This window comes from Triticum urartu, chromosome 3, assembly GCF_003073215.2.
Source record: "Triticum urartu cultivar G1812 chromosome 3, Tu2.1, whole genome shotgun sequence".
Lineage (NCBI taxonomy): Eukaryota > Viridiplantae > Streptophyta > Magnoliopsida > Poales > Poaceae > Triticum > Triticum urartu.
In genome coordinates this window covers 738,477,184-738,549,094 of record NC_053024.1, presented here as the reverse complement: position 1 = coordinate 738,549,094, position 71,911 = coordinate 738,477,184, and the positions used below count along the sequence as shown (strand labels likewise).

At 45.6% G+C, this 71,911-nt stretch overlaps 2 protein-coding genes and 2 long non-coding RNA genes across 11 annotated transcripts; 3 read left to right on the top strand and 1 right to left on the bottom strand.

Annotated features, from left to right (window-relative positions):
- Positions 1-11,991: 11,991 nt before the first annotated feature.
- LOC125546354 lies at positions 11,992-13,295 on the top strand. The gene is made up of 3 exons (XR_007300614.1): positions 11,992-12,336; positions 12,753-12,823; positions 13,028-13,295. It is a non-coding gene; the product is annotated as an uncharacterized LOC125546354 (long non-coding RNA).
- A 15,784-nt stretch (positions 13,296-29,079) lies between these two features.
- Positions 29,080-41,510, top strand: LOC125546352. Of its 6 annotated transcripts, none has more exons than XR_007300610.1 (7): positions 29,080-29,711; positions 29,945-30,493; positions 31,055-31,178; positions 37,987-38,067; positions 39,672-40,843; positions 40,937-41,027; positions 41,111-41,510. It is a non-coding gene; the product is annotated as an uncharacterized LOC125546352 (long non-coding RNA). The 6 variants fall into 6 exon arrangements; XR_007300608.1 differs by having other exon boundaries at positions 29,081-29,711; positions 38,005-38,067; XR_007300609.1 differs by lacking the exon at positions 37,987-38,067 and having other exon boundaries at positions 29,083-29,711; positions 39,672-40,425; positions 40,784-40,843.
- Positions 41,511-42,155: 645 nt separating this feature from the next.
- On the bottom strand, positions 42,156-45,231 carry LOC125546350 (zinc finger MYM-type protein 1-like). The gene is made up of 2 exons (XM_048710596.1): positions 44,692-45,231; positions 42,156-44,452 (listed from the first exon to the last, which is right to left on the bottom strand). Exon 2 carries the CDS (start codon positions 44,450-44,452, stop codon positions 42,710-42,712), a length of 1,743 nt encoding a protein of 580 aa, XP_048566553.1. The 5' UTR covers positions 44,692-45,231; the 3' UTR covers positions 42,156-42,709.
- Positions 45,232-45,386: 155 nt separating this feature from the next.
- LOC125546348 (ankyrin repeat-containing protein ITN1-like) lies at positions 45,387-53,862 on the top strand. Of its 3 annotated transcripts, XM_048710595.1 has the most exons (9): positions 45,387-45,770; positions 46,095-46,160; positions 46,345-46,491; positions 46,780-46,886; positions 46,964-47,053; positions 47,137-47,259; positions 47,950-48,173; positions 48,293-49,406; positions 49,750-49,877. In XM_048710595.1, the coding sequence occupies exons 1-5, from the start codon at positions 45,587-45,589 to the stop codon at positions 47,027-47,029; spliced, it is 570 nt and encodes a 189-aa protein (XP_048566552.1). In that variant the 5' UTR covers positions 45,387-45,586; the 3' UTR covers positions 47,030-47,053; positions 47,137-47,259; positions 47,950-48,173; positions 48,293-49,406; positions 49,750-49,877. The 3 variants fall into 3 exon arrangements, with proteins under 3 accessions (XP_048566552.1, XP_048566550.1, XP_048566551.1); XM_048710593.1 differs by lacking the exons at positions 45,387-45,770; positions 46,095-46,160; positions 46,345-46,491; positions 46,780-46,886 and adding exons at positions 50,965-51,577; positions 51,664-52,193; positions 53,130-53,862 and having other exon boundaries at positions 47,028-47,053; XM_048710594.1 differs by lacking the exons at positions 45,387-45,770; positions 46,095-46,160; positions 46,345-46,491; positions 46,780-46,886 and adding exons at positions 50,965-51,577; positions 51,664-52,193; positions 53,130-53,862 and having other exon boundaries at positions 47,028-47,053; positions 47,947-48,173.
- Positions 53,863-71,911: the final 18,049 nt, after the last annotated feature.

Sequence of the window (71,911 nt, the reverse complement as noted above, 5' to 3'; positions counted from 1 at the left end):
TGCATTCTGGTCAGCTTCATCTTGGAGGCTGCGGCGACGTAGGCGACGCTTGTCTGGTGGAGCTACTACCGATGGTTGAGGCATCGTTGGCAGTCTGCGCCATCAGGTTCGGGGTGCTCAGGGGGAAACCCCAGATCTGGGTCTTCCGGATCGGATGATGATGACGTTCTATCGCTTTCCCTTCTGGGGGCATCGTCTTGGAGCAAGTGCTGGCTGGAGGGATGGTGGAGCGGTGTTTCATCCCACACTTTGATGGTGGCGAAGATCGATGGCATGGCGCTGTGGAGACTCGGCGCCCGACGTGCGGAGATGGGCTCGCGCAAGAGGAGGTTGTTGTCTGGCGTCATGGTGACGTCGATGGCAGAGTGGCCAGACAAGGTAGAAGCCTCAATATGATCTGAAAACCTGCGGAAGATGGCGGCGACGACACACGAGTGCGTCTGACCGGATTGTGCCCCAGACCCGGTATGTGGCTTGGCTGGGGCTTCCGAATGAGTTTCGGCTTCCGGCTTTTGATGTTAGGCTTAGGTGAGTGGTTTGGGTAGTGGCCCAGCTAGCACCCCTTCATCATTTTGCATAGGAGTAGCGGCATATGTTATTAAGATGGTGGATTCAGGCACATTGTTGTAATACTTTGTCAGGTCCTCAAGAATAATCAATAAAGTGGTCGTATGCATCTCCCAGATGCAGAGGCCGGGGGTCATCCTCCTTTTCTAAAAAAAAGAGCAAAAGGTAAATTAGTCCAGCCAATTGGTCCCCAAGACATCTCGGTCAGGTTGCCGCTCGGGGTTTCCTATCTACTCATCATCATAGTAGTCCACGTTGTAGCACCATAGTAGTAACCCTTTGAAACTGTGATTATAGCAAGGGTGAGTATATGACTACTCCGCAAGACTCATGCGGATCTACGCTACTTATGCACCTTGTCTCAAGGGAGGGGTACATCGGTTAAGTGGTGCAAGCACCTAAGCACTCTACAAAGACACCCTACAAATTGCGTCTATAGGGAAGAAGAAAGAGCGCATAAAAGTAAAGAGACACAGACACTACTCTATTCACCTACCTACGCAAGTATAGTACTTTTGACTACAACTCCTTGTGAGAGATCTAGGTTCCAAACGGAGGTTCTTGTGGGCATGCATTACCGACAATTCCAGCCAAATCTATGCTTTCACAGTTGTCTACCAAACAACATGTAGCTTTTTCACTGTTCTCCGCTCACAACAGCTTTCTCACAGTTCACAACTTACATCAGCTTTTTTCAGAATTTACAACTCAACCAAACACACCCTTAGTCATATTTGTTAAATTCATATCTTGCAATGGGTCGATGGTAGCTGCCTATGTTTCTTGTTGATGACTTTGACCTCGTTGCCTTGCATCATCTTCACTAAAAATAATAAAAAATAATTATGTGCACCACAATGATGCAGAGGCCGGGGTTTCACCTCCTTTATTTTGAAAGAAAAAAAAGATACCCTTTCATACACATACCCTTTCATCTTCACTAAAACTAGACTGGAGATCCCATTTCGAGCGGCGAGAGGTTGGAGGCAGAGATCCATGGCGGCTGGAGATCCCACTCGCTGATCTCTCGACCCCGTCCCGTGCCCTGTGTACCCCTCCTCATCCTCCATCCATCCTGTGGTTGATTTATCTTTGATCGGAAAGGTGGGTCAGGGTCGACTGGGCGGGCGACCATGCACCCGACCGCAACGGCGCCGTCCGCCGTCGGTGATCGCCGGCGCGTCGGCGGGCGGTTCTGGGCTCTCGCCGAGTCCGACGAAGAAGACGCGGACGACGATGGGGATGCATCTCCGGCGGAGGCGCCGCCCTCACCGACACCTTCAGATCTCGTTTGCGATTTATTCCATGCAGGCTATTGCGAAGATGAAGTGGCCATGACGATCGATCAGGTTCTACCACCGGACGATCCGGCGCGTATCGGTCTTCACGTGGGCAAGAAGATCAAGATGATCCGGCGCGTTGTTCATCGAAAGACGGCGGCGTCGGCGATCCGTCCCTGGAAAGGACCCATTCCTAAGGTGAGTCTTCCAAATCTTACATTATTTGATATGATTAGACCGGAATCTTGGATTACGGTGAAGAAGCGGAAGAATGCGAGGCGGCACGCCGGTCGGCAGGCGTCGGCGCCGCCCGTCATGGCTGCGGCGGCGACCGAGATCTCGACCGCGAGGTCGATTCGTTTGAATCAGCTGCTGGGTGCGGCTGGGCCGGTTCGGACAGATTTGGGCCTGCGTGAAGTTGGGCCGGAGTCAGATGGGTATGAGGCCCATGCTGCTCCAGGCTCTTCTGCCCGTATCATTATCGATGCCCCATGCACGTACGAGGGCGAGCGTGATTTCTGTCGTGCGCCATCGCCCCTTCCTTCAAGGGTTCGCAAGCTTGGGTCGCGAGGTTTCCCGGCTTGCAGGGCTAGTCAGGCAAGGAGGATCCCTCCACTCCGTACGATGGCCGGCCGTGGGGCAGCTCCGCCGCCTGCTGGGAAGACCACCGGTGCGGTGGGAAGGGGCGGGGCAGCTCCGCCGGCGGCGGCAGGGCCTGGGCGAGGTGTCCTGGCGCCGCCCGGACAGAGACCGCCGGCGGGCGGTGGAGGGGCGCTAGGTCTTCCGGGCCGGGGCGCTACTCTCTAGGGCGCCCGGCCACCGGGGCAGCAGCTCCCTGCTGCAGGGCGGGGTGGGCCAAGGCCGCCTGCGCCGGGTGCGGCGCCCGGAGCTATACCGACAGCGGGTCGTGCTGGCATGCGGCCGACGGCGCCGGGCGTGGCCGGAGTGGCTCCGGCTGGTTGTGGTGCTACTGCCCTTGGGGTGGTGCAGACTCCCTCTAGTGGTCCGCCTCGCGCCGCACCTCCGCCCCACTATGTCACAAGGCCGACTCAAAACTGCGCGGGTCCAACACAGACGAGGCCGAACTCTAGCAACAGAGACCCCAAGGATCCGCCCCGAGGCCAGTGGGGGGATGATGGGTATGATGCGTATGGTGACGGACAGCACCGAGGATCCTCTTCCACGGGAGGAGGTCGTGGATTTGCCTGGCAAAGCGACGGGTCTGCTGAGAGACCGTTTCTTGGCCCGGCAGGTGGTTTTGTCGAGGGGGCCTCCGGCCCAGATCACCGTCAGAGAGGAGGCTTTCGTGGCCATCGTGGTGGTCGGGGTGGGGGCCGTGGGAGATTTCGCCGACCGCCCCCGCCCAGGGCAGTTGATCCTGCGGCGTCTATAGTGGAGTCCGACCATACTTGCACTGAGCTTCCTCCCCAGGCGATGGAGGTGGTGAATGCCTTGGCCAGTGTTGAGGTTCCTGAGGCTGGGACGGTGGATGAGGCTACCGACAGGTCTGATGCCGAGAGGGCGTCCAAATATGCACGTAAGAAGGAGAGGATGATTTGTTACCGTTGTGGTGAGAAGGGCCACTTCATTGCTGAGTGTGAGGCCCAACTGTGTGAGTCGTGTGGCAAGCCTGCACATGACTCGGGGGAGTGCCCGTTGTTGCGTGACCTGCCTCCGACGCTTAATATTTATGGAGTCTATTGTGCTGAGCTCATGTTTTTTTAGTCCCCGGCGGCGAGAGAGGTCCCGGAGGATACCCTGAGCTTGACTACCGGGATTGTGAAAGCGACCCAGGGAGAGGTGACTGAGGCACAGATTGTGAGGAGGCTTCAGGAGCTGGCCCCCGGGGATTTTAGATGGGAATTGGTGCTCATCGAGGACAGGGTTTTTAAGGTTGATTTCCCAACTATGGATGATTTGCAGAGATTGTTGAGCTTTGGCTTGTGCAGAGTCCCCGGTACTAAGTGTATCCTGGAGTTCCACGAGTGGAAGCAGGTTGAGCCTAAGGGGAAGCCGCTTATGCAGGTCTGGTTGTGGTTTAGAGGGGCTCCATCTAAGCCTTTGCAGGATGCTCGAGTGGTGGCTAGTATGGGCATCTTGGTTGAGAAGACAGAAAAAGTCGATATGGCTTTCACACGTGCCCATGGGGTGGCCCGGCTTTTAGTGAGTGTTCTGGATATTGAGTTCGTGCCTGATAAGGTCAACTGGACCTATAGGGGAGAGGTGTTCCCGCTAGAGATCGAGTTTGAGGACACTGATTTATTTGCTGATGCGGTTAATGGTAACGATGTTGACATGCACGACAGTGATGGAAATGCGGGGGCCAAGGGGGCACCGTCAGATGAGCCCACGCGAGAGGGGTCTCACGGTTCTCACCCAGCTACTCAGTTGCCTGGGGATGGGACCGGGGTTGAGCCCGCAGCATCACCAGCGGTGCCCATGACAACTCTGCATTTTGGGTCCTTTGAGCCAGCCTCGGCACCTCCCAGACTATGGAGTGACCGGGTAGATTCTGATGATTATCTTGAGCACACGCTCCCTCCGTTGGAGTTCGAGGGGGATGCTGGATTGTGTGCTGGACGGTCGGCAAGGACTTTGGTTGGAGCTACGGAGAGGAGGCCGGAGGGTGCTTCTCTTGTCCTGGCGCCTCACGTGGACGCGACTCCGGTGTCGGTGACTGCGGGCGAGATGGGTCATGGGGGAGGGGGTTCGGGGCAGGTGGCCTCGCCTTCTCCCATCCCCATCCCAATCTCGGTGGCGTCGGTGACGCCGACCCCGAGGGGGTCGGCCGGTGCTGGGAGAGGGAGCCCGAGGCAGGCGGCCTCGGCTCCTGCTACTCCGGTGGTGGCGGTAACCACCGCGGCAGCAGCTGCGTTGGGGGGTGCTGGGGCAGGAGGCCCTAGCTCCTCCTTCTTCCCCGACGGTCAGGAGGACCGCTTCTCCTTCACCGATGGCTCATCCGTCTGAGCCGACGGGTGGGGTGGGAGGAGGGCGCGGGCAGGCAGTCCCCGCCATCCCCTCTTCGCTCATACCCATGGCCGGGGTCCCTGGTGTGGGGCACCCAGCTGAGGGGCTCGGGAGCCCGCAGACGCCTTCTCTGGTAACCTCGGTAGACCCTTTGAGGGACTCTGTGCCAGGTTTTACTAGGGAGGAGGTTGTCGCGTTTGGCGGGATCCCGGACCCTATCTCCGAGGGGAGACGGATGAGTGCTCGCATCCTCGACATCTCGAAGGTGGATGATATGCAGCAGCGGTGCGCTATGAGGGAGGCCAAGCTTCAGGAGGCTGCATTATCTTCTGGTATGTCCGTCAACTTATCTAATTCCTTATTGCATTTTTCTAATGAGGAGATTATAAATAATGCAAATCAATTAGGAGTTTCACTAGGTGCTACGAATAGTGAGATTACCAATTCGGTAAATGATCTATTAGATTTGGAGGCGGAACGTGCCTTAGAGACTATTCGTAATCTTGCAGCAGTTAAACCAATGAATGATGATGAGATTGATGCGTTAGGGGTTAGAGTGCTCGATAATTTGTGTGCGGATCTAGCACCCCCCAATCATGACTCTGAGGAAGATGATGTACCCCTAGAGAATGATGCTAGTAATATATGTGAAACTGGTTATGAGGATCGGGCGACAGAGCCTAGTAAACCTAAGCGTAAGTGGAAAAGGAAGATCTATCCCGATTCCGCAGTTCGTAGGAGTGCTAGGATTCGAACCACTAAAAAATTCCATGATGAAATATGAGAGGAATCTTTTGGAATAGCAGAGGTCTGAAGGACTTGGCTAAAAGAAGATTCCTAGCTGAGGCAGCTTTAGAGCAGAGGTTAGATTTTGTTGCTCTATCGGAGACGGGTAGAGATAACTTTGCGCCCCAGTTTCTTTCTTCTCTTGTGGGTGGTATTGATTTCGATTGGCATTGCCTCCCTCCGCGAGGAAGATCGGGTGGTATCTTACTAGGTGTGAGATGCGACTCGCTTGAAGTCCAAAGTGTAGTGATGGGCGACTTCACGGTGAAGTTTCGAGTCAGGTCTAGGATAGATGGTTTTAACTGGGCTTTGGTGGCGGTTTATGGTGCCGCACAGCTCGAGCTTAAAGGGGAGTTTCTGGCGGACCTTGTTCGAATCTGTGGGTCAGAACAGCTTCCAATTTTAGTTGGAGGTGATTTCAATATCATCAGGAGGAGAGAGGAGAAGAACAATGATAACTTTAACGGCAGATGGTCGTTTATGTTCAATACCATTATTGAAAGCTGGGATCTAAGAGAGATAGAGCTTTCTGGTAGAAAGTTTACCTGGGCTAATGCTCTGCCAAACCCTACCTATGAAAAACTTGATCGAGTTCTTGCGAGCGTGGAGTGGGAACAAAAGTTCCCTCTGGTTACGGTGCAAGCTCTTTCGAGGGGAATATCTGATCACACCCCATTGTTCGTGGACTCAGGGGAGCCGAACCACGTGGGTAACAAGAACACCTTCTCTTTCGAGATGTCATGGTTTGAACGTGAGGGGTTCGTGGACTTGATCGCCAGGGAATGGAATAGAGGTGTAGGAGGCAAGACTGCGATAGAGCGTTGGCAGAATAAGATTAGGCATTTGAGAAGTTTCTTACGGGGTTGGGCTAAGCACCTCAGTGGTGTGTATAAGATTGAAAAGGATAGACTCCTTACTCTTATATAGGCCCTGGACATACAGGCCGAATCCACTATTTTATCGCCAGCTGAGCTTCAGGTTAAAAATAAGGTGGAGAAGAGGTTGAAAGAACTGCTCCGCGAAGAAGAATTGAAGTGGGCTTTGCGTGCTAAAGTCCGCAAAGTGGTCCAAGGGGACACGAATACTCAATTCTTCCATTTGATAGCTAATGGCAAGCACAGAAAGAAGCGTATCTTTCAGCTTGAGCAAGACGAGGGCACTATTTTAGGTCAGGATAACCTAAAAACATATATTACCGACTATTATAAGCAGTTATTTGGACCTCCGGAAGATAATTGTGTGTCCCTCGATGAGTCCAGGACTGAGGATGTGCCCCAGCTATCGGCTGACGATAATGATATTCTGGTTGCCCCGTTCTCGGAGAAGGAGGTGTTTGATGCTATTGCACAGATGAAAAACAATAAGGCTCCCGGACCGGATGGATTCCCGGCAGAGTTCTATAAAAAGTGCTGGCACATTATTAAGGGGGATTTACTACCTATGTTCCATGACCTGTTCTCTGGACAGCTTCAATTGTTTCACTTGAATTTTGGGACTATCACACTGCTTCCCAAGAAAACGGATACTGTGAGAATTGAGCAATTCAGGCCGATCTGTCTCCTCAATGTTAGTTTCAAAATTTTCACCAAGGTCAGGACTAACAGGCTCACACAGATTGCGCATTCTGTGGTGCAATAGTCCCAAACTGCTTTCATGCCGGACAGAAATATCCTTGAAGGGGTGGTCGTCCTGCATGAAACACTCCATGAAATCCATTCCAAAAAATTAGATGGAGTAATTTTTAAGGTGGATTTCGAAAAAGCGTACGATAAGGTCAAATGGCCATTCCTCCAACAGTCATTGCGTATGAAAGGTTTTGATGAAGCCTGACGCCGACAGGTTGAATCATTTACGCAAAAAGGTAGTGTGGGAATTAAAGTTAATGATGACATAGGTCATTACTTCCAGACACATAAAGGCCTAAGACAAGGAAATCCGATGTCCCCTATACTGTTTAACATTGTGGTGGATATGTTAGCAATTTTGATAGGACGGGCTAAGGAAAATGGTCAAGTAGGTGGATTGGTACCTCATCTTATTGATGGAGGTGTATCCATCCTTCAGTACGCTGATGATACAATCATCTTTATGGAGCATGGCTTGGCCAAGGCAAGAAATATGAAGCTTGTGTTATGATGCGATTTTCCTTTATGGTACAATCCTTCAGTATGCTGATGATACAATCCTTCAGTACCTGATGATACAATTATCTTTATGGTATCTTACTAGGTGTGAAATGCGATTCGCTTGAAGTCTGAAGTGTAGTGATGGGCGACTTCGCGGTGAAGTTTTGAGTCAAGTCTAAGATAGATGGTTTTAACTGGGCTTTGGTGGCGGTTTATGGTGCCGCACAGCTCGAGCTTAAAGCGGAGTTTCTAGTTGGCGATTTGATGTGTATTCGGTAGTGAAACACCTAGAGCTAAGATCCAGCACTTCGATGTTCCATGGAGACAACCCATGCTTACGGTTGTACTTTTATCTTATCTTCTCTACTTAGTAGGGCAAAAATGGAATCATCCATTAAGTATTTCATTGATATTAAAAATACAAGCGAAGAAAACAACAATTATGCCACGCTTGGGAGCACTGTAGAAACTAGGGGATGCCCAACGGGCTGCGGCAGGAATTTGTACCAAAAAATATTGAAAATGGTAGAAAACAAGAACGAAAGAGCCGCGCTTTGATTCAACCCTCCTCACTAAACATATAAAGGGCAATATAGAGGAATTACAAATTATACCCATTTTCATATGTACGGCGGGTCACCGACGGAAATGTATAATCCTAGTGTACAGCATCGCTCCAAAAAAACTCCCGTGCGCGAAGCATCAAACCCAAGATCTCTTGATATAGAGGACGTGCTACAACCAATTCGGCTAGCGAGAGTTCTTGTTTTTGTAGCAGCGCAAACCCATAAGGATAATACCAAACACAGATTCGAATATTTTTTAAAACTTCGAACGCAATTTTTTTTGGAAAAAAGAACATGTATGTTTTATGAATCGCGAACACTTTTCGGATTCCTGAACCGATTTTAAGAAAGAAAAAAGAAACAATTTTATAAAGCGGACCATTTCTTAAAAGTCATGAAATGTTTTTGAAACGCGATCACTTTTTCAAAACATGATTTTTTTTTATAATTTCAAAAAAATTGGGAATGCGAACAATTTTTGAAATACCCAAACAAACTTTGGAAAGACGGATATTTTTTAAAGTTCATGATTTTTTTTAAACATGAACATAACACGAACATTTTTGGAAAAAATTGAACAATTTCTGAAAAAAAGATGTTTGAAAGTGCCGAATATAAGTTGGAGACATGAACATTTTTTGAAATCCCAAACATTTTTTTAAAGTTGTGAAAATTTTGAACATACCTAAACAATTTTTGAAAAACACTAAAATATTCAGAAATTCCCAAACAAAATTTTAAATGTGAACTTTTTAAAATTTTATTAACAAATTAGAAAAGATGAACATTTTATGAAAATTCTAAACATTTTAAATGAAAATATTTTTTAAAGAACTTGAAAAGTAGAAGAAACCATTGTTCAGGAAATCGGTAACTGGTAGCTGCTCGGTCGGCTTGGGAGTAAAGATTAATCGCTGAATCCGCCTATTAACTAGATTAATCGGTACACCATTAATCGGTGGATTAAATAGGAACTTGCCAACATATATCTAGTTTTTTATGTATTATACCATACTATCATGTTCTCAACTATGTAATATACCAAAATATGCTACTGTTTGGTCAAACCCTAGCTACTGAGGAGCGAGAGGGGGATGGGAGGGGTTATAGGGCAAAATTTTGGGCTCTGTTTGCCCACAAGTTAATGGGTCAACAACGATTAATCGGCCTAACAACGGATTAATCGGTCTGACATGCCAATTAATCAACCTCACAAGTTAACATGATGAATAAGTGCTAAGACTATCTAAGTGGAGTATTTAGGGCATGTTATCTAAGGATAGGGTCTATCTACACACCCCCAGAAAATAGTTGCATCAAAGAATGGCCAGCACCTAAGACTATCACTCAGTTGAGGAGTTTTCTTGGTATGGCTGCCGAAACAGAAGATTTGTCAAGAATTATTGGATCAATTCTAGGACACGTCATGACTGTCTAAAAAAGATTCATTCCAGTGGTCAGATGCTCAAATTGAGGCCTTCACAACATTGAAGAATTGTCTGGTCACTGCTTCTGTTGTGGCTTTGCCTGATTTGACCCTACCATTTACTTTTTAAACAGATGCATCAGGTCAACATATTGGTTCTGTCCTCATGCAACAAGGCAGACCAATTGCCAGAAAAGGAAATGTTGTCATGCAAAACAGGGGTGTCAAAGTAATAATCAAGTGGTCTAAACAGGATTCTTACCAATTTAAACTAAATGTAGATGCATCATATTAAGAAGGAGATGGGTCGACGAGTGCTGCTTTAAGAGATCAGTATGACAATTCTGTGTCAATTCAGTACATTGCCATTATATTCCAAATGCATCATCTGCCTGCTAGTGGATCCAGGGTCACCTGTTGCACCCGAGTCCAGAGGTCAGCAAACTGTCGGAGTTGCGTAATCTAGGAAATCTGATGGAGGCACAGCATCCATTTGTTGTTGGAGACTGCATCATGGACAGAGACGTTTTTGTGGGAGCAGAGCTTGAAGACATCCGGAGCAAGGAGCCATGGCACATTTCCATCGAGCCAACGATCGTTTCAAAAACTGGCAGAAATTCTGTTCCCGACGGAAACCACAGTGGATGCAGAGAAGAGAGCAAGTTCATCCTTATCACAAGGGATCTCAGTGTTGGTCTAGGGCCGATCCTTGTCAGTCCATTCGTACCATTTCCACCTGAGGCGAAGTGCACGGGACCTCCCGTTGCATGGTCCAGCCAGCGTTTGTTCCGTGCACGGGACAAACTACTCCAATGCTTTTTCTTGGCACTGCTCCGTACAACACCAATCAACCCATCTTAGAAATCGTGCGTCAACATTAGCAGTGGAACAGTGATACGTCAGTCGTGCTGGCTGAGCAACGCAAAAGTCATCCTCTTCTGCCCATCCAGAACGACTCTACACATAGGAAAACTAGCATTTTATTTGCTTGTGCGATATTAATTCATTGATATCTATCGAATAAAAACTCTATTTTTTAATATTTGAATTTCTAACGAGAGATAATGCCGGAGACAGTTTATGTCGTAACTGTAGTGTGAGCAGGAAAAGAGAGAAAGACAAGCCTGCATGCGTCCTTTATACAGCGGCGTGACGTAAAGTGGGGTGATGGCCTACCATAATACACAACCGAGCGGCTAGGTGACAGTCGACTGAAATTTGAAAAGGGTAAGTCGATTCTCCTTTTTCTATTCCAACCGTTTGATCAAAATTCAGCGGACGTCGTTCATCTTCAACCTCCTGCCTCTTCTTCCTCTCGCGCACCCGCCGATCCACCTCAACCCTAACTGCGGGCCACCGCCTCCCGCGACCGCCTCGCCGCCCCGCCCTTCCCTAAACCACCCCCTCACCGCCGGTCTTCCTCCGCCCCGGCCATCCCTCTAGGGCCCCCCAACACCGAGTTTTTTCTCCGGCCACATCCCCACCACCGCCGGCTACCACTGCCCCCATCCTGAACCCTAAGATAGATAATGGGGTGATGACGGCGAGCCCATTCCTTCTCTCCGGCGAGGCCCTTCCTTCTCCTTCCATGATTCAAAAATCGACTGACCCAAACTCGAAAAGTCAGTAGACTGAAATCTAGCTAAACTAATAGCCAATACTACACGTGTACATTGAAGGCTAGTTTGGATGCACTATGATCACCAACTATACCAACAGCAGATGCATGCATGGGAGAATCTATTTTCTCTCGGTAACCCGCATTAGTAGAAAAATGGTCAAACGAGAAGCACATTAGTGCCGGTTTGAATTTGAGCTAGCCAGGCCGCTCTCATTAGTACCGGTTCGTGGCGAACCTTTAGCACCGGTTCATGCTACGAACCGGTACTAATGAGAGTGGTGGCAGGATGTCAGTCTGGGCCCCTCCAGCACCTTTAGTCACTACCAGAAACTGAAATATTTCTGTGAGTCTCTTATTTTCCTGTCGGGCCCGCGTTAGCGCACAGGAAAATGGGCTTCTAGTGTCGGGCCGCAACTGCACGCCAGGAATAGATTTCTTTTCCTGTGCGCTCATCCATCGACCCACAGGACTAATAATATACCTGTCGGTCGGTTCTCGGCCCACTGGAATAGCCCATTTGGCGCCACTGATTCATCTAATTCGCGCCAAAGGTAGCCCATGTCCCGCCGCTTTGCCAATTCGAGCCCGCCGTTTTTCTCAAAAAAAAAGAACATATGGGCTCTATCCCCAGATCGCTTCCAGACCTAGCTCACTCACGAACATTCTCCCCAAAATCTCAGCCCTCCAACCTAGCTCTCTCTGCATCGGCCGGCGGCCGGCTGCGCCCCAAATCCCTCGCCGTCGGCTGCGCCCCCAAATCCCTCGCCTATTCCATTCTCTCGTTCGCCCCCTCCGCCCCCAAATCCCTTGCCTCTTCCATCCTCTCGTCCACCCCCTCCGCCTGATTCGCTGGTCAGTAGCCCAACGACCTGCTGCCTCCGAAGTGTTGCCGGCAAAGCTTCCCGCGGCGTCCGGAAGAGGGTCGTCGTCAACGACCCCGTGGCCGCCGTCACTCGACCACTGCATCCTTCCCTGAGCGGCGCCCTTTCCAATCTAGGTAACACCCTTTCCTATACAGGTGACGCTCATATGGTATATGAGATTTGTTTGTGGTAAGTGGCGGAGGAGCCCATATGGCCGAATCTTTCATTGTGCTGGTAGTACATGCCTAATCCATCTAGGAATAAGATGGATTTGATAGAGTTCGGGGTTGTGGTTGTTATCCCCGTTGCTGGTAGTACATGCCTAATCCATGTAGGAATAAGATGGATTTGATAGACTTGGGGATTGTGGTAGTTACCCATCCACGGCATAGTATTAGGCCCTATCAGATTTGTGCTGAAAAAAATACAAATCTGTATGCCTATCCTGATTTGGCACTTGTTTTTTTAGTAGACTATCAAATACTTTGTCTTGCTGATTAGACTACCAAATACCAAAATCAAAGTCAAATCTTTTGCTTACATCTCCCAGGTTACAGGACTTCTGAAGTTATTTCACTTGTTGACGAGAAAGAAAACATAGTTAAACTGCTGATTGTCAAGGTAGTGGTCAGTACTACATGCTTGTTGTCGTTTAATATTGGTTGATTTCTCAAATATATTCTATGCATGTCTTGTTTTCTGATCTGATAATGCTTACCAAAGGTTTTTATTATTTGTTGATGTGATTGTTTTTTGAGCTCTTTCTTTTTCATTTCCTACTATCCTTATGCTAATTATCTTAAATTGTTATGCTGTGTGTAATAGGATTAGATCTTGGATTTGCTAGTGGATTTTGGGAGTTTCTTAGCCAGCTTGGTGACTCCATATTTTTCACTATTTCAGCAAGTCTTTGGTAAGCATTAAACTTTCAGCATTACATTTTTATCTTATGTGTACATCTGTTTGCTTCCAATTGCTATATATGTATTGTTGTTGCTAAATAACTCATATTAAGTATGATATGTTGAGGTTAAATAAGCAAATAGCTGATCTATTCCATTTTCAACACATAATTTGTTAAATGGCAGATCGTGCATGGAGAGAAGAAACTGAGGCCGTTATCTTTAGCATCATTTCGGCGAACTATTCAAGAAAACGAAGAACTGAAGCGACGAGCTATTCAAGAAAATGAAGAACTGAAGCGACGTAATGAGAACCTTCAAAAGATAGTGGATATGCATGGAAGACTTTTCTTGGTACTTGCAAATTTGTGCACATGTTTCAGATTGATTGTTCAAACCAGCTATTCTAATGTTGCATACTTGTTCATAGGCCCTTTTTAAGGAGATGGGAAAAGAACTACCAGAGGAGCTACGCCAAGGAGAAAGTTTCCAACCACATGTAAGTACATTACTTCCTGAAACTTTTTTCTCAAACTGATGGTCAGCCAACCATTGTAAATAAAGAGTATTATGTTATTTGAGTAGCCATTAGCCATGTCATGAATATCTTAGATCTTATTGATTGGTAAGGTACTTTATACAGATTTAGCTTGATAGACGGCACTACTTCCTCTCAATCCCCCCCCCCCCAAATATGTTGAGATATGCTTGTGGGAGTGCATCTTGATTCCGGCATGCACATGTAGTCCCAACTTAAGTGAATTTACACCATGATTCATTCTATTTTTCTAGGATCTCAATTTTTGATCACTCTCATTTAGTTAAATTTATCATACTTAAGTTCTTGGCCAAATCTGTTCGAAACACCATTTGTGGTAGATGTTCATTGTTTATTCTGACCATCCTCTCTTAGTTAAAATTACTACTAACGTTGTTGGCCAAATCTGTCCAAAATGGATGTGTTGATGGTTTACTCACAAAAGGCCATTTGGTTTTATTATCATTTATATTTTCTACCTGATGGTTTACTGCAACTTTTAATTGAGAAGCCTTTTCTGGTTTGCTTCATAACCTCTCTTGGTCTGTCTAAATAAATAATCTTATGTAGGTGGGCACTAATTCATCTCAAATTGGAACCCAAGCGCTTGATGACAACACTGGTGATGGTGATTTGGGTGGAACTGTTGGCGGTGACAACTCCAATGGGAATATTGGCGACATGGCTATTGGTGCAACTAACCTTCACTCCAACAACCACGAAAGCGAGACTTAGAGTGGTAGTAACCTGGGCAGTGCCTTTGTTGACTTAGAGCAGGGTAACACAACTTTGGAACTAATGGTGGTGTTGGTAACAGAGTAGCATTTTGGAAGTTGCAATAGACACTAGAGGCAGGTTATCTACTTCTGTGAATTATGTTGTATTTTGTTTGTAATGCACTGAAGCTTATCCTTGCAACTTGCAAGTTGAACAATTTATCTTTTGTTGTCGAGAACTATTATGTACTTAGATGTGCAAAACTAAATCTTATCAGTCCAATTTATGGTAGTGATTGGCACAAGGATCATCATGGTATAATTTGTGTTGATAGATGCAGTATACATATTTTAAATGGATCATTAAGCCGCACCATCCATTGCTGGCGGTTTTGGGCCGACAGGACTAATAATTCTGGTTGTGACATGTACAAATTCCTGTCGGGCACGAACTCACAGCGAAATGTAATGAGTATTCCTGTCGGTGATGAACTGACAGCGAAATGTTGCGAATTTTCCTGTCAGTTCGGACTGACAGGGAAATAACGGATACTCCTGGATACCCTATACCTGACGAAATCATATTTTCCTGTCGGTCACCGTCAGGGAAATGTTTCCTGTCGGTCGGCCGACAGGCAAAAGCAAGTTTCCCTGTCAAGCTATCTCTGTCGGCTTTCCCTGACGGGTGACCGACGGGAAATACTTTCCCTGTCGGGTTCGGCTCTTTTCCTGTCGGTTTCCAACCCACAGAAATATTGCGGTTTCTGGTAGTGAGTACCGGTTCGTGTCACGAACCGGTACTAAAGGTCGTCCTACATAAACCCTTCGTCCACCCGCCGAGCTCGCTCTGTTCTTCCCCTTTCCCCTCCCTCTCTGTTCTTCCCCTCTTCCTCTCGAGCTCATCACACATTTTGCCCAAAATTTGTCAAGATTTGAAGGTCCCCATCGATTCAAATGATCACAAAGGTTAGCAACTTTGTCCTTTCATCTCTCATTGCTAGATTAGCTCTTGCAATGCTTTATATGGTATTTAATTTGTGGGTTTAGTAATTTGGGAGGAATTATATGTGCTAGTATTTGATTTATATGCAATTTGAGGTCAAAAATAACACTTAGTTTGCATATGTAGGTGTGGTTTACTTAGTGCCTTCAAAATCTCCGCCGTAACCACCGTCGATCGCCCGCACCGTCCCGTCGCCGGCACCACCTTGTAGTGAGCCTCTTGTTCATGAAATTTTATATAAAAATTAATGTTTGTGTGATTTGGATATATAGTTACTCGTATAATTATCTTACCCGTACGTTGTTTGTTATACATAGTGCCATGGTTTTGATATCCGTCCCCGCCGGCCCTCGTCCTTGTTATGATTCGGATGTGGTATATATATTCTCTTTTAAAACTAGTTGCATTTCGTGTTTATGACAAATTATGCCCACATAGATATTTTTTCTAGGAGGTATGTGAACCGGAAATTCCAACCGACCCTATTGTCGAGAGGTTAAATTTAGTTGAAAGAGAAAATGAGTAATTGAAAGAAAAATTGAAAAGAATTGAGGGGGAGAAGATGGAATTGGAGTTGCATGTTGCCGATGTCGTCGATGATCACAAGATCAAGATGGAGAAAATGCGCTTGAAGATTAGAAAGATTAGAAAATATGCCATCGATAGTGAGGCTTGGTATCATTATGCTGTTGGATCAATTGTTACCTTAGTTGCGATCTTGATCGCATTTGTTGTTGCATTTAAATGCTTTAGCTAGAGAGTTATTTGTTTGTTGCATTTAAGTGTTGTATGAACTTTATGTATGAACTTGTATTAAGTTGGTGTTTTTGGTGCTGTGTATTGAAGATGAGCCGACAATGGATGTACGATGAACGATGCTCTCCCGAGTTCATTAATGGCGTGCAAACTTTTCTGCTTGCGGCTGAGGCAAACAAGCGGGCGGATGGTTTTATGCCTTGTCCATGTGTTGTCTGTAAGAATGGTCAAAATTACTCTAAGTCAAGAATCATTCATGTCCACCTGTTTAAGTCTGGTTTCGTGCCCCACTATAATGTTTGGACTAAGCACGGAGAAAGAGGGGTTATGATGGAAGACAATGAAGAAGAAGAGGACGACGACAGCTATCCTGGCCATGGGTTCCCTGAATACGATGATACAACAATGGGGGAAGAAGCTGAGCCGGTAATGCGGGAAGAAGCTGAGCCGGCAATGCGGGAAGAAGCTGAAGAAGAGGCATCAGATGAGCCCATTGATGATCTAGGTCGGGCCATTGCCGATGCAAAGAGAAACTGCGCAAGTGATTTGGAGAAGAAGAAGTTGCAGCGCATGTTAGAGGATCACAAAAAATTGTTGTACCCGAATTGCGTAGGTGACAAGAAAAAGCTGGGCACCACACTGGAATTGCTGCAATGGAAGGTAGAGAATGGTGTATCTGACAAGGGATTTGGAAAGTTGCTGGTAATGATAAAGGATATGCTTCCAAAGGACAACGAATTGCCCGAGAGTACGTACGAAGCAAAGAAGGCTGTCTGCCCTCTAGGGTTAGAGGTGCAGAAGATACATGCATGCCCTAATGATTGCATCCTCTACCGCGGTGAGCACGAGGATTTGAACGCTTGCCCGGTATACGGTGCATTGCGCTATAAGATCAGCCGCGATGACCCTGGTGATGTCGAGGGCGAGCGCCCCAGGAAGAAGATTCCTGCCAAGGTGATGTGGTATGCTCCTATAATACCATGGTTGAAACATTTGTTCCAAAATAAAGAGCATGCCAAGGCGATGCGATGGCACAGAGAAGACCGTAAGAAAGACGGAAAGTTGAGAGTACCCGCTGACGGGTCGCAGTGGAGAAAAATCGAAAGAAAGTACGGGAAGGAGTTTGCAGATGACGCAAGGAGCGTATGGTTTGGTCTAAGCGCAGATGGCATTAATCCTTTTGGGGAGCAGAGCAGCAACCATAGCACCTGGCCTGTGACTCTATGTTTGTATAACCTTCCTCCTTGGTTGTGCATGAAGCGGAAGTTCATTATGATGCCAGTGCTCATCCAAGGCCCTAAGCAACCCGGCAACGACATTGATGTGTACCTAAGGCCATTAGTTAAAGAAATCTTACAACTGTGGAATGGAACAGGTGTACGTGCGTGGGATGAGCACATGGGGGAAGAATTTGACCTAAAGGCGTTGCTGTTCGTGACCATCAGTGATTGACCTGCTCTCAGTAACCTTTCAGGACAGACAAACAAGGGATGCCGCACATGCACGCACTGTTTGGACGATACCGACAGTATATATTTGGCTAATTGTAAGAAGAATATGTACCTGGGACATCGTCAATTTCTTCCGAGCAGGCATCCTGTAAGAAATAAAGGCAAGCATTTCAAAGGTGAGGCGGATCACCGGACGAAGCCTCGCCACCGTACTGGTGCTGATGTACATGATATGGTCAAGGATTTGAAGGTGGTCTTTGGAAAGGGTCCTGGTGGACAACCTGTTCCGAATGACGCTGACGGACGCGCACCCATGTGGAAGAAGAAATCTATATTTTGGGACCTGCCCTATTGGAAAGACCTAGAGGTCCGCTCCGCAATCGACGTGATGCACGTGACGAAGAATCTTTGTGTGACCCTGCTTGGCTTCTTGAGCATGTATGGGAAGACAAAAGATACACCTGAGGCACGGGAGGACCAGCAACGTATGCACGGAAAAGACGGCATACATCAGGGTCATGCAAGCTATGCTCTTACCAAAGAAGAGAAGGAAATCTTCTTTGAATGCCTGCTCAGTATTAAGGTACCGTCTGGCTTCTCGTTGAATATAAAGGGAATAATAAACATGGCAGAGAAAAAGTTCCCGAACCTAAAGTCTCATGACTGCCACGTGATTATGATGCAACTGCTTCCGGTTGCATTGAGGGGGCTTCTACCGGAAAACGTTCGATTAGCCATTGTGAAGCTATGTGCATTTCTCAATGCAATCTCTCAGAAGGTAATCGATCCAGAAATCATACCAAGGTTAGAGAATGATTTGGTGCAATGTCTTGTCAGTTTCGAGTTGGTGTTCCCACCATCCTTCTTCAACATCATGATGCACGTCCTAGTTCACCTATGCGAAGAGATTAACGTTTTGGGTCCTGTATTTCTACACAATATGTTCCGCTTTGAGCGGTTCATGGGAGTCTTAAAGAAATATGTTCATAACCGTGCTAGGCCAGAAGGAAGCATCTCCAAGGGCCATGAAAATGAGGAGGTCATTGAGTTTTGTATTGATTTTATTCCTGACCTTAAGCCGATTGGTGTTCCTGAATCGCGGCATAAGGGAAGACTGGATGGAAAAGGCATGCTAGGAGGGGAAAAATAATATGTATGGACGGACATTCTCTCACTGAAGCACACTACACAGTTCTACAGAATTCCGCCTTGGTGGCTCCGTATATGGATGAACACAAGAATTTGCTACGCTCCAAACACCCGGAGCGGTCTGATGACTGGATTACACGTGAACAAACCAGGAGTTTCGCCAGCTGGTTGCAGACACGTACCATGCATGACACCTCTATTGAAGATGACCTGTACTTGCTGTCCCAGTTACCATCTTCGAATATAATGACTTTCAAAGGGTACGAGATAAATGGTAATACATTTTACACGATCGCCCAAGATAAGAAGAGCACCAACCAAAACAGTGGTGTCCGCTTTGATGTAGAAACCAAGACGGGAAAGGAAACATATTATGGTTATATACAGGACATATGGGAACTTTACTATCGACGTGGTTTGAAGGTCCCTTTGTTTCGGTGCAAATGGGTCAATATGACACGAGACGGGGTAACGGAAGACCCGCAGTACGGAATGACAACAGTGGATCTCAACAATCTTGCGTATGCAGACGAACCATTCGTCCTAGCCAATGATGTGGCACAGGTTTTCTATGTGAAGGACATGTCTACCAAGCCAAGAAAAAGAAAAGATAAAGAAGCGAATGCATCGTACGATGAGCCAAAGCGGCACATAGTTCTTTCTGGGAAGAGAAACATCGTGGGAGTGGATGACAAGACAGACATGTCAGAAGATTATGAAAAGTTTGATGAAATTGCTCCATTCACAGTGAATATTGATCCGAGCATCCCGTTAAATGATGAAGATTTTCCATGGTTACGGCGCAAAGGGACACACGTGAAGAAAAAGTTTCACACCCAAAGATCTGGGATGTGATCAGCTTCACTATCATCACTTTCTTCTGTGTTTCACACCCAAGAGGGAATCTCTGTAATAGTTAGGGTAGTTATGTGTTTTGGCATTTGAAACGCGAAGAAATTTTATGTGCAAACAAATTCTTTCATGCCTTTACTGATTTTTAAAGTTAAGTTATTCACAAACTAGTGATTCACACTAATTTCAAATAATTCAAAATTTAAACTATTCAAATTTGTAAACTACGGGCACTAACAGAAAGTTTGTAATTTTTTGTACCTAAAGCAAAAATATTCACAAAGAAACTCTAAATACACAAAAAAACAACTCAAAAATAAATAAAGCAAAAAAAATAAAAAAGCCCGCCTATTGAGCCAGAGCGGCCTGCATACGACTAGAAACCCAACCTGTTGTTGGGCCAGGATGCAAGCCCGCAAAGGCCCAGTAGGCCCATAGGGCAGCACAGAACATGTAGGCCCAGTAGGCCTGCTTTGGAGAGGAGCTCGAGAGAGCTACCGCACGGGGGGTTATAAACCAGTGCGGACGCCCCTCGGCTAGCGAGGTGGGACTAAACTTGCCGCACCGCACCTGCGCCAGCGCACCCCCTTTAGTACCGGGTCGTGGCACCAACCGGTACTAAAGGGGGGCCTTTAGTAGCGGTTGGAGCCACCAACCGGTAATAAAGGGGGTGCGCTTCCCGCCGCTTGGCCTGGTCAAAACAGGCCTTTAGTACCGGTTGGTGGCTCCAACCGGTACTAAAGGACCATCCTATATAAGAAAACACTTCAAAAATTTCAGTTTCTCATCTACTTCTTCTCCTCTGCCCCGTCGCCCGCCGCCCCCGTCTCCATATCCCTCGTCGCCGCCCCGTCCCTGTCGTCGCCGCCCCCCTTTCGTCCCCGTCCCACGTCGTCACCGCCGCCCCGTCCCAGACCGTCCCGCGATCGTACCCTGTCCACAAGTCAGTTCTATCGCGCGACCCGTCGCTCGGCTTTCCTTGGTCACTGCTCCGTCCTCCCAGTCTCGTTGCGCAACGGGTGCACCCGGCACTCGGCGAGTTCGTGTCCCTGTTCACCCCCGATAAGACACTCTCCGCGACCTGCCGCCGGCCCACCTAGATACCCGACTGCAACACCCTCTCGGTCTGCCCGCCCCAATCTTCGCTCCTCTATCGTCGTGAATGCTTCCCATACGTCGCCCTATCCTGGCGGGTCGCGTCTGTCGCTCCCCTCGCCCTCGTCGTCCTGTGCCTGAAGATTTTGGCTCCCGGATCGGATGGATAGACCCAGACCAGAACCAGACGCTCGCGAGTCTCTCACCGTGTACGCCTCTCCCCCCTCGTCTGTCGCCTCCCACTCGTCGCCCTCTCGCTCCTCTTCAAGCCAGGTCGTAGTCACTACCGACCATCACAAATCACCATTTGTGTTTCACCTGTTTCTTCATATAGTAAATATAGAAATAGCTTATAAATAAATGATCTCCATGCGACAGATCTGTGATCTGTTTCGTGAGTAGTTCATATCAGTATATAATGCTCTTCAGTCGTATCAATATGATGCACTTGTCTAGTAAATGTTATAATCTGTGATCAGAAATTACAGTTCTCTCTTAATTTAGTTTATAGTAACATAGTTAGCTAAAAGTTAGAATGTTTTAGAAACCGGTCTGAAGTTATGGAGAGAATAGTTATACAATTAGTCACGAAATCTCTCTCTTTTCTTAGTGTATATATTATATATTTAATGACGAATGTAGTATCTCATCATAATGTCATCTTTCATTTCTGCCTTATCATCATTCATTAAGAAAGTGTGATTAATATATGTTGTATTCTGTGGTTTTAGTTCATAGTAATATAATTTCATAAAAATGTTATAGAAACAGATGTGTATCAGATACATGTTTAACTATACTCCGCTCTCTGTTAGAAACCTCTCATAGAAAGTGGTAGTTAATTATAGAACCATGTTAGCCAACTATTACTGTTATCAAATTATCCAATACATCTAATCACCCAAAATGTACGTTAATATATGCGTGAGTCAAAATAATAGCTAACCGATATTTGTCTCGTACGTTTAATGGCCCGGCTCGCATTCCCTCTGCCGGTCAAAACCCAGTCCGACTAATAGCGTCTCGGCATGACCATGTCCGAGTACCTGGGCTCCTGCCGCCGGGCTGCATGGAGTGGCAATGCCTGTGCATGGCGTGCGACGAGCGATTACCGAGCTTGATGAGACAGAATACCACAGCTCGCCCACGTGAGCGAGTGTTCCCGTCGAATCACGATACCTCATACTGATTCCTGCGTTGTAGGTGCATACGTCCTCTGGCGACGATGAAGTCGTACCAGTTTTGTAGTGCTCGCAGATTTGACAGCAGCCGGCCCCGCCGGAAGTTGGTTACCAGTCCTCCCTGAGCGTAGATTAGTGGAGAGAAGAGAGACTGAGCGACGATAATCCTACGCATCAGCGATGGTAGTGCAGTATCCTATAAGAGACGCACTGCCAGCTCCCCAAGTACCGTCAGTCTGCCAGGGAGTCTTCCACTTCAGCTAATGGAGTGCTGTTGAGTGTGCGTCCACTTCTCTCTATGGAGATGAGCTCCATGGCCAACCCTCGACACCAGGCGCGTCCCATATACGCATCTTGAGGAACTGGACACATGAGGCAAGGACATCCCCTGAAGGAAACTCAAGGTCAATGAGGATTTCGTCTAATCGAGAAATGCCGGCTGTATCGTTAACCTGCTACGATCATTTATTAGTAGCTACCTAGCCAGTGATGTATTCAATATATAATATTCGAGACGATGTATTCGAGATTATATATTATTCGAGACGATGTATTCGAGATTATGTCTATTATTTGAGACGATGTATTCGAGATTATATCTATTATTCGAGACGATGTAATTTGAATACTAAATTGTTTTATATTTCTTTTGGATTAGTTAAATAAAAGCTATGGCGGACAATACCGGCAGAGAGGGAGAACAGGCCCTGTTCGATATGATACGCCATCCTCACAGGCCAGATGATGATCAGAATGAAGAAGATTATGACGACTCCGAATTTCTAAACAACACCGGGGAGGGTGATATGATATTCGATCGCGACGACCGAATTGATGAAGTCATGAACTATGATTATGATGATGACGAAGAAAATGTTGATCTCGAAACATCAAAGACCGGCGAGGTATATATATTTATATAAGCAGGCATCTGGTGATCAGCACAAGTTTTAAATGACTTAAAGATATATTAACGAATCGATCTTTCTTCTTTCAGCCATCCGGATCGAGCAAATCTTCAGGCAACAGGACGAAACGAGGCCCGAACAAAAAGTTGAAGGAGGGCGTAAAGTACAATATCGAAGCCATCAGACCTAATGGCGAACCATTAGCGCCTAAGAAGATTGCGGACAAGTTCGTTCGTCAGTGCGGAGTTCTTGTGAAGGACCAACTCCCGATCTCCCTTCAAGAATGGAGAGAGCCAGCAAAGCCACGTCCAAATCTTACTTTTGTCGACGACAGACAAAAAAGTCTGCTTTGGGATTCTCTCATGGAACATTTCACCCTACCAGATCATTTCACAGAAGCAGATGTGGAGAAAGTCAAGGACGCTGCTCTTAGGAAGATGGCGGTTGCATTCAACAACCACAAGAATCGTGTATGGGACAAGTACGTCAAGGGAGGAAGGAAGACTCCAGTATTCGAGGGAGCACTAGAGAAGCAAAGTGCTCATTGGGACGATTTCGTGAAATTCAAGGATTCGGAATTAGCTAAGAGAACGGTCGAGAATAAACAAGAAGAATGCCGAAAAAAGGATAAGTTCCATAAGCTGGGGCCAGGTGGCTACGCGGTGGCAATGCCTAAGTGGGATAAGTCTGAGAAAGAGATGGAGGATGCAGGTGTCACTCCGGTTACTAGGAGCTGGCCCCCCAGGTGCAGGACTTGGTTCTATGCGCATGGGGGGGAGTTGGACCCGAAGACAGGCAAAGTTTCGACGAAGGCATGTCTGAACGGAGCCGACGATAATGGAGTTGGATCATCTTTCGAAGGCCACCGACACCGCGTCAGCCGACTCCTCGTCGAAGTCCGCCACCGAGTCAGCAGACTCCCGCTCCTACAAGTCCACCAACGCGTCAGGCCACTCCTCGTCGAAGTCCGCCACCGAGTCAGCAGACTCCCGCTCCTGCAAGTCCACCAACGCGTCAGGCCACTCCTCCTCCTCCAAGTCCGGCAAAGTGTCAAGCCACTCATCCTCCAAGTCCGACACAGCGTCAGACGTCCACTCCTCCTCCAAGTCCGGCACAACTTCAGGACACTCCTCCTCCAAGTCCGGCACAGCTTCAGGCCACTCCTCCTCATCCAACTCAGCCCCGTTAGCCGTCTCCGCCGCCTCAGCAATCGTAGAAGAGACACCCCGCAGCTATGGTGCGTAGCGGTACGAGTCGAGGTAGTACAGGAAGTACAGGCGGAGGCAAGCGAAATAAATATGGTCCAAGCCTCACTACTCCTCTTCCTCAGAGGGCTTACGACAGGACCGAGGAGTAAACCAATGCCATAGTGCGGGCAGAAGTGGACGCCCATTTTGAACCGAAACCGCCACCGCCGCCAAGGGAGAAAGTGCCTGCGAAAAAGATTGACCACTTCATTCGTATGGCTCAACCACCAGCTCCCAAGCCTGTTGACACAGACTATGAGCGCCACATCAGGAAGTTAAATCGAGCACGTCTACAGAAGGAGGCGAGCTCGAGCTCGAGCAAACAACAAGCAGCTGTCAAAAAATGCGGGAAAACCGTTCCCCAGCTGGGAGAACAGGCGGCGCAATCGATCCCCTCGCTTGTTGTGCCAACAACACGTGACAGTACGCGCGCCCAATATTATTGTGGGCAAACAGTTTACGTTCCCGAGGTGGGCAATGTGGTAATAACCGAGGAGCATATAACGCAGGCTGAAATTCTCAACATCACTGTTGGACAACTCCTCGAGATCGAGCCCATGCATGTGCTTACAGAGGAGGAAATAAAACGGAAATATGTCCGGGGCGAACCTTTGGTCAAGCCAGACGAGGTCAAGAAGCTCCCAACGAGAATGTATGAATTGCATCAATGGTACATGGACATTACCAAGAGTTCCAATCGAGAGTCCCTCATGGTGGAAGTCAAGAAGGATCATTACTACCATCAGAAAGCTGTGGCCGTTGAGTATAATGAACTGTTTCAATTATACAATCAAGACGCACTCGACAAATCTATCGTCAGTTGCTATTGTCTGTAAGTGATTTTTTTCTGTAATTTAAGTCTCAAGCTAGCTGTAGTGATCCTTTTGATCAATCATTACCTGTAATTATCCTCACTATATTCTTTTCTGTGGTATTATGCAGGATGAAGATGTATGAAATGAAAAAAGGTGGACGCTATGGCATTGGGTTCATTGACCCAAACACCGTTAATGAATACACATGGAAAATAGATCCATATCATGAAAAGCATGTAGAGGACAGCATGCTAGAGTTCTTGAAGCGCCTCAAATACAATGAAGATATACTACTTCCTTACAACTTCCAGTGAGTCACACTTTCTTGTACTACAAATTCTCTGTTTTTGCCTACTAGCTAGCTACATGTTTTTGCTTACATATGCCCGCTTAATTAAGACATGCAAACGTGTGTGCATGCAGATTTCACTGGATCTTGTGTATCATTAAAGTTGACGCCGGAACAGTTGAAATACTGGACTCACTACTCAAAGCAAATACTGACTATAACATCTTGTTTGGGATAGTCAACAGGTAATTTTAATCATTATTAACAATATATCTCAGCCTATTTAGTTCGTCATTTCATGATATGAACTATTTAATAACCCCTTTATTCATTTTCTTTGTCGGCGGGCAGGGCTTGGGCAAGGTTCATCAGCGTCACTAAAGGCGAATGGAAACAAAAGCTGAAATGGTTTCGACCCAAGGTAAGTAATTAAGTAGTACTAGCTAGCTAGCTAGCTGCCATCTCTTTAATTATCATGCTTGATTAATTATTATCTGATCAAATTCCATTCTCGTAAAGGCCCTAAAGCAGGCGCAGGGGACTGATCTGTGTGCATACTGTGTTTGCGAGAACATTCGCATGATGGCGTCCGAAAAGAGCAGATCTCAAAGACAGGAATGGGTACGTTTGTCAGAACACTATTCACAATTTTTACACCATTATCGATATCTAGTCACACAACTAGTAAACATGCATATTGATCTCCTTCTTAACAATTCACAGAGGTGCGGGACAAGCTCCTAGAAACAGAGCGCGTACAAGCACTTCAAGAGGAAATAGCGGGATTTTTGCTCGACCAGGTCATAGATCCGAAGGGAGAATACCATTACCCGCTACCGCCCCCATGAACCACTTCCAATTGTCATCGTGCTCCGAAGGCACCAATTAGGCTAATGCCACTGGCTCCGAAGGCAACATGTAGGAGAAATTGTATATAGCTATACATGTGTGTATGTGTGAATTAATATGGTGGTTTGTGAGACATTTGATGATATATATATGATTGGTTTTACTAGAAATTATATATATATATATATATATATATATATATATGCATAACGTGTACAGTGTGTAGTATCGTAAAATACCAGCAAACGAAAAAGAATTAAATGAAAAACACAAAATTAAATGAAAAAGAAATCATAAAACCAAAAAACCCCAAACCTTGTAGTACCGGTTGGTGTTACCAACCGGTACTAAAGGGCTCCCGGCCCCCGGAGCTGGCTCGTGCCACGTGGTTGCCCTTTAGCACCGGTTCGTGCTGAACCGGTACTAAGGAGGGGGGGGGGCGCCTTTAGTACCCACACTTCAGTGCCGGTTATGGAACCGGCACTAAAGGGCCTTACAAACCGGTACTATTGCTCAGTTCTGCACTAGTGCCGGACTACTTTGCTTGCGTTGTGTGAGGTCACTCTCAAAGAGTTAGAACTTGTCAGTGTCATAACACAAATTTTCCAAACCTCCTGTCTATTTTCCATGGGATACAGGGACTTTGCTGCAGTCCTGACAAGGACGCTGCTGGAAAAATTCTACTAAGCTGCCTCCACCACCATATCTGAAAGTACATGAAATTTCCAATAGTACGAGTCAGCTATTGTTTAACGTCAATTATCGTGAGGATAAATTTTCCTGAGTATATCACTCGTGATATAACACCCAGCACAAATACGGTCAGTGAATTTTGCTTTACCGTATTTAGAAAACCGTCACTTAGTCCCGTGTGTTCCGGCCAACTCTCTCCTTGTCTTTTTAGCGTTTGACACATGGGGCTGTGTAAAGCGTGCCAAGTGTTTCACACGTATCTTTCACACATTCACACGTCTCTGTGAAGTGTTTCATTCCTAAAAAACACTCACGAAACTTATCGAACTGAGCCCTCAATCCTAGTCATACAAGGCAGATTGGTCTTTGCAAAATATGTATGGCTATGGATGAATATCTGGAGCACGCACTGCTAAAGTGTTCACATCCAAAACGTTTGTGGGACCAGCCACAGCAGCAGGTGCGGCTTCCATATGCCTAGGCTACATCCATCAATATGGGCCAGGGGCACTGTGTGATCGTTCATCATGTGGCCAATTTGGCACCTAAGAAATAGATTGACGCAGGAGGGGGAAGGCTTCGACCCGGCAACCTCTATCCGTCTTATTAGGGAGGCCATCACACTCGTGGATATTACTGGACCTCATGCTCTAGTGATGCCCGGCCATGGTTGGTGGCATCCTCGAGACCCAGATTATGCCAAGATTAACACCCACACTGCTATCAAGCGAGAAGATGGGAGAGGAGGGGCTGGGCGTGTTGCTCGATCATCCAGTTCATTTCTGGGGGAGTGGAGTAAGCTATACCCAGGAGTAACTGATCCTCTCATCGCGGAGCCGATGGGTCATCTTCGCCAAGCTTAGGGGATTTACAAATGTCATTCCATAGACGGATTACCTAGAGTTGGTGAACCTCTGGACAACTCGCCATGACTCTCGTTCAGTCGTGGCACCAATTTTTACAGAAATTGGAGAGCTTGCTAGCAGTTTCGATTATTTTGTTATTCAACATCTATTAAGATATTTTGCAAAAAAACATCTATTAAGATCAATTAACAGCCTGGCTCATATATGTGCCAAGCTTTCTAGCACGATTGACGTGACTGAAAGCTGGTTGGACAAAACTCCTAGCTTCCTGACCAGCAGCATGTTGGCTAACTGTTGGGCAAATGTCGGTAACCTACTAGAAGCTAGACAGTAAAAAGATGACGAAAAAAAACAAATCAGTGGTAGCGCTACTTTATTTTCACTGATACACCTGATCGCTAGCTTTTCCTTCAAAAGAAATTCTGATCGTTAGCTTCGAGTGACACAATTTGGATCGCTAGCTTTACTAGTAGAATGCCCGTGCGTTGCCACGGGCTTCTGAAATATTTTTCTAAAGTTATGTAAAGATATTTCACAGGTAGAGACCATATGTAGAGACAATGTAACATGGTCACAAGTGCATAATAATTGAAGTTCACTTCACTTGTAATGTAAAGTGATCACAAAATGGAAAATTAGCAATAAGTACAAACATAGTCTGTCGGCATGATAAAAAAACGAGTGAATTAGGCAATATGACGAAGGAAAGATCTATAACAACATTGGAAAAAAATACCTTGCGCGGTAACATTTAAATTGGCATCCTTTTTTGATTTTTTATGAGATAACACCGCTTCCACATCATTATGTTGTAAAAAATTCAATGAAGCCCCATTTTAGTGACGTCACTTCGGAACCCTTGTCGATGGATTCTTTTTGTGCATCTCCAAATTCCATATCTATGTCTCCTATATTCTGAAAAAAACACATAAAGAATACACCTTTTGTATTATCGTGTATAACATACATACAAAGATTAGTATATGCACCTCTTCTCGTAGTGTTTCAGTTAGGTCAGTCATCGTTACATCAGTGTGTATGTCAGAACCCATCACTTTTTATCTCCGATGAAAGAAACATATATAATATATATAATAAAAATAAAAGTGAAACTAACACAACTATTTTATTTTGTAAAATAGAAAACCCGTTTTTCATATTATAAAAAAAGATGTTGCATTTATCTCGGAGAAAACAACCAACTATAATGTTCATATATAAATAAGCAGTCATCTGAAATTTCTTGAATCATTTTAGTTTATTTATATAGGCTAAGGAAAATTGTCCGACGAAAGATAAAAGCATGCAAGCAATCCAACACAAACCAAGTATATTCGGTTTCTTCTCTCAAAATTGTGTTTTTTGTGTGATACTTTGAATATATCTAATAAGTATAAAAATATATTTTTTGTATGCTCCATGTTTAATTAATATATGTATACACTTTAATACATATGTCTTTGTATGCCCAAATCAGCTACCAACACGGCCCAACCAGCACCCAATCTACCCCCTAAAAAATCAAAAAAAAAACAGCACCCAACCTCTCCTTCCCCGCACGACCCAAGCCCAACCAGCACCTATCTACTACCTCCCCTGATCCCCTCACTCTCTCCACTCCCAGACTCCCAGTCCACTCACGATGGCAGATCTCGGCGAGTCACCCACCCCACCGCCTCCGCTCTCGCCCCCACAGCCGGCGACCTCGTCTCGCACCGCCACCCCATCTCATCCCCTCCCCAACTCCCCTCCACTCATCCGACGGCGGCTAGAGACGCACACAACCGGCGACCAACATCACACAAAGGTCGCCACCGCCGGCGGTGGAAGGACAGTCTTCTCCCGCCGCTAGCCGCAGCCTCCGCCTCGCCCTGATCCTTGGCCTCCTCGACCGTCGCTCGCTCTCCTGGGAAGCACCTCGCCGCCTCCCTGCCCATGCCGTCTTCGCCGACTGCCCTGCTCGCGCCGACCTCGCGAATCTCGCGGCCGCGCTTGGCAGTGCTCGACTTGTCCTCGCCGCCGCCAGCGGCGACGGGTCCTTCCCGTGCCTCTACCGCCTCGTGGCCGAGTCCTCCTCTCCCCAAATCGACACCCGCCCCTTTGTCGAGCCTGCCGTGCCAGCGACATGAGCAGGATGGTGGCCGTCGAGGCTTCGGATGCGGTCGACGCAGATGAGAACAGTTCATAGAGCCGTACCAGGTATAGCTACTCTTCCTCTTCAATCAATAGCAGGCAATTCTGTGTGTGGAGGTTGCAGCTCACACGGGTTTGTGGAGGTGTTGGCTCCAGTATTTACCAGGGATGTTTGTAGATGTGTTGGCATATGAACCAATACATAAATTGATTGATTGATTGCTTAGCACAATGCTGATTAGACTAAATAATTAGTTGATCGAATTATTTGCATCTGACATGTTGCACACATATATCAGGCAGAACAAGCTGTTCCACGCATGGGGTCTGATTTAAATATTTTCGGAGATGCATAATATGCCAAACACTTCTAAAGGTGCCTCGTCCATGGGCGCATGATAGTGGAAAAACATCTGTAAATTGTGCAGGATCCTATAGAGCAAATGGGCATCATCGACGTGCAGTACACGCTCTCTTAGGCAGATAAGTAACCTCAGACAACTTATTTTGTGAAGACCGGTGGTTCATGGTCTGAAAGTTTTGTTTTTCTCTCTAAATTTTGTACTTAGATAATCCCTTAAATGCTTTTTACTGCTTGATCACATAATACATGTCCGTGCAAGAAAGGAGTTGTTAACTGAAACAATAATGTTAATTTTTGTTGTTAGCTGAAACAATAATGTTAATTTTTGTTAACTACAAACTGTCTTGGACATTGGTTTTTTCAAATTAACTCCGTGTTGAACTGGTTCTTCTTGTTGTGTGCTGCAGCCCAGCAATCTGTTCATGCCAAATGATTGAGTCCTGGTGAGGTTCATTGCTGGACATGCATGGTCTCCGCAGGCAAGGTATTCGAAGCTGCCCTTTGGTCGCTTTTGTTTTATTTCCAAAGAGCTGCAAAACCTCAAAAGGAAATTTTTGTATTGATGTGATTAGCAAGTGTATTTAACAATGCATATATGTACGCGAGTTATGTGTAGTGCTGAATCTGATGTGGCTGAACTATCTTCAATTTATGAAGACCTATTTTCCTTTTTAGCATTTTGTACGAACAATATACTTATAATCAGTGTGGAGTTTATTGTAATTTTAGTTGTTCTCTCATAAGTAGAGGCATGCTTTACTGCATTTATGACCACAATCTTCAATTGCCTGACCCCAACAACAAAACTCATGATAGCTACAATGTATTTGTTTTGTGTATTTTGGATTTGTTCCTCTATGGCTACATTATCACAGCTTTCTCCTTACATTTAAAGATGAATCTAAAAGATGTGACTCCCTTAGAGTAGCTTAATGATAAATTATTTCCTCCCCCTCCCTCTTTGTCGGAAAATGCTGGTACCGTCTTCTACTTTATGTAGTCAAGAAGAAAACCCATTTTCACTTAATTTGGTTACTCTATTCAGGAACACATAAAAGTAATTCAGCGTGTTATCAGAAACTCATGAGCATGAAAGAGAAATTTGGATCATGTTCGAACATGGGTAGAGAGCAGATCGAGGAGAACTTGAAGATTAAAGGCAATGAAAGGTATGTGCCTATAACCATCATATTTTTATGTTGAATATTCGCTAGCTGGTATGTGCTGATTTCGGACGAAGTAAAGCCTGACATCATTGGTCAGTGAGGTATAACGAAAATAATCATTCTGGTGAAAGTACATGCAAGATAATAAAGAACTTCTCCTTCTTAGGAGCATGCATAGTTTGAATTAATCTTTCAAACTGATTAGGAAGTAGAGATAGTATATACTTTATATCTCAGGGAATGCAAGAGAAGTACTTGCGCGGCAACGAAGGAAGACTTGCTAATTACAGGGCAAAGTACTCTATAGTGGTATTTCCAGATTAAAAGTTTAGCGGTGCTAATTTCGGTATCTACATAGAACAAAGCCTATAATAGAAAAGCGTCAATGGATTTAAGATGCGGGAGGATTCTGGATAGTTGGCCTCACCGGAAATAGAGGCGCTCGGTTGTGCTCGACGCGGATACGATAGTAAGATATCAAATAAATCACAATTTTATATTCATTTACTTATTATCATGGGATTCGATGCCACATTATAATTAACGTATCTGCATGTATATTTTTAACATCGAATTACAGATTGGTCGTCAAGTGGCTCAGGCTGTAGGGTGTAGGCATCGACGTACAAAGATCACGACAATAAGTAAACATACAGTCTGCATTGGGGCCGCATCATAAATATATTTCTCTAATGTAGAACACTTAGTGGAGTCTAGTTTTACAAGAACGAAGTGACCAAGGCAGTGTGCAATATTTGTGCAGAAAAACATAGCGAAGAGGTTTAGATGTAGTAGATCATTGATTACAAAACAACAAAAGAATAATATACATAAGCAAACCATCAAAACGAAAAATAATGTCACATACAACAAAATTTGGCAACTTGCAAAGTCACAAATCCGAGGCAATATTATTAATACTTGCCTTGTACTATAAACATAATAAAGTTCAATTGCAAACATCGAAAGATAGAGATATGTACAAAGACACCAAAAAGCACCAAATTACATGTAGCATAAGAGTAAATCCTCTCATATATTTAAGAGCGGACTTCAGCCTGTAAGGACTTCCTTATAGATGATGTTCTTCATCGAGGTCTGTAAGGACAAGGCGGGTCTTTTTCGCTTCTTAGATTTACCGCTTTGCTTCTTGGCATTCTCCTTCTCCTTCTCCTTCTCAATGAGGATCTTTATATTTCTCTTTGCGGTGGCTCGAGACAATGCGACATAGAGTTGACCATGAGAGAACACCGGATTAGGTAGGTACACGCCAACAATCGGAATCGTCTGGCCTTGAGCCTTGTTAATCGTCATAGCAAAGCTAAGCCTTACAAGAAATTGCTTCCTCTTGAACTTGAATGGAAACATGTCGTTGTCAGATGGGCATAGGGGTATTCGAGGAAGGAATACCCTCCTACCTACGTGTTGTCCGATCACGATTTCTGCATCGATGGCGTTCCTCTCGAAACCTCGCACCACAAGCCTCGTCCCGTTACACAGACCATTAGCCGGATCAATGTTCCTCAGAAGTATGACAGGGCAGTTGAGCTTCAGTTTGAGTGCATGCGGAGGCAGACCGTTAGGAGTCAATCCATTTAGGAACTCAGGAGCGTAGTAGCCATACGGGTCGTCTTCTGCACTGTCAAAGCTATGGTAGATTACTTCTTCTCCCCGAAAACGCTCTACCATGCGTATGTTTATCTTGTCGACATTGTCGTTCGTGGTGGAGAGGATTGCGCGTGAAGTCATGTAATTCGGATCGGACTGGTTGTCATCTAGTCTCGGAAACACATGGTCAATCAGCTTCTCCAGGTCGTCACCCTCGCCTGTAGATGGCACACAAATATCTTCAGGGAGTCGTATGTTTCCTTGATCGTCAACTTCCTCGGTACCATTGCCTACCCTTAGCAAGTAATCGGCAAACCAGGTGTCATTATGAGCCCTCATGTTGGTGACGAGCCTTAGCTGGCGCATACCCTTCCAGAGGTGTCAACTTCGGAGGGTTGCATCGATTATCTGACCTCGGGACCCCCTCCTGACGACGGGAAGCACCTGCCTGAAGTCCCCGCCAAACACAACAGTTTTTCCTCCAAAGGGTCGGTCTCGTCTTCCCATGATGTCGCGCATGCTGTTGTCCAGTGCCTCGACCGCCTGTCGCTTAGTCATGGTGGCCTCGCCCCATAGTATCAATGAGGCCATCCTCAGTAGCTTGGCGGTACCACTCTGCTTTGTGAAGGTGCATGAGGCGCCATCGTCGCAGCTCAATGGGATCTTGAACCTCGAGTGGGCAGTCCTGCCTCCAGGCATGATAGAAGCGGCGACGCCTGACGTCGCGGTAGCGATAGCGATGTTTCCCTCGCTTCGAACCTTGGCGAGCAGTGCCCTGTACAGGAAGGTCTTCCCTGTACCTCCCGGGCCATCAACAAAGAACACACCCCCATCACCGCGTTCAACAGAAGCTAGTATCTCGTCGTATGCAGCCCTCTGCTCTGAGTTTAGCAACGAAGCCAATTTAGTGTTGTTGATGTCAAAATCGATGTTGGATTCCTCGATCACTTCTCTGGCCTCGCCCTCGGTTGGGTCGAAAGCATCGTCAATGCATGGAAGAGCGAAATCAGCTATGTCTTTGCCCATGGATTGCAACATACCCCTAATGTCAAGCAACACCATCTGTTCCACCCTAATCGGGCACGTGTGTGATCGCCGATAGTCATCAGACATAGGCTCGAAGTGCCTATCCCATAAACCACGCACGTCGCCTGGCTCACAGTGCACCAAAATTGTTGCGAAGAGCCTCCTGAGCGAACATGGCATCGCCCACTGCTCTGACTCGGTAAGACAGTCGTCGAGCGTGTTATCTGCCTCGATGAGTCCCAACCTTTCGGCAGCCTCTCTAAAGCTCCCGCATAGCCTACCGGCGACGGTGAGCAGGTCCTCATAGGATGTCTTGCCAGCAACATGGTTTAGCAGCACACGCAGATAGTATCGCTCCCCCTCGGCAGGATTGGCAGACACAATTCGACCTATCTGATAACGCTCCACCCGCTCTTTCCAATACTTCTTACCCTTCTGCCATGTGAACCTTCCAGGAAAATCCTTGTACAATATATTCCTAGCCCACGAGTGGTTTTGGTTAGCTTTGAAATACTCTGTCAACATGGATTTGGAAGCATTCTCAGAGGCGACTACGTCGGTCAAGTGAGCTTGCTCATTGAATGCCACCCTGTGCATATTCGGGAGATGAAGAGGCAACTGTAGGACAGGCGGGTCATTAGCACACAAGGGGAAGCCAAATATCCTCCACATCGCCTCTGGAGGAGTAACCCACCTCGCATCTATGTATCTTTTGATCTCATCAATGTTACCATCGGCGTCGGGCTGGTCGATACTGAAAGAAGCCCTATCATGGCCCTTGTATATGTACTTGTAAAGGTATTTGACGGCCTTTATGCTGGAGCAAACCTCAACGTTGATGTGGCAATTGAACATCCGCAGAAGGTAAGGGTTATACGGCACAACCCATCTGTTGTCCAACATTTTACCCCGGGCCTTAGCCTGCCGACCATTATCTCGACGACGATAAACTGGGTATGAGTCCTTGCCCTGTGCCGTGTTTTCATTGAACGGCCGCGGGTATCTGCACTTGCACTCATTCTGTTGCATGCACACATTTTTGGGGTTGAGAGCACCGCATGGTCCGTGCATCATATGTTTCACCACCAAGGCGTGGAGTTCAGGATACTTCTGCTTGTCTGGGAGCTCGGCAGAAATGAGTCGGTCGTACTGCTCCGGAACGACAAGCTTATAGGCAGAATCCATGATCAACAAAAAGTGTGCGTGGGGGAGGCCCCTCTTCTGGAACTCGACTACGTATACATGTGCGACAACAACACCCAAGATATTCTTCTTGAACAACATCTCTTTCATAGCCTCTAGCTTGCCATGGAACACACGAGCCACAAGATCAGGTCGGTCTTGCGCTGTCCGACCAGGAAACAACTCATTCGTTATCTCTTCCCAGTTAGGGTTGCAGGTCATGGTCAAGAAGATGTCAGGCTTCCCGTAGGTATGGACAATTGCCATGGCATCCATATGCCTCCGCTTCATGTCGCGGTCGCCACCTGGGTACGTTCTAGGGAGCACTATCCTTACTCCAACAGCGCTTGCCCGGGTCTCCCCGGATGTAATTACATCAACAACTCCTTTATACAGGTCGGCACGGATCTTTTTCTGGTTCTTCCTGTACCATTTCAACCTACAACTCTCAATCTTGATGTACATGTCCACCCCCCATTGCTGGAGCAATCGTGCTCCACAGAGTATGGGATTGAATATCCCAGGCCGTGTCTAGAGCATGTAACAGTAGTAGTCTCTCACTGAGACGCATAACCTGCTATTCCCCTCTGCACATGGATGAGTAACGCGGACATTAGGATTCATATGAGAAGTATACAATTCATCTAAACGACAGAATACGCATAAGGCTTACCTGCATCCTCATCATCATCATCACGTCTACCTCTTGGTTGTTGCACAACCGGCCAAGGGACATCACGTTTAGGAAGTTTCGGGTGCCAACCGAGCTCCCCCCTTGGGTAGAAGAGTGGGTAAGAGAGCGGGTCATACGAGCCAGCCGTCACATGTATACTGTGCCTCTGGTTGTCATTCCCGCAAAGTGTAATCCTACGATCGAACCTCTTCGCTAGGTCAGTGCCCTCCACCCAAATTGCAGCGACCTCAGATGGCAGAGGTCTATTATACTTCCGTTGGTCTAGTCTCTGGTTAGTGTTGAGGTCTATCCTGTAATCGTCGAGGTTGTCTCTGTGCGCACCCAAACTCCTAAACTGCTGGGAGTACGGGTTTTCCCTGAGTATGTCCACTAACTTCTTGACGACATCCGGGTCTAATTGCTCGGTGGCAGCCTTGCGATGGGTTAGGCCTGGGTCGTCGTCGTAGAAGTACAACTGTAGATGATCTGGACGTGACGTTGGCCCGAAGGAATGAACGTTGTGGTAGATGGTGCCGTGAGCCCGGAACGTGTACACCCCAGACTTCATGTTTGTGTAGCTTTCATCAAGGCTGACGCCGAGGGTTGTGAAGGAGAAGTGGCCGTTGAAGAACCGTATGTTCTCCCGAAAATGCCTTGAGTCCGCATGCATGCTAGACCAAAGCCTCATTAGCTCTGGGATGGGCTCCGGTTGCTTCAGTTGGATCTGCCCACTGCGACAGCAGAATCCCGGGGCCTCGGACACAAACTTCTTGGCCTTGCAGTGATCGCAATTTGCGGCGTGCTTCAGGATGTGTGTGTGGTCTGGGAGGTTTGAGTAGACATAGTCCAATGGATCATGGTCGACATAGGTATTGTGACTTGAGTCTTCCAATTCGTCGTGCTCCATGTCATCAGCATCTGAGCCTACAAACAATGTTTAAAATTAGTGTGATATTCCCTACGGGTGGATGTTGCTCAAGTGGGTGTACATACCTTCACCAGCAAACAGGTAATACTCATCGTTAAAGAGGCTGTCAGGGTTGACATTATCATTCATGAGACGACTAAGGTAAGCGTCCATGTCGTCTGCTCAGGTGCGAAACCAATAAATGAGGGTTCAGTCTCAAGGGACGCAAGGAGAGTAAGGATGGGAGTGTTACCTTCACTTCTGATCGTGTACTCCGGTGTGCTAGATGAGGTCGAGGCACCGTGTGCTTCCAATACGGTAGGTTGTCCACTTGAGCTCATTTCCGGTATGGAGATGGACCTGACGGTTGGGGTCTTCACCCTACCTGCAAACCTTTCATTACGCCGATCTAGTAGAGCATTCCTCTCACCACGTGGTACCTTCGGTGATGTTTTTTGCTTGCCAATTTTCTCCTGACGCTTCTTCGCCGCCATACTTCCCTTGCAAGCTCGCTCTCTTGTCCTACGCCGAGCTCTAGACTCATGACCCTGCTCGTCCGCTCCATTATCCGCTATTGTTACCGGATCACTGGTTAGCTGGTCGACACTTTTCAGGTGATCATCGATTTTGACTGGGTCGTCATCTACAGCCCCGTCACCGAAGGTTCTACTTAGGTAGGCACCTGCAACATTTTTGAGTTGTCATAAACAACTGTTGAATGTTTACAAAATAAAAGCTGGTTCATGATGCGATAAGTACCATCGGTTTCGGTGTTTCGAATGTATGCGGGGCTCTTGGTGACAGTAGGAGCACGATCAATTTGTTCACCATGGGATTGTTGCCCAGGATCCAACATGAGGATATTATCGTCTAGCGTACTGGTACAGTAGGCGGCTGCACCGATACGGAGCAAGTAAATATTTGTTTAATGCATACGAACATAAGATGTGGAGTACACAGGCGAGGAATACCGTAAGATTTGAAGGTGTGACCGCATGTGCTCGCCGTAGCTGAGGTTGCTAAATCAGGACGAGGCATCGCGATGGATTCAGCACACGGGGTGTTTCGGATAGCTTTCTCCCGCTGTCGGTGCTGAGCACTAATCTCCCCTTTCTGCTCTGGTGTTAAGCTATCTCGATGTTTCTGATCCGTTTCCCGTCTTTGCGTGTTTACTTGTTCCTTCTTCATCTCGTAAGCGGCTCGCCTCTTTGCGTTTATAATATCTAATGTGTTTGTGTCCTTTGGTGTCTTCATCTCATAAGCTGCTCGTCTTTGTGTGTTCAACTTATCCTTTTGTTCTTGGTACCCTTCCTCTTCTATTTTCTTTTTATAAGTTGCTCGTCTCCGTGCGTTTATGACATCATCTTTTTCCATTGATAATGTCCCTTTACGTTGTCCCTCACAGCCCCTTATAGCTGGACCTGTTGTTGTAGGTCTATACACATTAGCATCTGAACCAGAACAATCAAGTTCAAAGCTCTCATGGTTGACTGGAGGTACAACAGTAATATTCCCTCCGTCCCAAAATAAGTGAATCAACTTTGTACTTATTTCTGTTTCGATGTTTGTAGAAAATCAAAGGAGGTGTGAGTTCGGAAGTAATACCTGGACTACCTATGGGGAGTTCTATGGTTGACATAGAGGGGATTGTTGCTTCATGTATAATTAGGCCGCTCAATGGTTGTGGGTCAGCTGCAATGGCTTGCGAAAGGAATTGTTCAAATTAGTAAAAATTCAATATGAAAGGCATTTAAAGATTGTCTCAGAGTTATACCTAGACTCCCTTTGGGTAGTTCAATGGTTGAGGGCGATGGGGTTGGTGCTTCGCGAATAAACAGTCCGCTTGATGGTTGTGGGTCAGATCGGTTGTCTTGCGAAAGGGACTTTGCTAATTAGTAAGAAACATAATTGAAGGTGAATTACTAAAAACAATACACATATTCCATATACCTGGACCCTCTTTGGGGAGTATATTAACATTGGTGTCTTCACCAAGAGTGAGTCGGAGGCCATTTGTCGCATCCATCTGTCGCTGTCGGTCTTCCTGCTGTTTCTTCTTCTGATAAGATTCTCGTCTCTTTGTGTTCAACTTATCCTTTTGTTCTTGGTACCCTTGCTCTTCTTTTTTCTTCTTATAAGTTGCTCTTCTCCGTGCGTTAATGACATCCCTTTCTTCCTTTGATAAGGTCCCTTTACGTTGGCCAGCACGGCCCCTCGTAGCTCCAACTGTTGTTGTAGGTATACACACATTAGCATCCGATTTTGAAGAGTAATAGTATTTCTGGATAAAATCATGCACCACCAGGGTTGCAATATATTAATTATATACCAAACCAGATTACTCGCAACAATCCCCTTTGATGGATTAAATTTACCGCTTCATTATATTTAGAAATCTGAAGGAGGTGTGAGTTCGGAAGCTATACCTGGACTACCTTTGTGGTGTTCTATGGTTGACGCAGAGGGGATTGGTGCTTCATGTATAATCAGGCTGCTCGATGGTCGTGGGTCAGATGCAACGGCTTGCAAAAGGGATTGTTCAAATTAGTAATCACCAATATCAGAGGCATTTAAATATTGTTAATGAGTTATACCTGGACTCCATTTCGGGAGTTCTATGGTCGAGGGAGACAGGACATCTGCTTCACGAATAAACAAGCTGCTCGATGGTTGTGGGCCAGCTGCAATGGCTTGCGAAAGGGATTGTTCAGATTAGTAATTTAACAATCACCAAATACCAATAAATTATCAATTCAATATACCTGGACCCTCTTTGGGGAGTCTATCAACATTGGTGATATCACCAGGAGGTTGTCGGAGCCCAGTTGTCGCCTCCATTTGTCGCTGTCGGTGTTGCTTAGCAATATTCACCCTTTCCCAACGAGAACCAAACGGGGTCAAGTCGTTTGAGGACATCACTATCAGAGACAATTGTCATTGGCAAAGCAGATCAATAAGTACCGTATACTATATTTAACGCACTTTAATCTACATTGAACAGAAGTAAAGTAAGTTCTTGGCATGTTTGGTACAATAATGCTTCTCTTCAGTTTTTGTGCCCAATAACCAGCATTGTCATCTAATGCATTGCTTGCTACAGGTTCCGTAAAATGGCAGCGGGTAGAGTTCTTGTTCTACACAAAGGAAGTTAACTAACCTTCTTGTATTATCTTTATATCTGCATGATTTTGGTAGATTGAGTTGTGCAATGGATTAACTACTTTGGTTCAAGTTTTCTTCTTCCTAGGCTGGTCCAGATTAAGAAAAGCAAAAAAAAATAAAAAACATAGGAGAGTAGAAGAAACCACACAGAAAAGCATAGAGTCAGGGGGCAGCATCATCTCGTCCTCCATTAGTAGTAATTTTTCTCGGACACAAATCTTATTTCTCATACGCCATTGACAAGACAAACTTGCTTGGAGTTTTGGCTCCAGGGAGCATATACTCCCTGGTGAACAGTAAATAGAAAACAAAATCCTGAAGATGGATCTTGTTTTGTAAACACAATAAATTTTCAAAATCCTGAAGTTTTTCCTGTAGACTTTCATGTTAGTGTAACAAGCGTGCTTGCCAATTATTTCGGTCTACTCCTTGCTCTTGCTTTGGTGTCATCACTCTACTTCTCTCCATACAGTTTCACCCTGACATGAAAAGCTAGTTCTTATTATCCATGTCATTTGTTTTTGTATGCATTGGTAACACTCATATGTATATATGTGCTCCTCAAATATTTGGATTTTGAACCACCAGACCATTCAAATAAATGCATGGACTCTTACCTAGATATAAATAAATGGCAGGGATAGTTGCATCAGTACATGCTTGAGGAACACTATGTTTGACCACGAAGATAGGTTTGTGCCAAGTACTGATTTGTGATTTGTGACAAGTACTGATTTGTCACAAGTATATATACAAACTGAAGATAGTTCCATCAGTATATATAAAAACTGAAGATAGTCAACTAAGTGCATATAAGTGCATACTGGATTCCATATCAATTATGTACCACAGTTATTTTAACAAGCTCTTGATAATTAAAAAAAAGGAACACTATGGAGCATGTACTCCCTCTTTTCCAAATTACTCGCCGCGGAAATTGATGTATCTAGAACTAAAATACATCTAGATACATCCATACATGCGACAAGTAATTCGGAACGGAGGGAGTATATAGCAAATTATCCTCTCTGAGCCATGTTCTTGGTACAGATTACTTCGGTAGAACGTCAGATAAATTATAGCCGGGGTTAGGATACCTCTCGAGAAGCAGTAAGTTTTCGAAAGGGTTGAATGTATACATATGTCAAGCCTTGCTATGCATTGGTTGTATACTTAAAGCAGTTGAGTACTTACTTTGAACAGGTATATGCCTCGCTAGCACACAAGAACAGTCAGTTCCATGTATGAATCGGACGAACAGTTGGGGCTATGCCACACCACCAATCGAACAGTTGTATAGTTAACCCAGTCTCTTCCCGCATTAGTTTAACCAGAAGTGAACTGTGTACAGGTTACTAACCTGTGTCTCGCTCGCAGCCGCGCCAGGACCCTTGTCTCGCTCGCAGCCGCGCCGGCACCCGTGGATCGCTGGAAGCCAGGCCGGCACCCGTGTCTAGCTGGCAGCCGCGCCCGACACCGGGGGCAAAGTTTGAAGAAACAGGCCTCGCACACCTGATCCGACGGCAAACTTTAAAGAAACAGTTCAAATCCACATGATCCGAACGCAAACCTGGAAGCGTGGAGAATCAGGCCTTGCTCGCCCCGCTCGGAAGATAGGATTTGGAAATTGTTTGTTGTATATGGAAAGAGCAAAAATATTAGATTAAACTGTTGTTTATGGAAGCTTCTCGTGACGGAATTTTCCGATATGGTTCCATATGATTTGATTTGATTGGTGTCGTAAATTGAAGGGAAGGACGGAAGGTTTGTTGTTTTATATGGAAAGGGGATGGAACGTTTGGCTTGGTTCTTGTGATGCATGAAAGAAAACCGATCTTGGTTTTCGATGGGAAGAAAAAAATCGGTGGGGGGAGGGATCGCCTGGTGGGGAGATCGATGGGACGGTGGGAACGAAGCGAACGAACGACTTACGTACTGAGACATTAGGATTAGAGATATAAATTCTGATCGTTAGCTTGGTTTTTTTAGCACTAATCGCTAGCTTTGTGCTAGTAGGTAGCAGTGGCGGAGCCAGGAATTTGCTGCTGGGTATTCTTTTAATTTTTTTTATGCCAAAGCAACACAATAGAACAATAAATGTACAACAAGATGATAATATTAATGACTCAATGACCATACATCGATAATAGTAGCAAAATATCATTGTGGCAATATCTCTAACAATTAAGAAAAATTACAAATAGCAAAGGAAATTACAATATAACTTTACGATCCCCTTTCTGGAAGTTCTGGAAGAGATTGATGACATCCTCATCTTTCACTTGCCCGAAGAATTCTCTCTCAACGAATGTAACCAAGCAATTGTTCAAATATTCATCACCCATTTTGTTTTTTAGTGAATTCTTCACGTATTTCATCGAGGAAAATACCCTCTCAACGCTAGCAGTGGCTACCTGAAGAATGAGAACCAACTTAAGAAGCTTGTAAACAATATAATATTGTTCATTCTTTCTTGTCTCAACCATCAAAACTGAAAGCTCACATAGACTCTTCAACTTGCTAAACCTTTTATCCTTACGCACATGAGAAATGAACATGCTTAATTGCCATGGAAGTCTTGACAATTCATCATTTGTGAAATCCTTAGCATAAAACTTTCTAGCAAGCCTAACCAACTTCTCTTTATCATAAGCAGCAAATGAATCACGTGGACTGAATGCTGCCATGCAAGTAAGTAGTTCAGTGTTTACCTCATCAAATCTTGCATTCAGCTCTTGAAGTTGCCTATCAATGACAGCCACAAACATTTCAACCTTGAAATGTTGGTAATTCTTTGCGCCATTGAAGAACCCTCTTCCTGGTCTCCCAGCAGGATAGTAAGGAGCCTCCATGTCAACAACTTTGATCTTGTGCTTTACACAAAAAGAAGTGACATTCTCAAGAAAATCATTCCACCCTTCATCTTCTCACAAGCATTGCAAGTGCAGCTTTGTGAGATCAACAATCTCCATAGCATTAACAATATCTTGATCTTTTTTTTTGCAAAGCTCTACTCAAGTCATCGGTATATTCAAATATTTCTTGCATCAAGTGTGCCATGAAAACAAATTCAAATGTCCGAAATGATGTCAACATAGTCATTGCTGCTACTGCCTCTGTGCCATTATACTCTTTTGCAATCCTTATGAGAACACGCCTTATTGCCGGATACATAGAGATAACATGGTTGACAGTCTTGTAGTGAGAGCCCCAACGAGTATCACATGGCCTTCCAATACCCATTTCTTGATTCAAACCCGTCCCGGTTTCTACTTCTTCCAACTCTAATGCAGCAATAAGTTCCTCAGCTTGAGCTATTCGAAGCATTCTCATCTTTTTACAAGAATAGCCTAGAACATTTAGCAAACATGCTAGCTGTTGAAAGAACCAATTACAATCACCACTCTCCTTTGCAACAGCAACAAGAGTTAATTGTAGTTGATGGGCAAAGCAATGGACATAATAGGCATAAGGAGACTCATCCATAATTAGTTTCTTCATGCCATTAGCATTACCTTTCATATTACTAGCCCCATCATATCCTTGCCCACGGACCATTACAAAGCTGAAATTGTATGCCATAAGCATGTCCTCAATTGCAGCTTTAAGTGTTAAAGAGGAAGTGTCTTCAACATGGGCAAGACCAAGAAATCTCACAACTGTCCTTCCTTTCTTATCCACATAACGCAAGCAAACAGCTAGTTGTTCATTCTGGTACATATCACTAGACTCATCTGCAAGTACTGCAAAATGTCCACCATCAAGATCTTCAATGACTAGTTTAGTAGTCAGCTGGGCACAACATTTGATCAACTCTTGTTGTATATCATGGCAAGCCATCTTACAATTTTGTGGAGCATTCTTTAGAACCACCCTATCAACCTCTTCAAAGTTTCCTGCTAGCCAATTTAAAAGCTCAAGGAAATTTCCTTTATTTAGTGAGTCATCACTTTCATCATGTCCTCTAAATGCCAAACCTTGGTGCAATAGGAATCTTAAACACTTGAGTGTCCATGTCACACGGAGCTTATATAGAACCTTGTACTGTGTGGTGTTTGAAGCAATGGACTCCCTAATTGATGTTGTAGGTGTAGTGAACATATCATACTTTTCTTGAGCTTCAGCGTGAGCACTACTAACAGCACCAATATGCCTCTTCAATCTAGCTTTCAAGTTCCAATTATTAAACCCACCGTTCACGAATGCATCTCCTCCGGGACTTTTTGTTTTATCCTTGAACAAGTAGCAAACAAAGCAGAAAGCAGCCTCTTCTTGCACACTATACTCAAGCCACTTATAATCCTTAAACCAAGTAGGGCAAAAGCGACGGGGATGTCCACTAAAATCTCTGATCTCAAACTTATGATCCTTTGGTTGACAAGCACCCAAGTCAATGTATCTCCTTCTAACTCTATCTTGGTCATTGGCATGATATGAAGATATGGGAAGTCGCTTGCTGGGATCACGTTCCAGAGCTGCCAAATCTGCTTCAAATTGGGGCATTGATTCATCATCTTCATCGACCGCTTCATCATCTTCTACAATTGGAGTTGTCTCCCTCTCCGGTTGTGGAGCTTCGTCATGTCTTTGCACTAGTGCTAGCTGCAGATTGCTCTCGACCTCAACGGAAAGAGAAGTTGGTGTGGATGTAGGAGTTATTTTCCTTGTCTTTGAAGATTTGTCCCACATTTCAAATATGGTAACACCCTTCTTCTTCATCTGCATGACAATCACATAAACAAAATAGAAATCAGTGACAGGGACAATGTGGCATGGCCTAATGTACATGGGACAAACACTTCAATTTTCATAGTAAACAAGAAACGAATCACATAGTAAAGGAAGTTATTGCAATTTTAGTTTACTATATTTAAATTTACAAGCACTCACTGAATAAACTACAGATTTGTTAGAAACAGAGGGAAAGAAACAGAGGAAGTGAGGAACCGAGGCTGGACCTGCTGCCTGCTGCTGCTGGACGACGCTGTCGCCGGACCTGCTGCCTGCTGCTGCTGGACGGAGGGCGATGCCGGCAGCCGCCGCGCTGGGGAAGCCGGAGGCGGACTGGCGGCCTGCCGTTCTGGCGCTTGGCGGAGCCGCGGAGGAGAGGGCCGGACGGAGGAGAGGGGAGCTGGGGAGGGGAGGGAGATGGCCGGAGTGGAGGGGAGGAACTGAGGGAGAGGCGAGAGGAGAAGGCCGACCGCCGGACCAGAATCGCTCGCTGCCGCCGCCGGAGCCTCAGCTAGCGGTAGGTTAGGGGAAGGGGAAAGGGGATTCGATTTCGGTCTGCTACTCACGCGCGAGACCAAACACCCGATCGCTCATGTCTGGCGCCCCGCGTCATTGCGTTGCTGTGTTTGGACTGGGCATTGGGCCATCGGCTGGGCCAAGTAAGTCTACATCGTATATTGATATATGTAGTAATTTTTTTTGCACAAAATTCTTTGATATTTCAGGGAATACCTAGGAATACCTCAGCTCCGCCATTGGTAGGTAGCCTACCAGCATGTAGGCGCGGGTGGATATATTGGCCGGCCCAACTAGGCGGAGATACGGGCGAGCTCGTTTGTTTGTTTTGGGCTTTGACAAAAATTAAACAAACAAACAATGAGGTCGCGCTGACATCATATTTAAATATGACTTTGTTATGTCACATCTAGATGAGCCAAAAAAAACAAATCACAAACTTCACAACGAGCCGAGAGGCCAAATTTTGAACCGAATCCGCTCCTCCCCGACCTCCAACCTCACCGGCGGCAGCGGCAGAGCAGCCGCCGCCTCCGCCTCCACCGCCTGCGCGTCCGGCGTCCCCCGCCACCGCCGCGCTCGCCTCCGAAGCCGGCGACGGCGGCCATGGAAGGGGACCGCGCGGGAGGACCCGAGGCCGCGGATCTGCGCCGCGACATGGCGGCGGCGCGGGCGGCCTGCGAGCGGCGGATCGCGCATGGCCGCGAGCGCACCGCGGCGGCCGCCTCCGCCTTCCGCGGCGCCATCCTCTTCGCCCGCTCGCTCGCCGAGCACAGCGTCGCGCACCGAGGTACGCCGCCTACCCCGTCGGTCCTTCCTCTTCCGTTCGGGGAACTCGCCGGTCGTCCGCTGGTCGATTCGTACCCACGGGAGCAATCTCTGAAGCGCACACTGCGCACTAGTACCAATTGTTAGCTGTTCAGTTCGGCGATGGCGGCGAGCCGGTGAAATTTGCAAATCTAAGTTTGTTTGTGCTTGAAATTCCTGCCTGCTGAGGGCGTAGCTTTCGGACGATTAGTTACCTTGGGCTGCGCTACGATTTGTGAATCATTACTAATGCTGATGAAAGGACCAATGATTGATTCTACTGATTCGCCTCTTCCTGTCATGGCAGAAAAGCTCAACGCTCTAAAGGACCAGCTCAGGGAACTGGAGGCAGGTCTGGCAGAAGCTCTGTCCAGTAAGCATTTCTTCACCCTTGTGCAACTTTGCACAAATGGACACTCCAAGTGCTTCTTTTTGTTATGGATGGGGTTCGGTCTATGAACCATGTGATGTGATCAATGTTTGATTTCATATTGGTCTATCGTTGTCCTCTGCTGCATTTCATGGAAACGCTCAAGTCTTGTGAACTATCTCTCCAGCCCAACTGAAGAAAGAATCTGAATGTAAGCTCACCAGCGAGTCGATCTCGAACGCCACTGCAACGAACGAGGAGCTCAGAGGCCTGCTCTTGGATCAGAGGGCTAGGAGAGATGAGTTTGCAAACGTCATATCACATCAGCTCCAAGGTAAAAAAGTTAGTAAAATCTGAATCACGGTTCTAGTACAATAGATGGAAGTGTCATAGTATTATCTGAAGTATGAAGTCTACTTAGAAGTTGATTAATAGGGTTCAAACATACAAGTCCCGGTAGTCCAGTCTGAGGGATTGTTTCAAACTCCTAGCTCCAATATATTCTGCCCTGGAAATTTGTAGTTGTGCTCATGTGAACATTATGATTTTGTTTGAATATATTTTCCTTGGCTACGCAGAATCTGGAATCTACATGCCTTGATACATTTTATTTTGATGGCAGCTATCGAAGCTCTTGAAGCTAATGTTGATGTGATGGGGAAAAAGAACCTGGACGAAGCTATTATGTGGTACAATAAATTTCTTGGTTTTCGAGTTGTTGCAGGGAAGGTAATGACAGTTTCCATAACATGTTCAAGTGAGCTTGAGGCCATAATGGGTGACATTTCTTCTCTTTTTGTGTGAAGGGGTTAAATTTGTCTTCAGCAAAGTTGACATGCAAAGTCCTGACGATGAGTATTCGTTTTGCATAAAAGTCAATAAAGACGAGTACAGCTGTGAGTTACAAGTTTCTTACCCAAGCTGTCTAATATTCATACTGTTTGAAATGTCATCAAAGTTCTCATTTTCTTTATAACAGTAATTCAATGTACTCCATTACTGAAAGACACTGAAGAATTGGTGAAGGATTTGAACTGCACTAATGATCTCTTCAAGTTCGTTAGAATCATGAGAGCAAGATTCCAAGCGGCTGCAATCAAAGGTATTCCATGTTTCTCTACAAAACTGTATCAAATCCATTTTCCCTGAAATGCCAGTTAATTGAGTTTCGCACTATTTCCCCCCAAGAGTAACTCTGTTAATATTGTGGCAATAACGTTCTCTGTATGTACCGAGTATTTTCCTAAATTTTCACCAATCTGTTTTTTCGACTGAGCGTCGAGAACTCGAGATGAACTACCCTGTCTGTATGATGGGAGGCTGGCAGCAGGTTTTACGAGCTATAATATCATGGAAACATGAATTGTACCGTTGTGTCTGTATAGCGTAATCTTCCTAATAATCTTGGTAATGCAATCATGATTTAGTTTTCTGCTCTAAAGATGTAGGAACTCCACTTCATTTAACTGATTTGGTTCACAAATTTGTCAAACTTCAAGGATTTTGAACTTAAAATAACCTGACCAGTGACCGCTAACTGAAAGAAATGCCAAAGTACCTACTGCAGAGCAGTTCATGATCTCTGATGAAAGAAATGCCAAGTACCTACTGAAGAACATGCCTCGTGTACTTTCTCATAATGAGCAATACTGAACATGGTACATGGTAGTTCTGTTGAAAAGCGGGTTGCCTATCTTACTCTTTGTTCTGATCTACCATGTGGAGTTGTAAATGTGCTGCATATTATTTTTTTAATACCATTTATAGAGACTTCTTCTTGTACTGTCAGCAGGGGTTCATCCTGCAACTTCATTGTGCACAAACACATCATCCACACCAATTTCATCCCCACCGGCTGCGTCAGTTGACACCACAAGCGAAGGCACCACCAATCAAAGTCATTCCCGAAGCCGGTCAAAGAATCAAGATCCGCGTGCAAAGAGAGGTGCCCCTCCCCGATCAACAGCATCTCCCCTTACATCGGGATCTGTCACCCGCCGCTCCCCACGCTTTGCTGTGAGTACACCATATCATCCCCTTGGTACACTGCTAGCTGTTTATCATTTAATCCATAGAGAGCAGCGAAATAGTGTTGGTGCTGATGTATAAAGATGGTTTTCTTTTTTCATTCACAGGCCGCTGATGCAGGGAATAGGCATTAAGCAATAGGCAAAAACCACCTGGGCGGCATCATGTCATGCTGTTTGGCTGTATCACAGTTTAGATGGCCCTCATCGAGCAAATTCCGAGTAAGGCAAACTGAACAAGAACGAAAATAAGCAGCGGGCAGTGTACTTGGTGGACACAGAGAGTTCCATCTCGAACTCCCTGTCCATAGATAGCTTCTGGTCCTCTCAACATGGCAGCATCAGCTCACAGGTATCTGTACAGCGAAGTTAAGCATCCAGTATATCTTCGACGAGCGCTGCAGCTGTCGGTAGCTTGGATTTGGTCCCTGCTATGCCATTGTGGGTGATGTATAATATGTTGTAAGTCTATCAGTCATTCAGTTGTAGCAGTTTCTGTATGGCGTGAACTCAAAACCTGTTATAGTTCCACTGTGTGCTATTTATTCGGCCATGAACATGAACATGCCTATTTCTGGTGCAGAGGGACTTGTACCGGTAGTCCATGGCATTTGATATTTGATATATATGGCAATGCCTTATGAAGGCCAGCAATAGTGCCATAAAAACAGCTATAAATAAACCTGAATAATAAGCACGTCTTCAGGGACAACTTTACCCGAATTAAACCACAATTTAATTTATATGAACTATTGGCAACTTAAATAGAAGTATTCATTTTCCTGTAACAATAAAAGTACAATGTTCTTTATCTTGACATGAGTAGCTAACACCATTGAAGTTTAACCACATCTCCTATTGAACATGTGCCCGTATACCACAGCTACTGTAAAGAGAAGAAAAAGTTTTGATTCTTCCATGTTTTCATTAATCAGGAAGCTGGAATACAAGGATTCAACCTTACATCTCCTGTCCCTTATTGCTTTTCTTTAGATGCATTCCTTTTGCTTTGAGCAAAATGTGTATTCTTTCCTTGTTATACTAACCCAGGCATCTTTTGCCCCCCTATAAGACAGTTGCGACGAACTTGTGTTGCTCCATGCTACACCCCATTGTTTAAAGATAGGATTCCACCACAGGTGCCTCTTCTGGTGATTACTTCGAACAGACTACCAAGAGGGACATGGTCGTCTCTTGCCATCTGCAAAAATATATCACCCAGGTATCGTAGATCTTATTGTTTTATTATTTAGACCTCTTTCGATTGTAGGGATTTTAATACTTATGATCTTAATATTTTTAAGACCTTTTAGATCAAACAAAAAATAAAACCAAATTTTCATGGCACCCTTTTCTTATGTCTTCACATCAACTCCGACATTTCTTCCGCTTATTAGCATCGACACTATTCCTATATTTTTCTCGTGTTATGTCCAAATGATTAGTTCTATAATTTTTGTGTGTGCTGAGAGTCATGTATCTTCAACTTGCATTGGTTTATCTTTGTCTATTCATGTCTTAATTTGTAGTCTGATCTAAAGAGGCTCTTTAATAATCATTCTCAGGAATTGATAAGAAATACGCGTACGTAAATATATTTCGGGAACTGTTTCTCTTCTCTCACAAGAGCGTTAAGGAGTTCAAGTGCATTTCCCAGGGCAGTCAGAGCATTCCCACCAGAGCTAGCCATCAGGTAAATTTTGTACTGCCTTGGTGAACAATCTGCACTACCAAATACTCCCTCCGTTCCTAAATATAAGTATGTTTAGAGATTCCAATATGAACTACATACGAAGCAAAATGAGTGAATCTACATTCTAAAATATGTTTATATACATCTGCATGTAGTCCATATTGAAATCTCTAAAAAGACTTATATTTAGGAACGGATGTTGTTACAAACCAACACATGATACAAGGACTTCGTAAATATTTCGCATGGGGTCGTTCATTTACTGAGAAACTCAAAATTGTTAGCATGATATCTGTCTTGTCAAATTGTCATATTGTTCTGATAGGAATCGTTGTGAGAAGTTTCTCGAAACCACACAATTTTAAACGGGGTAGTGTTAAAAAAGGTGGCATAAATTAATGCGCTGTAAAATTGATATTTTTTTGTGTCAGAAAATACATGTTGCCGAGAACACACAAAAAAGGAAATATAATGTACTAGAGACCATTTATTAGCATGTTTTTTTTGTGGTGTGAAAAGGAGTTTTATTCCATAATTATAGAGTTACAATCCGGAGGCAAGACATCCTCAATACAGGGGGTCCCTCTATGTAGCCGAACAGTACTGACATATTTTAAGTAGCGAGCTAGTTTTCTTGTCAAAATTGACATATGATGTATCCTAAAATATTTTAAAATACAAATTCAATCAACATATGCAGAAACCAAAAGATATATCCTACTATCAATGTCAGAAATAGAATGTAAATTGGTTGTGGTGCACAACATAATAATTTTTTTCACAATGCATGCATTGAACATTTATGTGACACTTCAAGATTTATTTTGTCATACTATTATTATTATTTTATTTATAAGTCTTAGGGAAACAGCAAGTTGTATAGTTGTATTACTAGACGGAAAAAGCCAACATATATACGTGTATAAGAGTATGCCAAAAGGCCAAAAGGCATCATCAATATAACTCTAACAATAAGAACGGTTGCACATCACAGGTATGCTGTTACTACTAATTTGTCAAACCGAGTTTATTTCTTAATTTATTGGACTTTATGAAAACCTGAACAGTTTGGCCTATTATATACTAGATGGCAGGCCATACGTCAACAACAACAGCTAGTTCATCGGGAGGAATGGACAAACGGCTCATGAAAGCAGCCACATCTGGTGCGTCCACGTCAATGTATGCCATGGCTGCACTGGATCGAAGCATTCTTCTTGGAACAACTCCGCAAGGAAACACCTGCCTTCACATTTCCTGCATTTATGGCCATGAGGGATTCTGCAAGGACGTGCTTGAACTGGAAGAGTCTCTCATCAAGGCTGTAAACTTGGACGGGGAGACACCACTTATTACCGCAGTGAGAAATGGCCACGTCTCTTTGGCTTCTTTTTTACTCGCTCAGCACTGCTCTGTGCTAGGATCGAGGCAGCCAATCCTGCAACAGGACAAGTACGGATTTAATGCACTGCACCATGCCATTTGTAGCGGCCACAAGGATCTTTCACTGGAATTGGTAACAGCAGAGCCTGCGCTGTCGCAAGCTGTGGGCAAGCACAATGAGTCGCCGATGTACTTCGCGGCGACGAGAAATTTTACACAGGTTTTTGAGAAACTAATTCAAAATCCTTTGTCAGCTTGCTCGGGAGGTGAACATGGTCGCAATTGTCTACATGCTGCTGTTATGAATGGAGATCAAGGTGCGGCATATAATATCTGGACTGCAAATTACAGTTTGTTAGTACAATATAATTTCAGGCTGATAACCTGTCATTTGTTTTTTCAGAATTTGTCAAAATAATTATGAAGAAACGTCCTGAATCGGCGAGAGAAGTCGACAAATACCAAAATACTCCAATAGTACTTGCTGTACGATACACCAATATTGACATTTTACAAGTAATGCTGGAATATGATTCAACTCTTGGGTATTTAATAGGCAACAGCGGTTTTCCTCTGCTTAATGATGCGGCATATCGAGGTCTGGTTGCTCCTGCTGAAAAGCTCCTGGAACACTGCCCCGATGCTCCTTATCTTGAACCAGATGGTTCGACATTGCTTCATACAGCTGTATCGCTTGATCATCCGGAGTTCGTTGAGTTTGTCCTTAGGACGCCAATACTTCGCAAGCTTGTTAATGTGCAAGACCACAACGGAAGCACCGCTCTACATTTGGCAGTCCGAAGATGCAATCCTAGAGTGGTTACTGCTTTATTGTCACACGTGGATATAGATTTAACATTGCTTGATGACATATGTAATACAGCAGCCTGGGAACTGTCGAAAATCAGCCTGAATGCCAAGACTTTAAACTGGGTACGTACTTGTATATGTTACAAATAATATCTTTTTTGAGTCGATCACACATATAAACAATTTTACAGTATGGCAAACTAGTAATTTAACTCTGCCGTAACCCTTCCCTATGCAAGCAAACTAATAATCATAATATCGTTTCTAATGCAGCATGCAAAACATTTTTTAGTCAACGCGACACAACTGTCGGCTACCATTGACACTCAAACGAACGAAAGGAAATATTTTTAGGCTTTTAACTCGCACAAATCATATTTTTTTGCGATTCTACTAACCACTGCTCAGATAGAATCCCAACGCTGTTATTTATATGTAGCACTTCCCATTACAAAGTCCTTGAGGTAACCCCTCCCTCCGTACCCATCTCATCGTCCTCGTCAAATTCCGCGCACTTCATTGTCAGTCCTGGCACATGTGTTCTCCAGTTGTCTCGTCGTCCTTCGAGTCATTTGGGGAAGATAGAGTGGAGGAGCAGTGGCAAGGGCTGCCGCCAGGGAGTCAGCACTTGTCAAATTTCAAATCCGGTTGATTCTTGGCCCGAGTCATCCAGGACCTTCCGACAATGCACATGCTTAAGATAGAAATGCATTTTTTTTAACATCCTTTAGATATGTCTTATATTTTTCATATAGAAAATTTGGACATTTCATCATTTTTTTGAATGGAAACTGTAGAAGAGACACTATAATATGTTTCCTCTTCTTTAAAATAAGATTGTTTGCATGACATATGCCTAGAGAAGGTACTGAAAATAGATTAAATGAAGGTGATTATTTCATAATTAATTTAGATAGGAGTTCCCATAGTTTTTTTGCCACAATTTTTTAATCTAAAAATTCTACTGTGAATAACAATGTTATTTACATAGTAGAATAGCTTAGGTTTATTTTTAACACTGTAAGATTTACCTTACCTTATTCCATTGGATTCATGCAGAATGAAGTGGCCATGCTTATGTCGAAAGCTAAGCCACATGATGCTCCTGTTCTTCATAATCTTCACATTCGTGTCAAGCGACGGACGACTGATGCATCAAGGCAGGATGCAAAATCACTAACTCAAACATACACAAGCAACACTTCGTTAGTGGCGATTCTTATTGCGACTATCACCTTTGCTGCTGCCTTCACCCTGCCAGGAGGATACAGCAATGATGCAGGAAGCGAGGGACTTCCCATCATGTCTAGGAAGTTTGCATTTCAGGCATTCTTGATTTCTGACGTCTTAGCAATGTGCTCCTCATTTGCTGTTGCCTTCATATGCATTATAGCAAAGTGGGAGGATTATGAGTTCTTGGTTTATTACAGATCCTTCACTAAGAAGCTCATGTGGTTTGCATACGTGACAACAACTACCGCCTTTTCAACTGGTTTATACACGGTGCTAGCTCCAGGTGTCCACTGGTTAGCGATTGCAATTTGTCTTATGGTAGCTTTACTGCCCATTCTCACAAAGCTGCTGGGCGAATGGCCTATCTTGAAGCTCAGACTTAAGCTCGGTAAAGATTTCAACTCTGATTTTCTTGATATGGTCTGACCTCATCAATTTACCTTATTTGTTATGCTTGGTGATATTTCTCAGCTCTATCTGTAACAAACATTGTTTGGCTACTCATACTTATATTGTTAATTCATGGAGGGAAACTATTGTACTGTTAATTCCTGTACAACATCGGATGCATTGCTATTTCTCTCTGGAGATGTTACATGCCTTCTGTAATGATAATCACTATGGTTGATTATTCGAAAGCTGAGAGTTGCCACCGCACTATCAAAACATATCACGTGAAAGCACCACAAAAAAGTATATTATGGATAACTCAATACTGTTTAGCTTTACTTAAGCTATGAGTCTCTAGAGATACAGGTTGTGTGTTGATAGAGTTGGTCCATCTTGCAACAGTAGGGCAACACATGATCAGTAGATACATTACAAGCAAGGATGTAGGGAACATAAACATAACATATTGGTTCGGTCAAACTAGGCATCTAGATCGGTACAAGTACCACAGGTTCATCCAATTATTTCGGCATCATCATCAATAGCAATATGGTACCTCCCTACATCCTTGGTAAGACAGGTCTATTTCTGCCCACGCCGCCGACCCGGATCTGTGCGGCCGCTCCCTGCACCTCTACCAGCCTGACGCCTGACGCGCACAGCAGCCAGCTACCAGCGAGAGACCACGACGAACGCTGGCCACCGCGCAGATCATGGCCAGACATGCCACGCCTCACGGTCGTTGGCCCGTGCCTCCGCACCAGAACTGCGCAGCCACACCCAGCACCCGTGTCTGATGCGCACCGCAGCGCCAGTACTGCACGAGCACGTCTCCACGCGCCTCCGTGCACCTCGGCCAGCAGCCCCGTGCCGAGCACCCTCCTCCGCCAGATCGAGGCGTCCCGCGCCGCCTCACCTTGTGCAAAAGGAACGAACAGCCTGCAGCCGCCGAAGCTGCACAGGCTTCGCCCGGCAGCGCACACCGGCGGTGGTGAGGGGGATGAGCTCCTGTGGTGGGGGTCTGCTCTGTTTGTCAGCCACGGCCGGCAGCGCCACCTACTCGGTCGGGTGTGCCACAAAGCGTGTGTATGTAGACAACCAACCAACATCTCTCTCTAATCAGTCAGTCAGTCGGTCACAACATGATACAGAGTGTGTATGTAGCATCCTAATTAAGAAATGATGATAAAGAAAGAAAGGACCAAGCTTTTACTTGTGGGGCTGCTTCTGTAGCCAGGAGTTGCCTGCATTCCTTGAGAGCAGCCAGTTCTTGAGCGGCAAGCCGGCAACAACTGGAAGTTCTGTCACCACAGCTGCACATCAAAAGTAAATATGTTTGGTGATTATATACCTCGAGGCATGTAAGCAATCTTTCTCAAATAAGCTATATGCCTCCACTATACTCTGTTCCTTATTTGAAATGCATAATTACCACAAGTGGTGCCAATTGATAAATCAGGCCAGGTACTTTCATATTTTGGCCAGTCTACTGTTTCTTATTTGAAATGCATAATTAACATAATAGTTTGATGTTCGCCGTGCATTAACACGGTCTCCTTGACCAATAAAGTAGCAGTGAAAAGCATAAAATACTACTCCCTCTGATCCAAACATTAACCATGACACTTGTTTTAGAATGGAAGGGAGTAGCATTGTGTCAAACTATAAGAAAGCTTCTGAATATTACCTTTGGCAACAAGTGCCAAGTTGATGAGCCCATTGCTTGCATGATGTCAATTGCTGAACGGACAGCGTTCTTAACTTTAGCTACTTTTTTTTGCGGGGCTAACTTTAACTTTACTACATTAGCTTCCAAGAGGTACGAATAAGCATCATCTCAGTTTTTTTTATAGATAAAACAACAGAAAATAGGACTTGAACAAAACTGGTTCAGTACGATGATATATAAAGGTATATTGTACTTTCTAATTTCTACAGGGCTTCATGTCTTGGAAATACATGTGTTTTTAGATATACTGTTGGGGATATAACTATTTGTGTAAACCGCCCGTAAGGGGCCGGGTTACGCAAAGAAGAGGCCCAAGACCAAGCATGAAGATGGCGGTTCAGTAAAGGGTCTAAAGCCCACAGGCGACTTAAGGCCCGTAGTGGTAAACCGCCGTAATGGCATGACTTGTATCATAAGGTAGAATTAACTAGTCACCGAGCCGGACAGTGTTTATGAGCCGGCCGGGACTCTGTAGGCCGCAAGGCGTCAACCCGTGTATATAAGGGGACGACCCGCTGGCGGCTTAGGGCAAGAAACAACTCATCGAAAACCGGGCATAGCGTATCTCGCTCCCTGGTCATCGAAACCTCAACAATACCAACCCAACTAGACGTAGGCCTTACCTTCACCGTAAGGGGCCGAACTAGTATAACTCTCTCGTGTCCTTTGTCCCGATTAACCCCTTTAAATTTCCTAGTTGCGATGGCTCCATGACTAAGTCCTTGCAAGAGGACATCTGCCGTGACAATTCCACGGCAGTTGGCGCCCAAATAGAGCATGATATGGACTGCTGATTTTGACCACCTCAAAAGTTAATTTCTCAGCTCTGGAATCATACTCATCTCCAAAGGCCACCTCTAGCTCAATCTTACCGACTGGGTACGCCGACTTACCAGGCACCACTCCATGGAAAACGGTGTTGGACGTCTTTAAGTTTTTGTCAGTCAAACCCATGCGTCGAAAGGTCTCGTAATAGAGGATGTTGATACTGCTACCTCCATCCATGAGCACTTTAGTGAATTTGTATCCACCGACCTGAGGTGCTACCACCAAGGCCAACTTACCCGGATTGTCAAACCGGGGAGGGTGATCTTCCCTGCTCCACACAATAGGCTGTTCTGACCACCTCAAATAACGAGGAACCGCCGGTTCAACAGAGTTTACAACCCTTTTATGAATCTTCTGGTCTCGTTTGCATAAGCTAGTAGTGAACACGTGATACTGTCCACTATTCAGCTGCTTCGGATGGCTCTGATAACCTGACTGCTGCTGTTGCTGACCTCCCTGACCAGACTGCTGCTGATTATATCCACCTTGATTTCCCTGAAAGCCGGAATTTGAACCACCACCCGGGCCATGAAAACCGCTGGCTCCTGAGCCGCCACCTGACCCATGATTACCGTCGAACATGTTGGAATTCTTGAAAGCCTTCATGATCGCGCAACCCTTCCATAAGTGAGTTGCCGGCCTCTTCCGGGTGCCGTGTCTCGGACAGGGCTCATTGAGTAGCTGCTCAAGAGATGGGCCTGACCCGCCAGATCTGGGGGGGGGGGGGTTCCCCTTGCGTCTCTGATTGTTACCCTGCGCATTGGCGTTGGCCACAAATTCCGGGTTACCATCAGCTTTACGCTTATTACCTCCTTGATTTGCCGGGTTGTGCTACTGACCCTTTCCATTGCCGTTCTTCTTTCCCTTCCCTGTCTTTTCCTCACCAGACGCGGGATCCTTGGTACTATCAGAATCGGCATATTTGACTAAAGCTGCCATCAGCGTACCCATGTCATTGCAATCACGCTTGAGGCGCCCCAGCTTTTGTCTCAGTGGTTCAAATCGGCAATTCTTCTCCAACATGAGGACTGCTGAGCCGGCATCCATCTTGTCAGACGAATGTATTATCTCCTTGACCCGGCGCACCCAATGAGTGGTAGATTCACCCTCCTCTTGCTTATAGTTAGTTAAGTCCACAATTGACATGGACTCTTTGCAGGTGTCTTTGAAGTTCTGAATGAACCGGGCTTTTAACTCTGCCCATGAGCTGATGGAATTAGGCGGCAGGCCCTTTAACCAAGATCGAGCCGTCCCATCCAACATCATGGTGAAATACTTGGCCATAGCCGCGTCACTGACCTCCAGCAGCTCCATAGCCATCTCATAGCTCTCAATCCAGGCCCCGGGCTGTAAGTTGGCCGTATAATTTGGCACCTTTCAGGGTCCCTTGAAATCTTTAGGCAGACGCACATTATGCAAAGCCGGCACCAAACAAGGAACACCGCAGGTTCTGGTGGCTACCCCTGCCTCAACAGAAGTCGTTGGATAATCCGGGAAGGCCTGATGAGTCGCCTGCTGAGCCGCCAGTTGAGCCGCCCGTTGGTCCTCCTGACGTATCCGGTCCTGCACTGGGTTATAACCGCCAGGCTGGTTATGGCGCTGGGCGTTGCTTGACAAGGCTTCCGACTCCATGTGCCTGCTGTAACTCGGGCTCCGGCTTGGACGGGAAGTTGAATGAATCCTGTCCCGACTGTAGGAATAAGCCTCTTGCTGAGCCAGGGCCGTCTGGACAGGTTCTCTGATCCGTTGCATTTCTACAGCTGTTGGATCATCACCATCCACTGGGAGAGCCGCCAAATGTGCCGATGCTGCAATCAGATTCTCCATGGGGTTAGAAAAGTGACCCGGTGGTGTCGGCACATAGCGGGGCGGGGCCATATTCCCATGAGGAGGTACCATCACCCGAGGCTGAACTGGCCCCCCTGCCCCGGCTGTCATGAACTGATTTGCTTCTGGCGGGTTACTTGGGCCGGCTCCGGGTGTAGTGAAAAGGTTCCGAGGATCGTAAACCGGAGGTAAACGGGACTGGGTTTTTTGATGTCTCCTCCTCATCACCTCGTTAGACGCGTTCAGGATCATCGTAAGCTGGTAAGCCTCTGACTGGAGCTGCTGCGCCCGTGCATCCAAAGCCGCCCGTTCTGTGGCCAATCTGGTGTCCTCAGCTGCTAAGGCCTCCTTAGCCCGAGCTATTTCCTCACGCACCTGTGCCACCTCCGCATTATGCTCATCTTGATTCGCGGGAATAACTATGGCGGTTAACAGGGCCGTCAGCTTATCCATGAGATCCATCAGCACCTGAGCCGGCGGGCGCACAGGGTCTCCTACCCCGACCGCTCCTGACCCAGACGTTATTGTGGCTGCAGCCGTAGAGTTTTGACCGGGTTGAGTACCAGCCATGAAGACTCCTACCCAGCTTGGCGGCTCAGAGGGGTCCGGAATACTGCTGCCGCCGGAACAGCCCCCAGGCCCACCGTCTTGCAATAGATACAACGAATCTGTCGAATCGGTGGACGAATCACCGTCGGAGAGGACGTCCGTCTCACCACCATCTACAGATCCTTCAGAAAGTTCCCCTCCGTGGATGCAACCCACGAAGGCATGCTTCACGACGGGTTGAGCCTGGGCGGGCCTCGCGCGCTGAGCCGTCTCGATGAGGTCGGTGCAGTTGTCCGGCTCAGGGCCCGGCTCACCAATCCGGCCGATGAAGACGTGGATTCCGCCGAAGGGGACTCGGTATCCGTACTCAATTGAGCCAGCATCGGGGCCCCAGCCTTCATCGTCGATGTAGATCTTGCCGCGACGACTCTTGGTCATCCGGCCCATAGCGTATCCCTTGAGCCCTTTGAAGTTGCCCTTCAAGAACTCAAATCCAGCGTGCGCTGGCCCCACGGTGGGCACCAACTGTCGTGGAATTGTCACGGCAGATGTCCTCTTGGCACGGCCGTGTTATGTTTATTTGCAGCTCAAGGTCACAAGGGCACCATCACCGTGCATGGGAGTCGAAAGATAGCCCTGGAGTGTGAAGAAGGCGACGCGGCTTATGCCGAGTCTGTCTGTGCAGCAGAGGAGCTGAAATTTTATCAAGATAACGTTGACCCGGCAGATATGACTTCTCTGAAGAAGCCAACCACAGAGCATGACCCGGCGATGAAGTTTAAATCGGCTATTGAGACCAAGCTTGTTGATTTTACCCCAGGCGACTCGTCTAAGCAGTTCAGTATCAATGCCAATTTGGATCCTAAATAGGAAAGCACGCTCATCGAGTTCATCCGTGAGAACCTGTAAGTGCATTTAGTGCCACCCCTAGTTGGTTTTGGAGAATTGACGACAAACTTAGTTGAGGGACTAATGTGTTTGTGAGAATTGCAGGATAACACAGGTAGAAGTCCCTCATTGATTCGGTTTTCCTACTAGAGATGACCCCTAACAATGTATGAAGACATTGATGTCAAAGGTGGTATATGAAGATATTCACATTGAAGACTATGCCAAGAGAAGACATCACATGAAGCCTATGGAGCTCGAAGACTTAGATCCTTCGTAGTTCTTTTTCTTCTTTGTTGAGTCATAGGAACCACCGTACTGTTAAGTGGGGTCCAAGAGAACCAGTCAGAATGACTGAAGTGATGCTTAACCAAAACCTATGTCTTCGAGTGAAGACTATGAGAGCGAATCTTGTCCAGAGTCGGACAAGTCAGCTTTGCTTGTAGCCCAAGTAAAGTTGCCGTGTGAGTTTGAAATCTGACCGTTGGAACACGTGTCAGTTCCTTAGTGACCCAGGGTCATTTCGGACAAATCAGGTTTGGGTTGCCTAGTGGCTATAAATAGCCCACCCCCTACAACCATAAACGGTTGGCTGCTCAGAATTAGTATGCGGCTTTTGTCGTTTGAGAGCAACCCACCTCGAAGCCTTTGAGGGAGAATTCCTTGCGAGGATAAAGCCCTAACCACCCAGAGCCAAAGAGAATTAGGCATCACTTAAGTCTTCTTGTCTGTGTGATCTGAAGACTTATAACACTTGAGGACTGTGAATCCTCCAGCTGATTAGGCGTCGCGCTCTGAGCGTCCAAGAGACATTGTGGATCACCGGTGAACGAAGTCTGTGAAGGTTTGGGAGTCTACCTTGAAGACTTACCAGAGTGATTGGGCAAGGTCTGTGAGACCTTAGCTCAAGGGGAATACGGTGTGGACTGGGTGTCCTAAGCTGCTTGTTCAGGACTGGGTGTCCGGGACTGTGTGTCCTCAGGTTTAAATACCTAGCCGCCCTAACCAGACGTACAGTTGTCACAGCAACTGGAACTGGTCCAACAAATCATTGTCTTCAACGAGTCACTGGTTTCATCCTTCCCTTCCCTTTACTTACTGTTGGTCCTTGTGAAGTCATTGTATGATTGCACTATCTTTTGTCTTCACTGAGTGACTGCGTGTTCTGTTTGGCTTCATAATATCTTCCTACCTGATCCTTACTACCTAGCTGCTATTAGTCATTGTGCTTTCACTTCATTGAATACTTGACTATGGTTTGCCTAGTGTAGTCTACCTTCCGCTGCATGGTAATAGGTTTATTTCTATCATTTGTCTTCGAAACTTCCACGTTTTGAAGACTTTCATAAAAATCGCCTATTCACCCCCCTCTAGTCGATATAACGCACTTTCAATTGGTATCAGAGCAAGATACTCCCTTGTTCTGTGTGATTCGGTTTAACCACCTGGAGTTTTAGCTATGTCGACTGCAGGGATAATTAAAGTCTCCCTGCGTGCCCCGTCTTCGATGGAACTGAATATCCCTACTAGAAGAATAAGATGCGCATGCATCTTGAAGCCATTGACGTCGACCTATTGTATGTCGTCAAGAACAGCGTTCCCAAGGCTGGAGAAGGTGTCACTACTGCTGATGTCAAGAAATTCATTCAACTGGACTCTACTGCCAAGAATATCATCTGTGGTCATCTGACCAAAGGACAGTATGGCCGTGTGAGTGCTTTGGAAACATCTAAGCTAGTCTGGGACTGGCTCTCCAAGGTCAACGAAGGCGTCTCAACCCAGAGAGATCAGAGAATCAGTGTCCTTCGCAACCTCTTCAACCGCTTCAAGCGAAATGACAATGAGAATGTCCAGCTCACGTTTGATCGACTCACTGACATCACAAATGAGCTTCAAGCCCTCGGCGCTACTGAGATCACCAAGCATGAAGTCGTCAAGACACTACTGAGATCACTTGACAGTTCGTTTGACACCCTAGCCCTGATGATTCAAGAACGTCCTGATTTCAAGACACTCGATCCGTTCGACATACTTGAGAGGCTCAACACACATGAGTTTCAGCTTTCTGAGAAAAGATATATCTATGGTCCAAACTATGGGCGAACTCGTGCCTTGAAGGCAAAAGCTGTCTCCTCATCTGAAGAAGAATCTGACAGCAGTTCTGATGACCCTGAAGACATTGGAAAGGAACTTGCTATGCTTGTGAAGAAGTTCCAAAAATTCACCAAGAAGAAAGGCTTCAGAAAGTCTTCATGATCAAGCTCAAGGAATGATGAAGCTTCTGCTCATGACTACAAGAAGAAAACATGCCACAAGTGCAAGAAAACTGGCCACTTCATCTCTGAGTGTCCGCAGTGGGACAATGAGAACAAAAAGAAGAAGAAGAGCAAGGAATATGACTCTGACGACAAGAAGAAGAAGAAATACTCAAAGTCTTCTTCCAAGTCTTCCTCAAAGTCTTCATCACACAAGAAGAGCTCATCTGGCAAGGCACGTGCGTTTGGTGGCAATGAAATGGATTCAGAGGAGGAGTCCGCTTCTGAGGAGGCGGAGGCGGAGTCTGAGGAGGAGTCCGATTCTGGCGTTGCGTCTGGCTACAGCATACGTTGCCTAGTCCATCTTCAACACTGAAGACAATGACTTCATCACCGACACCGATGCAAATGACAAAGGACTACTCCGCTCCTACCTACTGCTTCATGGCACGCGGTGCCAAGTAAACACACGCACTACTCACTATCAAACATCTAGTGAAGATGACTCTGATTGTGGTCAAAACCCAGCTACAAAACAACTTGCTAAAATCAATGCAACTGAACAAACAGAAAGCTATGGAACATATTCAAACTGTTAGACAAAAGCGATGATCTGTTAGGCGCTGAAATGACTCGATCTGAGTCCTTAATTGAAGACATAAAAAATCTTCACGTTAAGTATGAGGAACTTGAAAGTCGTCATGAAACGCTCTCAACAACTCATGAAAGGCTTTCCTATGATTATCCTCAAAGGAAGCAAGATCTTGAGAAATTGAGAGCGGCTCATGAAGATCTTCAAAAGGAAAATGAGTCACTTCGCGCCGAACAGATCAGTTCCGCTCAGGAAGGATTTGAACCACCATGTCTTAAATGCATTGAGCGTGATAATGCTAACTTCTGTTGCTGAATGTTCTACTGCTGCTACTGTTGCAATATCTTCAACTGTTGATATGGGAAACTAACCCCTCTGCTAAGGATACCACTGCTATTGCTGATGAGAATGCTAGGTTGAAGACACTGCTTGAAACAGGGATGTACAAAGTCTTAAAGGGCATCAGACACTATGTGATGTCCTCAAAAGGCAGATTCTGAACCGAAACCCGAGGAAAGAGGGTGTTGGGTTCGTAAGGAAAATGAATGCTGATGGCTCTTACTGAAACCTGAGCAGTACCCCAAAACCACATGGGTTGCTGCAAAGGAACCTTCAGCAGATCCATCCAATCCTATCTGGCTTCACTTGTGCTAACCCCATTGGTCATTGATGAATCCTTGATGCAAACTATAAACTGTTTAAGAATCAGAATGGTGAAGTGTTTGCCAGGTATATTGGTACTAACTGCAGGAATGGGCCACCTATGAAGAAGATCTGGGTGCCGAAAAAGTGTTGGAAATCTTCCTCTGAATGTCATCATGACACCAAAGTGAAGAAGACAAACCCCAGACCATAGGCTACATACGGTCCAAAGGCTTCATACAGACAGAGGACTCACCTGAGTCGCACTAACAAATGTTTTGCAGGGAAACCATACTCAGGCCTATGAATATGAGCGGTTTCATCAAACCGCCATGTTCATAAGACCAAGAACTATTCTGCTTATTCTTATGAGTACTATTGTCCCCTGCAAGATTTTTTGCTAGGGCTCCAAAGCCAAAGTTCTCAGACGCTGCACTTAGACTATTGCTTCTAAAGCCACCCTTGAAGATGTGGGTGGCTAAGAAAGCTTAACTCTCTTTTGCAGGGAAAGGTCTCCAGCAAAAACCAAAATCGTCTGAAGCTATTGCTGGGGACCTTAAACATCTTGTAGGGCGCAAGATCAAATGCCCAATGGTCTTATTATGTACTTGTTCCTGAGTCGCTTGCTACTCTCCCTATAGTCCTAATCGATCTAAGCTTTCATAATCCACTGGTTCGTCAAATGTTTTTGCTTCACAATCTCTTCGTGAAGTCTATCCCCCTAACTCACTATAGGGTACGACACCAGCTGCTTCAGAATGGATTATTGATAGTGGGTGTACAATCACATGACTGGCAAGAAGAAGCTTCTTATGGACTCAACCTTACGTCCATCGACAAAAGTCACATCACATTTGCTGACACTGGTAAAAGTAAGGTATTGGGTCTAGGTAGAGTTGCAATCTCAAAGGATCAACACATGGATAAAGTCATGCTTGTTGAATCCCTTGGCTTCAACTTAATGTCTGTCTCAATGCTTTGCAATTTGAACATGATCGTAATATTTGGAAAATATCGTTGCCTTGTTCTAATGGAATCTGACAAGTCTCTATTGTTTGAAGGGTATCGGAAAGATGATTTGTACGTGGTAGATTTCTCAGCAGGACCACAGCTTGCCGTATGTCTTCTAGCAAAAGCTTCAGAATGCTGGCTCTGGCATCGGAGGCTAGGGCATGCTGGCATGAGGAACCTCCACACCCTTGCAAAGAAGAAGCATGTCATAGGCATCGAGGGCGTCAAGTTCAAGAAAGATCACTTATGCGGTGCCTGTGAAGTAGGAAAGATGACGAGGGCCAAACATCCCTCGAAGACAATCATGACTACTACTCGACCCTTCGAACTACTCCACATGGATCTTTTCGGTCCCACTCATTACTCAACTCTTACTACTACCGCTTGTCTCTATGGCTTTGTCATTGTTGATGATTATTCTAGATATACCTGGGTGCACATAATCCTCTACAAGAGTGAAGTGCAGGATGTCTTCAGACGCTTCGCCAATCGAGCAATGAACAACTATGGCGCCAAGATAAAGCACATCAGAAGTGACAATGGCACTGAATTCAAGAACACTGGCCTTGATACATATCTTGATACTTTGGGCATCACACATGAATTCTCAGCTCCGTACACGCCACAGCAGAATGGCATCGTCGAACGCAAGAACAGAACACTCATTGAGATGGCCCGAACGATGCTTGATGAATACAAGACTCCAAGAAAATTCTGGCCTGAAGCCATTGATACTGCATGCCATACAATCAATCGTGTTTATCTTCACAAGCTTCTGAACAAGACATCTTATGAGCTCCTTACTGGCAAGAAGCCAAATGTTAGTTACTTCAGAGTATTTGGCGCCAGGTGCTAGATCAAGGATCCACATCACACTTCAAAATTTGCACCAAAAGCACATGAGGGTTTTATGCTTGGATATGGAAAGGATTCGCACTCCTACAGAGTCTTCAATCTCTTTCATTATAAAGTGGTTGAAACAGTGGATGTGCGATTTGATGAGACTAACGGTTCACAAAGAGAGCACCTGCCAAATGTGCTAAATGAAGTTCCATCCAGCGAATCAATCAAGCTAATGGGAACTGGAGAAATCATACCCTCTGAAGCTCAACCTGAAGAGGAACTTATCATCTCCACACCTGATCAACCTGAAGACAATGCTTAGCCTGAAGATAATCCCACTAACAATGACAATGATCAGCAAGAGCAAAATCTTCGCCCTGTACATCCTCGTGTTGCCAATGAAGTGCAGATTGAGAGAATAATTGATAGCATCAATGCACCTAGTCCGCTTACTCGTTCAAGGGCTACTCACCTGGCAAATTTCTGTGGGCACTTTGCATTCGTCTCAATAACAGAACCCAAGAAAGTTGAAGAAGCCTTCATGGAACCTGAATGGATTCAAGCTATGCAAGAAGAGCTTCAACAGTTTGAGCTGAATAATGTATGGGAACTGGTTAAGCGTCCTGATCATCGGAAGCACAACATAATTGGCACCAAATGGATATACCGCAACAAGCAAGATGAGCATGGTCAAGTTGTCAGAAACAAAGCTCATCTCGTTGCTCAAGGATATACTCAAGTGGAAGGCATTGACTTCGATGAAACCTTTGCTCCTGTGGCTCGACTTGAAGCCATACGCATACTGCTGGCCTATGCAAATCATCATAACATACTTCTATATCAAATGGATGTGAAGAGTGCTTTTCTCAATGGCAAGATTGAAGAATAAGTGTATGTTGCACAACCGCCTGGCTTTGAAGATCCAAAACATCCTGACATGGTATACAAGCTCAATAAGGCACTGTATGGCCTCAAACAAGCCCCTCAGGCTTGGTATGACACACTCAAATACTTCCTAAAGAGCAAAGGCTTCATACCTGGTTCCCTCGACCCCACTCTCTTCACGAAGACATATGATGGTGAACAGTTTGTGTGCCAAATATATGTGGATGATATCTTCGGCTGCACCAATCAGAAGTACAGTGAAGAGTTTGGATATATGATGCAAGAGCAATATCAGATGTCCATGATGGGAGAGCTGAAGTTCTTCCTCGGTCTTCAAATACGACAGCAACGCAACGGCATCTTCATATCTCAAGAGAAGTATCTCAAAGATTGCCTGAAGAAGTTTGGTATGCAAGACTGCAAAGGCTTCACGACGCCAATGCCAGCTAAACATCATCTGGGTCCCGACGACAATGGTAAAGAGTTCAATCAAAAGGTATACCGCTCCATGATTGGTTCTTTACTTTATCTATGTGCATCTAGGCCAGATATTATGCTTAGTGTTTGCATGTGTGCTCGATTCCAAGCGGCACCAAAGGAGTCGCATCACTTAGCTGTGAAGCGAATTCTTCGATATTTGGCTCACACCCCAACTCTAGGATTATGGTATCCAAAGGGCTCAGAGTTTGATCTGGTTGAATTCTCGGATGCTGATTATGCTGGTGACAAGGTGGATCGCAAGTCTACATCAGGCACATGTCATTTTCTGGGACGATCACTTGTATGTTGGTCTTCAAAGAAGCAGAACTGTGTATCTGAAATTCTTCAAAGAAGCACTTGAAGACAAAGCACATTGAAATTCGTCATCACTTTCTCAGAGATCATGTTGTGAAGGAAGATATTGATATCATACACGTCAACACTGAAGAGCAATTGGCAGATATCTTCACCAAGCCCTTGGATGAGAAGAGATTTTGCAAGTTACGGTGTGAGCTAAATATCTTGGAATCCTCAAATGTCCTGTGATCAGGCACACATCCTAACACTTATGCATATTGATGACTTAGATGTGCAACACACGAAATAAAGCATATCTTCAATCAATGAAGACATACATTCTAAGTGTGAATACATTAATGTGGAATTTGACTTCGGAGCGCCACGATAATTGTGCGCCGTGTCTGGGTCTAATACTTCCTATATGGTGGGTAACGCCACCACCAAAGGTTCTGTTTGAAGTGTTTCACTCATGGCGTTACATTTGCCATGTATTCACATTTGGTTTGGCTTCAATCTCAACATGTCTTCATGGTTATCTTCACTATGTTGATATATATATATATATACTAGTGTTCTGTCCTCTACAGCATTCACTTATAGCTATGTCTTCTTGTTGAATCTTTTGAACTAGTGAATGTGATCGGAACCTAACCTATCTATGCTTTCTATCTCAAACTCTATCTCTCCAAATCATATGCATTCTATTGAAACTGTCGAATGTCTTCTCTGCGTCCTTGTCAGCAGAAGATACAGAGACAAACATTAAGTCCGTTTTCAATGCTCATTCCTTCACCTGAAACCCGGAGAAGTGGGAACGACCACCCGGAAATCCAGGCGTGCGTGGGACGTGGAACAACCTCCGACATGCTGCATGATGGCCACATGTTCCTCAGATGTGAATCGCCAGGGGCACCTGTGTAATAACACTGAGCCGCCCCTGTCCCTATAAATACACGCCTCACCGCAATCATTATCTCTTCTTCCACTCTCGCCCGAACCCTAGCGCCACCGCTAGCCCTCGACGACGCCGGCGACGAAGCGCTTCGTCGCCGCAACCTCTCCGACGCCGTCTTCACGCCGACCACGGACATCGTCTTCTCCGCCGTCACCGTAGGTGTCCTTCATCGCCAAGTTAGGGCACGGACGATCGAACTGCTCGGCCTCCTCTTCCACTCCGTCTAGCAGTTCTTTGTGTGGTAAATAAAACTTCCTTTTTACGGCCCCTTTGATCCTATAGCTTTGTCACTTTCTACCACAAGCAGTTTCTATTCACACAAGTTGGATCTCTTTCATACTGCATCTCATAACATGCCTAGTATATTCACTTATGCTTCACAAAGTAGTTAGATTCCTCACTTGTACTGATCTCTGGATTCGTACAAATCTGGAACCAACTCCTTATCTATGAGTGAATGTCTTCGCACGATGAGGTCAATGTCTTCTAAACTGATTTATCTTCACAATCTTCTGAGAATACATATGACCTCTTCCCCTTCCCTCGCACCTTAATGCTGTCACAGGTACATGTCCGTGGGAGAATCCCTTGGTTCTCATAGTCTGCATTCATTTGCAGAATTCTTACAGCATCATATAAATTCTCCCGAAGCCAGTTCCTGTTTGTCCAGCAAGCGAAAACCTTTGAAGCCTTTGAACGTATTGAAGCCTTTCAGTTTAAAATTCATGGCTTCAGAGAAATCTGCAAGGAAGGGAGGCAGACAGCGTCGTGGTGGAACATCAAGAGATCTGCCTGATGACCTCTCAGAACTTTACAAGACAGATCCTGAAGAGGATTATAATCAGCGCAAGGCCCGAATCCAGTGGATTCGAAGATATTGGGCAGAACAATGGTTCAAATACCGGTGTGTGACCCAAGAATATGCTGAGAAAAATGCCATCAAGCGACCGTGGGGAGACATCCTATACAAGAATCTTCAACCCAGGTCCAGAAAAGAAGCCATTAAACAAGGTTTCTATCCCTGCATGGTCCGTGGGCCACAGCCTGCAGATGCACACCCATCATCACTACTATGGTGCCGTGACGATAATCTGTTCAAGCGCAACTTCCAGTTTGCCAAGAACTCAGCGAAGCAGAACAAGAAGTCTTTGCGATTAGACTTCAACCCTGGTCCCTCTGCTCCCCGTGCCGATGGAACTCGTGAAGCTGAACCCAATCTTCTTGGGCCCTTCTACAACCTTGAAGGTCTCATCACCCATATCGTGGTTCAAGGGACTGCCGTGAATGAGCCTGCAGATGACGCTGAATCAGATGAAGCGCCTGCAGCACCGAAGCCAAATAAACTGATGTTGGGGAACGTAGCAATAATTCAAAAATTTTCCTACGTGTCACCAAGATCAATCTATGGAGTCATCTAGCAACGAGGGAGGAGTGGATCTACATACCCTTGTAGATCGCTAAGCGGAAGCGTTCAAGAGAACGGGGTTGATGGAGTCGTACTCGTCGTGATCCAAATCACCGATGATCCTAGCGCCGAACAGACGGCACCTCCGCGTTCAACACACGTACAGAGCAGCGACGTCTCCTCCTTCTTGATCCAGCAAGGGGGGAGGAGAGGTTGATGGAGATCCAACAGCACGACATCGTGGTGGTGGAAGTAGCGGGATTCCAACAGGGCTTCGCCAAGCGCTGCGGGAGGAGGGAGATGTGTCATGGGAGGGAGAGGGAGGCGCCAGGGCTCTTGTATGGTTTCCCTCCCTTCCCCCCACTATATATAGGGCCAAGGGAGAGGGGGGAGGCATAGCCTTGGCCCTTCCTCCAAGGAAGGGTGCGGCCAGGGAGGAGTCCCTCCTCCCCAAGGCACCTCGAAGGTGCCTTCCCCCTTTAGGACTCTTCCTTTTCCCCTTCTCTTGGCGCATGGGCCTCTTGGGGATGGTGCCCTTGGCCCATATAGGCCAAGGCGCACCCCCTACAGCCCATGTGGCCCCCCGGGGCAGGTGGCCCTACCCGGTGGACCCCCGGGACCCTTCTGGTGGTCCCGGTACAATACCGGTGACCCCGAAACTTGTCCCGATGGCCGAAATAGCACTTCCTATATATAATTCTTTACCTCCGGACCTTTCCGGAACTCCTCGTGACGTCCGGGATCTCATCCGGGACTCCGAACAACTTTCGGATTACCGCATACTAATATCTCTATAACCCTAGCGTCACCGAACCTTAAGTGTGTAGACCCTACGGGTTCGGGAGACATGCAGACATGATCGAGATGACTCTTCGGTCAATAACCAACAGCGGGATCTGGATACCCATGTTGGCTCCCACATGTTCCACGATGATCTCATCGGATGAACCACGATGTCAAGGACTTAATCAATCCCGTATACAATTCCCTTTGTCTAGCGGTATTGTACTTGCCCGAGATTCGATCGTTGGTATCCCGATACCTTGTTCAATCTCGTTACCGGCAAGTCTCTTTACTCGTTCCGTAACACATCATCCTGTGATCAACTCCTTGATCACACTGTGCACATTATGATGATGTCCTACCGAGTGGGCCCAGAGATACCTCTCCGTCACACGGAGTGACAAATCCCAGTCTCGATTCGTGCCAACCCAACAAACACTTTCGGAGATACCCGTAGTGCACCTTTATAGCCACCCAGTTACGTTGTGACGTTTGGCACACCCAAAGCACTCTTACGGTATCCGGGAGTTGCACAATCTCATGGTCTAAGGAAATGATACTTGACATTAGAAAAGCTTTAGCATACGAACTACATGATCTTGTGCTAGGCTTAGGATTGGGTCTTGTCCATCACATCATTCTCCTAATGATGTGATCCCGTTATCAACGACATCCAATGTCCATGGTCAGGAAACCATAACCATCTATTGATCAACGAGCTAGTCAACTAGAGGCTTACTAGGGACATGGTGTTGTCTATGTATCCACACATGTATTTGAGTTTCCTATCAATACAATTCTAGAATGGATAATAAACGATTATCATGAACAAGGAAATATAATAATAACCAATTTATTATTGCCTCTAGGGCATATTTCCAACAGTCTCCCACTTGCACTAGAGTCAATAATCCAGTTCACATCGCTATGTGACTAACACTCAAGGTCACATCCCCATGTGACTAACACCCAAAGAGTTTACTAGAGTCAATAATCTAGTTCACATTACCATGTGATTAACACTCGATGAGTTCTCGGTTTGATCATGTTATGCTTGTGAGAGATGTTATAGTCAACGGGTCTGAATCTTTCAGATCCGTATGTACTTCGCAAATCTCTATGTCATCTTGTAGATGTAGCTACTACGCTATATTTGGAGCCATTTCAAATAACTGTTCTACATGGAGCTATTCTAAATTGTTGCTCCATTATACGTATCCGGTATCTCTACTCAGAGCTATCCGGATAGGTGTTAAGCTTGCATCGACGTAACTCTTTACGTCGAACTCTTTATCACCTCCATAATCGAGAAAATTCCTTAGTCCACTAGTTACTAAGGATAACTTTGACCGCTGTCCTGTGATCCATTCTTAGATCACTCTTGTACCCCTTGACTGACTCATGGCAAGGCACATTTCAGGTGCGGTACACAGCATAGCATACTATAGAGCCTATGTCTTAAGCATAGGGGACGACCTTCGTCCTTTCTCTCTATTCTGCCGTGGTTGAGCTTTAAGTCTTAACTTCATACCTTACAACTCAGGCAAGAACTCCTTCTTTGACTGATCCATCTTGAACACCTTCAAGATCATGTCAAGGTATGTGCTCATTTGAAAGTACCATTAAGTGTTTTGATCTATCCTTATAGATCTTGATGCTCAATGTTCAAGTAGCTTAATCCAGGCTTTCCATTGAAAAACACTTTCCAAATAACCCTATATGCTTTCCAGAAATTCTACGTCATTTCTGATCAACAATATGTCAACAACATACATTCATCAGAAATTCCATAGTGCTCCCACTCACTTCTTTGGAAATACAAGTTTCTCATAAACTTTGTATAAACCCAAAATCTTTGATCATCATCAAAGCGTACATTCCAACTCCGAGATGCTTACTCCAGTCCTTAGAAGGATTACTGGAGCTTTGCATACTTATTAGCTTCTTTGGAAATACAAGTTTCTCATAAACTTTGTATAAACCCAAAATCTTTGATCATCATCAAAGCGTACATTCCAACTCCGAGATGCTTACTCCAGTCCTTAGAAGGATTACTGGAGCTTTGCATACTTATTAGCTTCTTTGGAAATACAAGTTTCTCATAAACTTTGTATAAACCCAAAATCTTTGATCATCATCAAAGCGTACATTCCAACTCCGAGATGCTTACTCCAGTCCTTAGAAGGATTACTGGAGCTTTGCATACTTATTAGCATCTTTCAGGATTGACAAAACCTTCCGGTTGT

Bases quoted from the DNA above. Each gene is read 5' to 3' on its own strand.
- LOC125546350 (XM_048710596.1), bottom strand. From the start codon at position 44,452: ATGAAGAAGAAGGGTGTTACCATATTTGAAATGTGGGACAAATCTTCA.
- LOC125546348 (XM_048710593.1), top strand. From the start codon at position 50,965: ATGGCAGGCCATACGTCAACAACAACAGCTAGTTCATCGGGAGGAATG. The intron at 51,578-51,663 runs GTGCGGCATATA...TTGTTTTTTCAG, and splicing joins TGTTATGAATGGAGATCAAG to AATTTGTCAAAATAATTATG. The intron at 52,194-53,129 runs GTACGTACTTGT...GGATTCATGCAG, and splicing joins ATGCCAAGACTTTAAACTGG to AATGAAGTGGCCATGCTTAT.